General features: G+C 50.9%; 4 protein-coding genes and 1 pseudogene across 6 annotated transcripts in view; 1 reads left to right on the forward strand and 4 right to left on the reverse strand.

The window, feature by feature from the left end:
- Window positions 1–15,413: 15,413 nt before the first annotated feature.
- On the reverse strand, window positions 15,414–18,800 carry SOST (sclerostin). The gene is made up of 2 exons (XM_039220888.1): window positions 18,529–18,800; window positions 15,414–15,835 (listed from the first exon to the last, which is right to left on the reverse strand). Exons 1-2 carry the CDS (start codon window positions 18,746–18,748, stop codon window positions 15,414–15,416), a joined length of 642 nt encoding a protein of 213 aa, XP_039076819.1. The 5' UTR covers window positions 18,749–18,800.
- A 7,453-nt stretch (window positions 18,801–26,253) lies between these two features.
- On the reverse strand, window positions 26,254–42,947 carry DUSP3 (dual specificity phosphatase 3). 2 transcript variants are annotated; one of them, XM_039220924.1, is made up of 6 exons: window positions 42,813–42,823; window positions 42,544–42,595; window positions 41,657–41,704; window positions 40,721–40,880; window positions 37,896–38,122; window positions 26,254–29,971 (listed from the first exon to the last, which is right to left on the reverse strand). In XM_039220924.1, the coding sequence occupies exons 3-6, from the start codon at window positions 41,661–41,663 to the stop codon at window positions 29,766–29,768; spliced, it is 600 nt and encodes a 199-aa protein (XP_039076855.1). In that variant the 5' UTR covers window positions 41,664–41,704; window positions 42,544–42,595; window positions 42,813–42,823; the 3' UTR covers window positions 26,254–29,765. The 2 variants fall into 2 exon arrangements, with proteins under 2 accessions (XP_039076855.1, XP_039076854.1); XM_039220923.1 differs by lacking the exon at window positions 41,657–41,704 and having other exon boundaries at window positions 42,813–42,947.
- Window positions 42,948–43,001: 54 nt separating this feature from the next.
- CFAP97D1 (CFAP97 domain containing 1) lies at window positions 43,002–46,713 on the forward strand. Of its 2 annotated transcripts, XM_039220925.1 has the most exons (6): window positions 43,002–43,201; window positions 43,735–43,805; window positions 44,294–44,412; window positions 45,321–45,444; window positions 46,007–46,063; window positions 46,581–46,643. In XM_039220925.1, the coding sequence occupies exons 1-5, from the start codon at window positions 43,078–43,080 to the stop codon at window positions 46,061–46,063; spliced, it is 495 nt and encodes a 164-aa protein (XP_039076856.1). In that variant the 5' UTR covers window positions 43,002–43,077; the 3' UTR covers window positions 46,581–46,643. The 2 variants fall into 2 exon arrangements, with proteins under 2 accessions (XP_039076856.1, XP_039076857.1); XM_039220926.1 differs by lacking the exon at window positions 45,321–45,444 and having other exon boundaries at window positions 46,581–46,713.
- Window positions 46,714–50,143: 3,430 nt separating this feature from the next.
- LOC120222880 lies at window positions 50,144–54,096 on the reverse strand (annotated as a pseudogene).
- A 661-nt stretch (window positions 54,097–54,757) lies between these two features.
- MPP3 (membrane palmitoylated protein 3) overlaps window positions 54,758–69,007 on the reverse strand; it is a 27,038-nt gene continuing 12,788 nt past the window's right edge. Inside the window, exons 11-20 of the mRNA XM_039220881.1 lie at window positions 68,149–68,345; window positions 65,831–65,895; window positions 64,397–64,417; window positions 63,847–63,888; window positions 62,605–62,769; window positions 62,419–62,499; window positions 60,161–60,254; window positions 59,848–59,956; window positions 58,281–58,403; window positions 54,758–55,065 (exon numbers count right to left, since the gene is read on the reverse strand). Of these exons, the coding sequence (XP_039076812.1) occupies window positions 54,889–55,065; window positions 58,281–58,403; window positions 59,848–59,956; window positions 60,161–60,254; window positions 62,419–62,499; window positions 62,605–62,769; window positions 63,847–63,888; window positions 64,397–64,417; window positions 65,831–65,895; window positions 68,149–68,345 (1,074 nt within the window). The 3' untranslated portion in view covers window positions 54,758–54,888. The remainder of the gene's footprint in view (window positions 55,066–58,280; window positions 58,404–59,847; window positions 59,957–60,160; window positions 60,255–62,418; window positions 62,500–62,604; window positions 62,770–63,846; window positions 63,889–64,396; window positions 64,418–65,830; window positions 65,896–68,148; window positions 68,346–69,007) is intronic.

Consider the following 69,007-nt stretch of genomic DNA (forward strand, 5'->3'; position numbering starts at 1 on the left):
AAATATTATAAACCCTCAGATGTTTCAAATGCCCTCTTGCACAGCCAGAGTAGGGTCCCAGGGACCGGGGCTGGGTGGGGGAGTTACTGTAAGCAACAAGGCATCAGATCTAAGGAGGGCAGGCCTAGGCCAAGGTCGAGTCCTAGAGAAGCATTCTGGATTGCCTGTTTTTTTCAGTTGGGTATGGGTGTGGGGGTGTCTGCAGAGCCATTGTTCCAGGTCTAATAGTCTCAATGGGTCTCACATTTAGCCTTCTGCTATTTTTTAAAAAATTTTTAAAATGTTTACTTAATTTTGAGAGAGAGAGAGAGAGAGACAGAGCATAAGCAGAGGAGGGACAGAGAGAGAGGGAGACCCAGAATCTGAAACAGGCTCTAGGCTCTGAGCTGGCTGTCAGCATAGAGCCTGATGTGGGGCTTGAACTCAAACCATGAGATCATGACTTGAGCCGAAGTCAGACACTTAACCGACTGAGCCACCCAGGCGCCCCTCTGCTCTTATTTCCAAATGCAGTCGCATGCTTAGTCCTAGACAGCAAGTCTGACAAGACCAAAAGGGACATTTGTCACTTGGCCTTGATCTACCCCTAGACAGTCAGTACCACCCGTGCTGCCTTATGAATTTGTACTTTTCTTGTGAGTCTCATAATATTGTTTTACCACCTTATTGCCTAATAAGAGTATTCAGCTGTTCGATGTAAATATTAAAATTGCTGGCAAGCTTCATAACTGGTTCTCTTTTGGCATATCTTCACTTTGTAATATACTAGGAGTCTTGAAACTGCTAGGTAATTCAGGTTTTTCCGGTCTTTGAGAGGGCATTACGGATGTTGTCAGATCTGAGGAGTGAGTGTGGTGCACGAACTGGGAGATGAAGCACAAAGTCTGCAGCAGTGAGGATTCGGGAGGGGGTTGGGAGGAAGGGACTGGATTGAGGGGAACCGGGCTTGGGGCTTGAATAAGACTGGGCACACTAAGTGGGGGGCCTGGCCCCAGGATAGGACACAGTGTGCTAACAGTGGGCAGTGGGGGGGAGGGGTCAGAAGACAACAGTCAGCCTATCATCTCAATGGCCCTGGCAGCCATTAGGAATAATGGTTATGAAAACCCTGCAGCAACGTGAAAAATGCTTATATTTTTATGGAGAATACATAACTTTGTGGACCTATATCACACACATGGAAAGGAAGAAAGACTAGGACTTGTGCAGCCCGGGACGGGTGGGACAGTGGGTGGGTTTATTTGTTCTGTATTTTAAAATAAAATAATGGCCCTGATCAGGAGATAACTGAGTCACTATCTCATCCAGCAGCCCTCAGACCCCTTGGGAGAAGCCCAGGGCATGCCGAATTCCCACACTGGGGAGAGAAGATCTGGGAAGGCGGAGAGTCTCTCTCCCTCTCCCGAGGCCCCGAGCCACATTCCTTGCGGGGAACCAGGCAGGGACTGGGGGCAGATGCTGAGGCTAGCAAGGCCCGGCTGTGTGGAAGCCAGCATACTGTGGCCCCTGTCCTGGTTCCAGATCCCTCCGGGTCCATCTAAAGCAGCCCCGAGCCTGGGTCGCCCCCGCCCCACACATGCCCACCTCCCCCGCCAATCAGGCCCAACGTGCCTCGAGGACAGCCTCCTCCTCACTGATGTGCTGGAGAAAAGAATTTGCTTCTGTGCCAGCTCCTAGGGAGAGCCTCTTGGGGGGTCCTCAGGGCACAGGCTGCTGTGACACCCCGCCCATGGGGGGCCCTGAGCCCACCCACCAACCACTCGGCTCTTCCCAGCTGGTTCCTTCTTAGAGCTTCTCAGCATTCCCGGGAAGGCGAGGAGACTTTCTTGCAGCCAAGGCGTTGCCGGGCCTCCATGCCCAGGCCAGGCACTTGGCAGGGCTCCGCACCTAACCTCATTTGGTAAAAATTGCAGATTCCTGGGCTCAGCTCCAGAGCTCCAGAATGAGAATCTTAGGGAGGTGAGGACTGGGAACCTGAATTTTTTTAAATGCTTATTTATTTTAAGAGAGAGAGACAGAGCGCGAGCCAGGGAAGGGCAGAGAGGGAGACACAGAATCCGAAGCAGGCTCCAGGCTCCTAGCTGTCAGCACAGAGACGTACACAGGACTTGAACCCATGAACCCTGAGATTATGACCCCAGCTGAAGTCAGACGCTTCAGGGATCCTGAATCTTTAACAAGCTCCGTGGACATTCTGGAGGACAGCAAACGGATAACTGAGTGGCTTCCCTGCTAAGGGAGTCTGGCTCCCTCCCTGAAACCCCACACCCTGAGGTGGGCACTGGCCAGCACACATGCACCTCAGGGTCCCAGGAGACCCTGAGACCTAAGGATGTGGGGGATACAACAGACGATGGGAACTACATTCCGGGTTTGTACAGGAGAGAGCGGGACTCCGAGAGAAGAAAGATGTCTAGGAGCGAAGGTCTCAGGGGCCACATCCTGAAGTGGAGGTAGAGTGGACCCAGGAGCAAGGGTGTTCCAGGTCAAGGACACAGCGTGAACAGTTCAGGGCCAAGGCCCAGGGAGGGGGAAGAGGGGTGGAAGCAGGGCAAAGCAGAGGCAGCTGAGGAAGTATGGGAAAGGGTGGGGGTGGGGGTGGGGGCTGGAGTTTGGGGGGAGGGGACACAGTTCCCACACGCTGGTTTGGTTAAGCTGAAAAGATGGCTTCCCAGAATCCCCTTCCCCATCTGGGAATGGGGCAGAGTTGCTCAGAAGAGGAATTTCCGGGAGATTTGGAAAAGAAGACAAGCAGCATGGTGGCTCTCAGAGGGTTGTCTCCACCGCTGTCTCCACTGTGAGAGACAGAGGCAGGGGTGTCCGCCAGCCAGCCAGCTGAACCAGCTTGTCCTTGCGCTTGTCTGCCCCTGTCCCGCCCGTGGACCTTGCTGGGCAGCAGCCCCCGGACGCCTCCCCTTTGGGCCACCGGACCTGCGCTCGGCTTCTCACTTTTCTCTGCAAGCTCAGGCTTGTCACCCAAGGCAGGACTTTCTCTGACTGTCCGACTCTCCTTGCTGAATGTTATTCAGCTCGTCCCACATGTGGATAAGGTCTAATGCCTCTAATAATTCCCTTATTCCCATACATGCTGCTTCCCTGGGTAGACCCTTTCCAAACAGCTTTTGTCATGAATCTCTTTTTAGGAGCAGGAAAACCCTTCTGCGTAAGCATCTCCCCCCCACACCCCCACAGATACACACAGCTCACCTGGAGGAGATCTCTTACTATCCAGGGCTGAAGGAGAGGTCCCTCTCACCCTCACATGGTAGGAGAGCTGAACCCTCTTTTTGGGCACCTGCCGGAGGCAGGGGTGGAGAGGGGGGAGGCCTGGGTGGTGCAGTCCTTCAGTGGAGGGCCTTCCTCAGCTTCAGATCCTCTCCAGAAGTCTTGGAGGGCTGTCCTGTGGTGTGTACTTCTGAAACGATCTTGAAGACAAGATCGGAAGACAAGTTACTTAGGGCCCCTCTTTCCCCAGAAGCCTCTAGACTCAAATCAGTTTCCCTCCCAGGAGATCAGACTCTTCCTCACCAGGATTCCGAGGTAAAGATGGTTCCATTTCTACCCTTCAAGGCTGGCTGCTCCTATAAGTCCAAATCACAGGATTTTCTTTCTCTCTCTCTTTCTTTCTTTCTTTCTTTCTTTCTTTCTTTCTTTCTCTTTCTTTCTTTCTTTCTTTCTTTGTTTCTTTCTTTCCTTCCTTCCTTCCTTCTTTCTTTCTTTCTTTCTTTCTTTCTTAGTATAGCCTTTTATTTTTAAATTATTTTTTATGTTTATTTTATTTTTGAGAGAGAGAGAGAGAGAGACAGAGTGCAATCAGAGGAAGGGCAGAGAGAGAAGGAGACACAGAATCCAAAGCAGGCTCCAGGCTCTGAGCTGTCAGCACAGAGCCCGATATGGGGCTTGAACTCAGGAACCGAGAGATCATGACCTGAGCTGAAGCCAGCACTCAATCAACTGAGCCCCCCAGGCGCCCCTTAGTCACAGGATTTTCAAATCAGGGGCTTCTCTGCAGTCCTGAACATGACAGCCAGCCCCTTCTCTCGCAAACTGGTAATTAAAGAGCACTGTACCCAGAGCAATATGGGGGGAACTACAACGTGCTCTGAGAATATGGGGTAGGGGGGTCCTAACCTAGGCAGGGAGGCTGAGACGGTGGGGGGCTTCCAGGAGAAAGTGATGTAAGCCTAGGCGGGAGTGGCAGGTGAGGCAGGAAAACTTTTCATGTGGGGGGGGGGTGAGCTGCATGAAGGCAGGAGGTATGGGGGAGCTGGGGCTGTGAGGGAACTGAATGGTCCCCGGTGAGGCACCTGAGAGGCAGTGGGAAAAGAAGGAGCTAGAAAGCTGGGAGATCTGATCAGGTCTGGCCCCATGGGCCGGTTGAGATGAGGGCTCTTTATTCTGGGGCCACAGTGCTCAGCAGAAGAGGGTTAGGGTCAGATTCTGCTCCTTTGGGAAGACCAGCTTGGAGGGGGAGTGTCCAGAGCCCAGAAAGCCTCAGAAGCCAGGACAAGGGAAAGGTGGCCGAACCAGGGGGCAGCACTGGAGAGAAAAGAATGGATTTGAGGGTCATACAGTAGCTGGAAGAAGGGAAAAACCACGCACAGGGTGGCCAGTGGGGTGGATATAGGGGATGAGGGGGGCAGGAGGAGTCTTGGGGAATCCCATGGCTGGAGCCCCTTGGAGGGCTGGGGGCGCCCAGTTGGTCGGCCGAGCAGAAGCTACAGTGTGAACAGTATTGTTGGTAAAGCGAAGTCTCTCATGAAGGCATGACTATCAGGAAAAAAAGAAAATTAAGATGATTGAGGGAAGGGAAGCATTTAGTGCACGAGGAGACTAAGAATGGGAAATAGAAAAGCTCAAAACGTGTCTCTGGGTCTGGGGTCTCACTCCTGCGCCAGGGAGAGGGCCACGTCGGCCGACAGAGGCTGGAAAGCGTTGGGAGGTGGTATTTTTATATACATATACATATATATATATATATATATTTATTTCTAGGAGAGAGAGAGAGACAGCGTGAGCAGGGGAGGGTCAGAGAGAGAGAGGGAGATACAGACTCTGAAATAGGCTCCAGGCTCTGAGCTGGCAGTCAGCACAGAGCCCGACACGGGGCTCGAACCCACGAACCGCGAGATCATGACCTAAGTGCAAGTCGGAAGCTTAACCGACTAAGCCACCCAGGCGCCCCTTGGAGGTGGTATTTAAGTGACTGCTGCAGTGGTGTGTTAGCAGCAGTAGCAGGGCCGGCGGCCACTTCCCCTTGCTGGTTCACTAACTCGGCAAACACTGACTAAGCACCTGCTACGTGCCAAACCCTGTGGTCTCAGCGCAGGGCACACGGCGGGGGGTGGGCACCCTCAGTCCTTGCCTAACAGAGGTTTTGACTGGGCACCAGAAGCAGACATGACGTGACACTGATACAAAATGACAAATCGTGAGAACGGTTGGTAAAGGGAATAGTGGAGTCCCGTTTCAGATGGGGACAGGCCTCCCTCCAAGGGGGCGACATTTGAGCTGAGATTGGAGGACAGAGAATTCAGGAAGGGCATTCCAGGCGGTGGGAATAGCATCTCCGTACCAGTGCTTTCGAGGAAGGAAAATAGAGGCAGTGTGGGTGGAGAGGGGCCAGGGCCGGTGGCGGGGGGGCTGGGGACACCGATGGGAGATCGGCGGGAGAGGAGGGGGGCGCTGACTGTGCACTGTTTGGAAGATTTTAGCAAAGTCTGGGCCAAATGATTCCTCAGCGCCCTCGCGACCCCAAGCTTCGAGGACATTTTCAGAGCTATCCTGATTCCCTCTGTCGTAACAGGCTCTGGAGTCTGCTTCCATCTCCGGCTCTCCTCTGCGAAGAGGGGGCACTGAGGCCTCGACACAGGGGACCCAGAAGATGCCCCTTGGTGCCCTGCAAACTGCCTGGACACATTTTTAGAAAAGTTCCCTTTTAAATTCAACTTCTCTTAGCTAAATTGACCGGGGAAAGATAAGTCCCTACAAATAGCAATCGCCAGTGAATAAGGAGAGTCATTATCTTAAATTGAGGCTGGCTTCTAAGAAAAAAAGAAAAAAACCAAATGCCACTGGCCAAAACCTCACCCCCACCCGCCCCCAGCACATACGTGAGGATGGTGGCTCTGTCACGGTCCTTGCAAGGACGGGGCTCGACACGGGCCTCTGTGTAAAGGGAAGGAAACAGGCAGAGGAAGGAAGGCCAGAGATTAGAGAAGCTGACAGATGTAAATAGCCTCAGAGGAGCCACACTGTCCCGGCGTCCCTCCCCAGGGAGCCTTTTGTACCGAGGAATCTGGTTGCCTGAATGAAAAATGATATCATTTATTTCTTTTAGTCAGAGCTGAGCTGTTTTCTTCAGACATAGAAATAACTCAACACCGCAACACCAAATTGTTGGCCAAGTGCTAGAGGTATCTGTAATTTGGGAGCTCGGTAACATCCTAGGTAAACGGCCATGGACTTGGTTTCTTGGGAGGGGCCCCGCTCCCCGCAACAATGCTGCAAACTCAGAGGGACAGGAATGAAGGAAAGGCTTTTGCAAAAGCCCCAGAACTCTTGCTTGCTGCTGAGCTGGAAGGAAGCTGGACTTCTCATCCCTGCTCCTCAAACCATGCTCTGCTGACCCAACAGCCATCCAGTTAACAAATATTTACTGAGCACTGACGGGTCCAGCCTGTGCAAAGGCACTGGGGCCACAAATGGGCAAAAGCCGAGGCCCTGCCCTCAAAAGACCCACTCCAGAGGGGAGGCAGCCAAATTCAGCCCGTGTGGCAGTCCCTGGGATGCTGTATGTGCCCGGCACAGTGGTCTGCCCCCCACCCCCCGGAGGAGGCAGCATTTGAGTTGACTGGAAGATGAAGAGGTCTTTCCAGACCAGCGAAGTGGAAAGAGAGTGTCCTAGATGGAATGAACAGCATGTGGGAAAGCACAGAGGCTTTGAAACTACCTGGACTCTTTGGAAATTAAAAGAAATACAATATCACAGGGAACAAAATGCTAAAGAGGCTGGTGGTTGGCTGTGTGACTGGACAGGTAGGCAGGAACCGGATCCTATCTTTGTGAGCTAATGAGTTTAGAGTTTATCCTTTAGGGAATAGGGAGCCGAGGAGGAATCTTCAGCAGGGAAGTGATATGATTAGATTTTTGTATTAGAACTCTCACTCCTTTCTGTCTTGAAGAAATTCTACCATCCATCACGTTAGGAAACTAATGCAGGCAACTTCTTTACAGCATTGCTTGTGAGCGTGAAAACACCAGAAACAAAATAGATGTCCAGGAGTAGAAAAATGGATAAACAAATAGTAGTATGATTAGAAAATGTCATAGGGCCGGGCTCTGTGCTGACAGCTAGCTCAGAGCCTGGAGCCTGTTTCAGATTCTGTATCTCCCTCTCTCTCTGACCCTCCCCTGCTCACGCTGCCTCTCTCTCTCTCTCTCTCTCTCAGAAATAAATAAAAAACATTTAAAAATTTTTTAAAAAGTGGGGCACCTGGGTGGCTTAGTCGGTTAAGCGTCCGACTTTCGCTTAGGTCATGATCTCGCGGTTCGTGGGTTCGAGCCCCACGTCGGGCTCTGTGCTGACTGCCAGCTCAGAGCCTGGAGCCTGTTTCAATCTGTGACTCCCTCTCTCTCTGACCCTCCCCTGATCACGCTGTCTCTCTCTCTCTCTCTCTCCTAGAAATAAATTAAAAAAACATTAAAAAAAATTTTAAAAAAGAAAATGTCATAGAGCTAAAGTGACCCAGCATGGCTAGATCTTCAAAGCATAATTTTGAGTAAAAAATAAAGTGAGCTTCAGAATATGTGTGGTATGGTAAAATGTGTGTAAAATTTAAAGCCACACATGTTTGTACACCATTATGAATAATATATATGTGGAAAAGCATAGATACATGGATTGTTGCCTCTGGAGAGTGAGGGTAAGGCATGAGGAAGGGGAGAAATACCAAGAGGCATTTATCTAGAACGTTCTATTTGTTTTTATGTAAAAGAAGAAATAATGGCACAGAAATGCTAAAACAGTAAATTTCCTGCATTTAAAAAAATTTGAACTTTGTTTTTTTAAAAAACCAAAGAGCCATCTGGTGGTCCTGTAGAGGATGAAACAGGAGAGGCTGAGAGAAGGGAGCCCTGGCCGTCCTCACCGCCTCCATGCAGCTCCTCCTGGTTGACGGAGAGCTGGGGGCAGATCTGAGGATCCCCGGAGGGTATTGCACAAGGCAACACCTCACTTCTTGGGCTGCTTTTAGCCTCTGGACAGAGCTGATGTGCAGTTCTGGCCTCTCGGCTGGTGGCCCTGGAAGTCATGGCGGGGGCGGGGTGGTGGGGGGGGAAGGCTCTGCTCATCCAGACCCGGCCACTGTTCTAGAATTGATGCGAAGCATGGTTCACAGTCCCCGGATGGCAGTCCTGTTCTTAGGACACCTGCTAACCAAGGAGTAGAAACAGGAGGCTCTTAGAGTATATAGAAACATTTGACATTGTACGCTCAGAGCAGAGATGGGGTGTGTGTGTGTGTGTGTGCGCGCGCACGCGCGCACCTGTGCACAAACACATACACGTGTGACCACATGTGCAAAACTGAAGAGCAGGGTGAAAGCAAGTCTTCCAGCAAGGGCGTTGCAGTGGGTGCTGTGACTTGCGTGGGCCCACAGACAGGAATGTTCTTAAACAGTTCGAAAAAGTAAGAGTGACTCTTTCCAGAAGGAATTCATTTTTAGAGAAGTACTTACCATTCAGATCTCCATCTTTGGACCTAGTGGGAGTAGGATAAGCATGTATATGTCTACATATATTTATGTGTCTGGACCAGAGCCGTGGCAGAAAAGAGCAATTAATGCATTTCTGTTTGTGCCTTCCTGGGCCAAGCTAATCCTTACTTCCATCCGAGCCTGGATTTTGTGGGCATCCAGTTAAGGAAAACCGACTTTTCTGCAATGACATATAAATTTCCTACCTTAGGCATATCCTAGAAGGAATACATCTGCCCAACACCCACAGCCTTCCTTAAACAAACCTATCATGCTTTTTTTCTTGTTTATTTATTTATTTTTTGAGAGAAAGAAAGAGAGACAGCACCAGCTGGGGAGGGACAGAGAGAGAAGGGGAGAGAGAATCCCAAGCCACATTTGTACCTTCAGCGTGGTGGCCAACACAGGGCTCAATCTCACAAACCGTGAGATCATGACCTGAGCCAAGATCGAGAGCCAGATGCTTAACTGACTGAGCCACCCAGGCGCCGCTATCATGCTTTTTAAGAACAAAGGTGTCCACAGCTACATAATTAATAATATGCAAACTATCCTTCTTGGCAGGGGAGGGAGGGCACCACTTGGTCTTTAATACACAGAGCCAGGAGAACATACAAAGAGAGACTCACTCTCTTTTACACACACACACACACACACACACACACACACACACCTCCCCACTATAATTATAATTACTGTGCTGGTTTCCAGATCAGGGGTTAATAGCCTTGGCAAGGAGATGCCTGAATGTCACCCAAGGCAATTAGTGGTGTCCCTTCACCACCCCCCACAGTCTGTCAGAGCCTTTGCACTTGCTGTACCCCCTCCTGGCACGTGCATCTCCCAGGTCCCTGTGTGGCTCACCCCCTCAAACTGCACTTAGGTCTCAGCCCAAATGCCACCTCCTCAGAGAGGCCTGACCTGGCCACCTGGCTCTCTATCTGCTCATCAAGCTCTATTGTGTTTTGTTTTGTTTTGTTTTGTTTTGTTTTACAGAACGTTTCATCGCTGGGCATTATGCTGTGTGTTTCTTTGTTTTCCAGCATGTACCTCCCTGCCTGTCCTAGACCATGAGTTTCATGAGGCTCCATCATGACAACCACACTCCCAGAGCCCAGGGCGGTGCCTGGTACACAGCTGGCATTCTGCTCATATGAGCGGGACGAATGAATGATCACCCCTCTTTTTCTCTCCTTGCCTCTCCCCTCCTTTCCCTGACGTTCTCTCCTGCCTCTATCCTAAACCTGCTGGCAAGATCAGCCCTTGGGAAGCGATCAGGCAGGTGAGGGTCATGGCTTCTCTCCTCCTGTCTCTTGCCCAGCCTCCCTCGTGAGGACCCGTCTCCCACCTGCGGCCGCTCACCGCCAGCTCTGGCCTTCAGTGAACAGGACCCAAGCTCGGGCCCGCACCTGTTAGCACCCAGGACCCAGCTTCTTGTCTTTCGCAAAGGAGTCAGCACTGCCATTGTCTGGGACTCAGCCCCTTCCTCTCCCTGGAGGCCTCCTCTCTCCTGCCCTGATAGGCAGCGGCTGCCTCTGCCCCACCCCCACACCGCTGTCCCTCCTGGTTTCTGCCTCTCTGTGTAATAAACTTGGATAGAGAGATCCAGCTACGTGCCTGGTCCCATGCGGGCTTCACCCTCCACACCCGGTATCCCCCCACCCCCCGGCCCTCTCCTTCCACTGCCTCTCCTCTCTGCCCCCCTCATCCTGGCAGCCTGCAAAGCTCAGCGCGTCTAGACGCCACCACTACCTTGCTCCCTGGAAGCGCCACACCCCCTCGGGTCTCTACCACTCGTGGCAAATGATCACATACTCCACCGTGGTATTTTCCACTCGGCTCCCCAGTGAGATTACTAGAGAGTAAGGGCTGTGTCTTAACCTCAGAGACGGAATCTGCAAGGATGGAGTCAAACAGCTTCTTTTCCCAGAAGTCAGGTATTCCCCTCCCTCTCCCCAGTATCATCCATACATCCCGGTCCGTTCTATTCAACCTAATCTCCCAGGAGACGAGATCCTGAATAAACCAGACAACTGTGTAACCACGATGCACATTAGGCGCCTGTATGCTGGGTCCTGGTGGTGCCCTGGTGAGCAGCGACAGACCAAGAGGCCCTGCTTTCCTGAGTCTTCCAGTCGGGGCGAGGGGAGAAATGAATCAAACACTTGAGTGATTAAGTCTATCATTGTGTAACTACGAAGGTGAGTCCTTTGAAGGAAGGCAGCACTGCTCATGAAAGATGAGGGATGGTTTGGTTGGTCAGGGGAAGGAACACTTGTCTGAGGCCAGTGGGACGGACAGGCCTTGAGGAGGTATGCAGGGGACTTTCCAGAGGGGCCAGCATTTGAAAAAAGGCATGCGAGCCCCAGCCACTCCACAGAAAGCTGTATCTCTCATACTTACATCTGTAATCACCACGTAATTTATGGCTCAAACAGGATATTTTCGAGGTTAAATGTGGGAGCTGTTAATAATTTCGCTGGGCCAATAGGTGTCCATGCCTGGACACATCGGGCACATGGTTCCATTAATTAAGAGGGACAAGCCCACCACCTCCTGCCCCTCTGGCGATGAAAGGAACTTCCGACTATCACTCGAAGCTGCTAGAAGCCTGAGCCTTTGTCGCCTGGTGGGCAAGGGAGAAGACAGAGGATACACTCTAGGAACATGGTGGGGGCTGGGAGGCAGGGGGCAGGAAGTCTACACAGGCCCCAGAGCTAGAACCAATGATCGGAAACTAGGCCAGAGCCGCGTCAGGGAACAGGTGGGAGGTGGGCGGGTGGCACTGTTCCCAACTGCAAGGACTTGGAGCTTGGTGGGTGAGCTCTCCGCCCCCTCCAGCTGCCCAGGGGCTGCCTGCTTCAAGGAAAATGGGCAAGTTTGGGTTCCTGTGGCTTCTTTGAGTTTCTTTTGTTTTACGTGCTTGTGCAAAGGTGGCCTGATTTGTACTTGGAGTGCAGGTCGAGCCTGATGCATTGTGTGTGTGTGTGTGTGTGTGTGTGTGTGTGTGTGTGTGTATGTGTGAGAGAGAGAGAGAGAGAGAGAGAGAGCTGTTTCCCTCTGCCCCTCTGTCTGACTCTCAAGACTATTAATACAAACCCCACGTCTGGCTGTATGGCCAGAACACGTGCTCCCCATGGCAGAAGCCCCCCCCCCCCCAGCTGAGCTGGTTGTCTGTTCCGTTTCTGATCGGCGCCAGGCTCATAGACCCCATGTAGGTAGAATATAACTTTCCATAAATAACCCCTTGCCCGACCTACAATTTAGGCTTTGGGTTTTTTTTTTTTCCCCTCGTGGTAATGAGATTATAGCCTGGGCTGATCCCTTCTGGTCCTGGGGTCCCAGAAAATGGACCCTAGGTGTATCTGGGGTTGGGCATGGCTTGGAATTCCCATCTCCCTCATGCTGCATGGCACATGCTGAGAACTCAGGGCTTGTTGAGGAATGTGGTGGATCGAGTCTCATGCCCCAACCAACAGCCACGCACCTTCGGTGGCAGTGCCTTTGTTTGGGCCGATGGCCTCTGCTTAGAAAGCCTGTGCTGCCTTCTCCACCGGGCAGACTTCTAAGCAGCACCCACCTCCGCGAAAGCTTCCCCGAGCTTTTCTCTGCATGCCTACCACAAAGCAAGTACGCCTGAGCTTGGTCCCATAATGCTTTGTACAGACACTGTGACCTGATTACTTGCCCACGTGCCTGCCAGGCTCCCAGCGGCTTGAGTGAGTGTCAGGGCAGAAACCGAGCCCACATGTGACTGTGGGCAAACATTTAACCCCTCAGTGCCCCACTTTCCTTCGATTCAAACACGAGCCAGCTTCCAGAGCCTGTGTCCCCCATCCACTGAGGCCCACGACCCTCTGGGCTGGACCCCGTATCCGTTTCCTACCTGTTCTCATTCTGCAGCTCTGAGGCCTTCTTCACGGGGCATGGATTTCCTACAGGCTCTCGCTGGGGCCTCCTGGGGGCCTGGAGACAGAGACCCGCTGACAACTATCAAAAACTTGCTGCCGATGACAAGGCATTTAGGAGGGTTCATTGGGAGTTAACGTGAAAAATCATTAGGGCTGAGGAGGGCTTTGGGGTGGGGTCACCCCGAGAGGGGCTGGACTAGATTCAAAGCTTGGCGTCCTCCCTCCTTGTGGCAACTGAGGGGTATTTCTTGAGTGTCAGCCAGCGTCCGGCACTGTGAGGCGCCTCGGGGAGGCCGCACTGAGAGACGGGCAAGACATCGGCCCTGCTTGTGAAGATGGTTCATTTCTTCCACGGAGGCATGATGCTCACGTTTGGGAAAACGCGTGAATGAGCCCCCTGTCAGCTGGAACTGAGTTGTACTTGGCTTTGCGTCTGTCCCAGGACTCAGCAGGGCTTGACCAGGTGAGACGCACGATCCACAAATAAATATCAATCGGAAGACAGAATCAGGAAGCAAAGTAGCGGCATGGACAAAAGGCCTGGGGCACCCGAGGAGAGATCAGCAGGGACTGCAACATCTCTGGAAGGTGAGGCTCGGAGGTGGCAAGGAACACGATACGGAAGTAAGAGCAAGAGTCGTTGGGGGTGGTCCACAGGGGTGGGGATCAACTAAAGAGGCAGGGGCCTGTAGAGCCGGGCCACTTGGGGGAGGAAGGAAGTTTGGTAGAGCGGGGAATGGGAATCCAGCAGGGAAAGGCTTCACATGTCAGGCTGAGAAGCCCTTGATCCTGGGCAAGAAGGAGCTACAGAAGGATTTTGAGCAGGGGTGAGGCACGATGAGAACATTGTTTCCGGATAACAGTGTGGAGGGCAGGCTGCTTAAGGGAGACCAGGCTGAAGTTATGACAATGGCCAGCCGCGGGGAAGGAATGAGGTTTAGGTTCGGAAAGGAAGGGACAAACGTGACTTTTCAAAGGGAGAACACAATTGCCGCAAGGGCCACCCTGCCACAGTTAAAGATGCCTCCAAGGCTGACGTCCTAGTGCCCAAGAGAAGGCTGTCAACCTTGACAGGAATGGTTGTGTGGGGTTGACAACACAAGACCACATCCTCTCGGAAATGATTCATTGTCTTTATTAACAGTGCCTCTGGAAAGAACAGACTGGAATTTCATAAAGCAATATTAACGTTGTCATTTCTCTACAAGAAAAACTTCTGCATAAATAACTTAAGTGAGAAAATAAATATGTAACTTAACTCTTTTTAAAAACCGCGACGTTCCTTCTTGTGGACAAATCCCACATGGAAGGATTGTGAAAAGGACCAGCCCGGCAGGATTTCACATGACATGTGCTTCTGGTTTTTGGTTTCTGCGTTTTTTGTGGGGTTTTTTTTCTTTTTACACAATTAGAAACGACACAAAGTCAGAGGTGTCTGGCAATGACTTTCAAAAAGATTTTTGGATGACAGCTATTAGGCTTTGCGGTTTCTCAGCATATGTACAGCGCTTGTAATTTTTTTCCCCCAAGTAATGTTATTTCAGTGTAAGATACGCCATCACAGGTAACAGCACTAAGAAGCTAGGTTCTAGACAGGATTGTGTCTGTGAGTGGTAGGCAGGAGGAGGTGCTTCCAGAAGGATCTGCTGGTCTTTGAACGGGTGGTGGCTCTTCCCTCGGGCCTGCAAGCCCAGTGTCCTGGGACCTTAAGCTTCTCTGCAGAAGGTGACTCTAAAACATGGCCTTGGGGGAGGGGCGGCTGTTCTTTCCCAATAGGAGGGTGATTTGTGTCCCGGTCCCCTCCCTGCCTTGGGACCTTCTCCTTCTCTACCCCAATCAATGATATGGCTTCTGCATCCTTTGGGATGGAGGGGTGACGATAGGCAGACATCTGGGGAGGCCAGGCTGGGAAAGAACACAACTTCTTCCAGAAGTTTGTCAGCCCTAAAAAAGACTCCCCTCCCCCACCCCACCTCCACCGCCACACTTGTTTTTCATATTTGGCTGTCAGTTCAGAGCATTACAACTCTGAATTCTGGACGTTCTGGACGTGACCATGGCAGTGGTGACTCAATCCAACCTCTCTCTTTTGCCCATTCAAAAGACACCCAAGGCCTTGGAATCATGTGACAGTAGATTCCTCGAGATACAAACCCCAGCCCCACCTCCATTTTTCCCAATAGGAAATTGAGGACAGAAAGAGAAGAGTGTGGTCCAAGGTCATCCAGCACATTAGCCGCAGAGTCCGGACTAGAAACCGTATCCACGGACCCCAGTCCTATGTTCTTAGCACAACAAGGCACGAAAGGCTTTTTGCAGGGCAGAGAGGTGGAGGAGGAATCTTAACGCACTTTCTTAACCAGTTCCCCAGACTTTTCTCACTCCCCACGGCTCCCTTAGAACCCCTGGGCGGTGAAATGCTTGCTTTTCCGCCTCCTCGGAAGTGGGACCAGCAAAGGTGAGCGGCCCCTGCAGGCGGGGCTGCGTGGCTCAGTGTCGGTAACTCTCAGCGCCCTCCCCTGCCCTGCGGGACCGCCCTCGGAGAGGGGGGAGTGGGGGCTCTGCCGGCACCCGGGATCCGCGGGGCCTGGCTACCTCCTGCGGAAGCCCAGAAGGTCTCAGCCCCCTGCCCTGGGTTGCAGGCATTTACAATGAGATACAAACAATCGCACCGCGCGCGGAGGGCAGAAACCCGGGCGCCTGGGCCGGGGCGCGGGGTGGGGAGGCGTGGCGCGGCGGGCGGCCTCTAATAGGCGTTCTCCAGCTCGGCCTGGTTGGCTTTGGCGCCCCGGGCGCGGGGGCGCGGCTTTCGGCCCTTCTGCGGCCGCGCGGCCTCGGGCCCGAAGTCCTTGAGCTCGGACTGATTGTGGAAGCGGGTGAGGCGCTTGCACTTGCACGAGACCACCAGGCGCACTTTGCGCGCGCGCGGCGCCGCACCCCCGGGGCACAGCAGCTGCACCCGCTGCGCGCGGTAGCGGTCGGGGATGCAGCGGAAGTCGGGTCCGCTCGGGCGCCACCACTTGCCGCGGCCGATGGCGTTGGGCAGCAGGCGAGCCGGGCCGCACTGGCCGGAGCACACCAGCTCGGTGACCGGCTTGGCGCTGCGGCATGGCCCGTCCGTCACGTAGCGGGTGAAGTGCAGCTCGCGGCAGCTGTACTCGGACACGTCTGCGGAGAGACGGCTTGTGAGGCCAGCCCAGCTCCCTGGGCGCCACCAACCCCCGACCCCAGGCCTTCCCGACCCAAGCCTTTTCCAAACCTGCCGCTCTCCAGGTGCTTTTGCCCCTGGGGGAGGGGATGGCAACTGGTGGAAAGAACCCTGGCCCAACCTTTCTCCCTAAAACTTTGGAGCCGAGTGTCTGTTGCAGTTCAAATACCTGATCCATCACTGTGTGATCTCGGGCAAGTCACTTAACCTCTGTGCTTCTTATCTGAAAAACGGGCTGTCCTAAGGAGTTCGTTGCATATATAATGCAGGGGACACTACGAGCACATAGAAAGAGCTGGAAGTGTTGGCTGTTGCTAGGTGTTATTCTTCTTCTTCTCCAAGGGGGCCCTTTTCTCCGATGTAAGTCACATCTGGGCCACAGGGCGCCTGGTCTAGGCAGAGGAGGTACTAGCCACCCGCATTACATGATCTTGGCTTCTCCTAAATTCTTTTTCCAGCCACTTGGGAGGGATAGTGAGGGGATAGGGAAAGGAGTAGGGGTTAATTGGAGGTAATAAATCCAGCCAGCTCCTGCCAAGGAGAGGGATAGAAGGGGAGGTGGGGAGAAGTCTTTGAAAAGAGCCAAAGGCAGCTGGTCCAACCCTCTCATCATCACTGAGGACATGGAGGCCTCAGAGAAGGAAAAACACTCACCCAAAAGGCAGAGCTGGGTCTCTCACTCCATTTCCCTGGGGCCCCAGCACCTCTGGGTTCCCACAAGGGCAGAAGCTGTGTGCCTGAGCGCCCAGGTGGGAGGCTGGGCTGGGGGTGGGGGCAAAGGGCTGACTTTTACCAAAGTGACTTCCTGCCCGAGCTGGAGTGGACAGAGCTCTGACTGAAAACCTGCAGGTTCGGCTGCAACAAGCATTTATTAAGCACCTGCTGTGTACCAAGCACCCTGCTGGAGACATCTCTTGTTTTGGGGCCATTTGGATGGATCCCCAATGGCGACACAGGCTTGTTCCTGGGGTTGGGGGAGGGGCATTGGGCTCTGTGGCCTGCCTTGGTGCCCTGAAGCCATCTTGACTAACTCTCCTACTGTGGGCTTAGACAGGGGGCAGCTTTTTAAACAGCTGGTCCTCACGTGAGCACCTGGCCACCACCCGAGGAGCTAGTGGGGACAGTTCCCATGTGACACAAGAGATGAAAAATAGTCCAGGGACCCACACCAGAGAGAAGCAGAGAAGGCCTCCACTCCCTGGGCCCTGGCGAGCAAGCATAGCAGGGGAGAGGGGGGCTTGCCTTCCTGCTGTGGCTGACCTTCTGGTTTCTGGGCTGCTTTGGCGTCCTCACCACTGCTCCTGGGCTGCAGGGGTAGCGTGTGGGGGTGGCCTGTTTGCCCAGGGAAGGAGGTGTTTTGGACTTTCCAAGAATAGTGCCCCTAGGTCAGGCACTTCCTCTGCAGAGGGTGACTTTGTTTGGAGCTCACGGCTTCCTCGGGGGCTGGGGCCTCTCATGGGAGCCCAGGGAAGTGGGTCTTTTATACTTGGGACCCACACAGCGTGCTCTCAGAGCAGTCACTTGAGCTTAATCGACCTTGCCTGGGGGGAGCTCCCACCCTCCTCTTGTGGGGCTCCCCTGCCTTCACGATTGTGGGGGGAATGTGATGCGGGGCCCTGGGCAGTAGACTCCTCGCCCACCCGCATGCATGGTGACCGCAGGGTAGTGAGACCCTCCCTCTGAAGTGTCATTTTGGCCCCTGCCCCCAGCCATTCCTGCCAGCTGTCACCCCCCTCCCCCACCTCGGGGCATCTCTTCGCAGACCTGACCGGGAACCCAGATGTGCCCTCCAATGCGGCCATTGCCTTGTCACTGGGGTCAGGATGCCTCCCTAGGAATGAGACAAGGCCTGGTCTGGGGGCAGAAGATGGTGGCACCTGGGTCCGTTCCCTGGCACAGAGGATGCCACCTCCCCTCCAGGGCCCGGACCCAGCTGCCACCCAGGTCAGAGGCTAAGGCTGTGCCTACCACTTGCATTCCTTCAAGTGCCAGCTCGCTGGACAGGCTGAGGGCAGGGGGAGTGTCCCTTTCCCACCACTCTGTGGGGTGTGCTCTGGCTCTCAGTCCCTAACACCCCCCACACCATCTCCCTGCCGGGGCTATCTCGAATGGGATCAAACTGGGGTCAAATGTCAGCCCTTGTCACTACCAGGTTGCTTAGTGTCTGGAGATTTCGTTTCTTCACTTTCCAGCTGAGAGGGGACCTCATGGGGCTCCCACGCAGGTGGATCCCCGGGGTAGGGTTCAAGTACAGCCTGTGCAGAGGGTCTGCATCTGGCAGGTGCTCACAGATGTGAGGCTCCCTTGCCTTGTCTCCTCTCCAGAGGTGCCAGCTGTGGGACGTGTCTCCCGTGATCTCAGGAGGGGATTCTTGGAAACTGTCCGAGCCTGTCCCAGAGTTGGGCTCTCACCACCTCAGCCTCGTTCCTGCCCCCGGGCTCCTGCGGCCAGCGCCCCCCACCCTCCCCGCCAGCCTCAGGCCCCTGTACCGCAAAGCCAAGGCTATGCGAGGCGTACCATCCTCCCCTGCCTCCGGACAAGACTGTCCCTCCTTTAGCACTGAGCGGCTGACAGTCTACCTCCGTCTTCAAAACCCCCCAGAGAGAACCCTCCCGGGCCCCTTACGCTAAAAACGCCCTCCTCTACCCCATACCTTTGGTCTCAAAGGGATGGTGAGGGGGCCTCCCTCCGTTCTCCGCCCGGTTCATGGTCTTGTTGTTCTCCAGCTCTGGCGGAGGCTCGGGGTACTCTCCCAGCTCAGGGATGATCTCTGTGGCATCGTTCTTGAAGGCCTGCCAGCCCTGGCCCTCCACCGCACGGAAGGCCGCGTGCACCAGCAGGCAGACGAGACACAGGGCGAGAGAGAGCTGCATGGTGCCAGCCAGAGGAGGGCACCCAGCCTTCCAGCAGCACAGGCTCCGGTCCCCAGCCTGGGACACGTTTGCCTTTTTAAAGCCCCCTCTGCCTTGTGCCAACCAATGAGGACAGGCTGGGGCAGGGCTGGTCCCAGGTTTCTCGCAGCCCAGGGGGAGGGAACGGGGTGTGCTCAGAGCAAGCCCTCCCCGAAGACTTCTCAGGCACGGCAAAGTCCCTGGGAGCTGGTGCTCCTGGGGGGGGGGGCGGGGGGAGACATGTGAGGCGAGCCTGCCCTTCGGCACCTCCCACGTGCAGGCGGCTGTGGTTTTCAGATATCAAAATGAGCGCCAGCTCGTAATCTCTACCTCCTTGGGCCCCTTGGACTTTCTCAAAACGAACTTTGGGCCAGCTTCACAAAGAAAACTACAGCTCGGAGCCCTCCACAGGGCTAAGCTCAGCCAAGTGCCTTTCTCAGGCCAAGTTCATTTGTGACCCCACCAACAAATGGCCCTCACAGAGCCAGGCAGAGGCAGAAGGGCACTTTTTAAGAAACCCCACTTGGTCCCGATTGCATGCAGCTGAGCATCGATTACACTGATCAAGAAAACCCCTGTTAGCACCCTCTGGAAGGCACGAGAAAACTGGAGGGCCGCAGGGAAAGCCTCTGCTTGGGCGAGGGGGCGGGGATTCTGGTTACAAGGCCACGATGAGCAGGTCACCAGGCACCAGTGATGGAGTGCAAGGAGGAAACCATGGGGACTCTGCGCATGGTGACAGTTACCTCTTGGCAGAGACACTCACTGTTGCTTACAGACCAAAGTGCCAAACGCAGTCATTTCCCTGGCCAGGCTGTGGGTAGGCTTGGAGAGTGCAAAATCCCTTTTCTTAAAAAGCCAAGGCCAGCATTTTTCGTGCTGACATCCTTTTTCCTTCTTCATCATCTTTTTTTTTTTTTTTTTTTTTGGTCTCCCAGACGATTATATTTTTCAAAAACAGCTTTGAGTCCTATATGGAAAACCTTATTGGTGCAATGGGGTGCATTCCATGAAGCCATCCCAGGTCCAGCTAGCCACAAAGAAATCAAAAGGAACGGCTACCTTAAGCCCTGGAGCAGAAGCAGAGGCATGGGGGGGGGGAGAGGCTTGGGGGGGGGCGTAGAGGCATGGGGAGGAAGGTTCACACCTGAGGTGCAGGAAAAGAAAGGAGAGCCAGTGGAAGTTTTCACTGCAGATGGATCATTTGAGGAGGCGGCTCGCTCCTGGCCCTGAAGGAGGCTGGGCAGAGGGCTGTGGCCCGGGTCCCCTTGGTATTTTCACTGGGCAATGAATCAGTACGCCCCACCTGCAGAGCCTTTGCCACCTGCCTTGACTTGTAAGCCTCTGTGTCCATCTGCAGCCGTCTGTCCCTCCGTTCCACCATCCATCACTCGACACATGAATGCAGCTGCTCTGACAGTTTTACAAGCCAGACAGAAGCCCCTGCAGGAAGGGCCCTCTCTGATACCTGCTTCCTAAGTCAGTTTCCTTCGGGGCAGACGAAAACAGCTGTGGCCATTGTTGGAGGTGATCTATCTCTCCCAACAGAGCCCGTGGGTGTTGTGAGAAGCTGGCCCTCTGCGCCCCCTCCCCCTGTCTGTGACCCTCCAGCCTCCTTTTTCCTTGCTCTGGAATGTAGACCATTAACCCTGTTGTGGCCGGACAGCTGCCTTCTTGCCCTGGATTTGGGAGAGGGCAGTTCCGATGATGCCCGGATTCCTTAAACTTGGCGCAATCAGCGCCAGAGCCCCACCTGCTGTCGGGAGCTACAGACCCATCCGCCTGAACCAGAACCTGTGGGGGCCCATCCTTGGAACACTCCTGCCACCTGCTGGAGACAGAAGGGGGAGCCAGCAGCCAGAGGATGGCGAAGGACTGGATTTCGTTTCATGGTTTTATTTGAAACTGAAGTGATGTTAAAAGAAAAAGGAGAAGAATCCAGTGGATTTGAACTGATGAAGTGTGTCCATCCTTTCAAATTCTTCTCTGCCAAGGTGTAGCCGTGACCTTCACGGAACGTCTCACAGAGGTCATCCATGCTACGATGCCACCTGCTTTTTCACTTCATACTCATACAGCTTTATAGGTACTCCGTTCAAGAGCCTGTCCTTGTTCAGAGTTAAACCCCTAGGGTTTTAGCTCACTTCTGTTGTGGGTACTTTAGGCTATCCCCAAGGCTCCCCTGTCCTCAGTAGGGATGCTAGGAATTTCCTCGTGCAAAGTAATTTTTTGAGTTAAACTTTTTGAGACCATTGTGAGTTTACATGTACTTGTAAGGATAATACAGAGAAAATTCCATGCACCCTTCACCCAGTTTCTCTCTATGGCAACATCCCACAAAACTATAGTACGATATCATAACCAGGATACCGACACTGATACTCTCCGCCAATCGAATTCAGATTTCCCGTTTTACTTGTCTTCATGTGTGCACGCACACATGTGTGCACTTCGGTCTCTGTAAATTTATCACATGCATAAGTTCGAGTATCCACCACAGCCAAGAGAGAGAATAACTTTGATCACAAAGACCCCTGTCACTGCTTTGATATAACCACACCTACCTTCTTCCTCATGCCCTCCCTTTTCAGCCCTAACCCATGGAACCACTAATCTGTTCTCCATTTCCATAACATTGTCATTTCGGAAGTGTTATATACATGGAATCAAACAGTACATAGCCATTTAGGATTGGCTTTTTTCGCTCCACCTAATTCCCTGGAGATTCACCCTGGTTGTTGGATGCATGTATCAGTGATTTGTTCCTTATTATTGCTGGATAATATTCCACAAAGTAATTAAAAAAAAACTTTAGGGTTATTTCCAGAAGCGAATGCTGGGTCTGAGAGGGTGAATGACTGGCTGGGTATTGCAGGATTGTTCTCCAGAAAACTCAGCCAGGTCCCCGGTCCCACGAGTGGCATACCAGCAGGCATATGTGTAAGTCAGCTAAGGCTGCTGGAACAAAGTACCTGGAACTGGGTGGCTCAGACAACAGAAACACATTGTCTCGGGGCGCCTGGGTGGCTCAGTTGGTTAAGCTCTTGAGTTAGGCTCAGGTCATGATCTCACGGTTTGCAAAATTGAGCCCCACGTCAGGCTCTGAAATGACACTGCAGAGCCTCCTTGGGAGTCTCCCCCCCCCCCCCACTCTCTGCTCTTCCCCTGCTCATGCATGTGCATGTGCACAGTCTTTCTTTCTCAAAATTATAAAAAAAGAAAAAGAAAAAGAAAGAAATGCATTGTCTCACAGTTCTGTGAGACCAGTGTTAGATGGGTTGGTTTCTCGTGATGGCTACATGAGAGCGTCTGTTCCATGCCTTTGCCCTCGCCTCCAGTGCCTTTACTGGCAATCTTCGGTGTTCCTTGACTTCTAGAAGCTGCACCCTGATCTCTGCTGTCATCTTCACATGTGTTCCCCCTGTGTGCTTGTCTGTGTCCTAATTTCCTCTTTCTTATAAGGGCATCAATCATATTAAATTAGGGCCCACCCTAATGACCTCATCTTCTCTAATTACATCTGCAACAAACCTGCTTCCAAATAAGGTCATGTTCTGATGCACCAGGGGCTGGGACTCACGATATGAAGTTTGGAGGGGGCACAACTCAGCGCCTAATGGCCTGGGTGTCCGCAAGTTTGCCCACACTGGGTTTGGGCTAAACAATTTTTAATTGCATCTAGTAATTGAATCGTTGTGCCTAAATTTCTAGCAAGGCTGTTTTTCTCTGTGATGATTTGCTGGTTTTCATTTCCACCAAGCTGCCTGATCACATGTCCACTTGCCAAACATTTAATGAAGCCAGGCCTCCTGCCAGGAGCTGTGGACTGATTCATGCCCCCCTCCAATAGCTCCTCTACCAGGCAAGAAAACAGCTCTTCAGCAAAGAAAGCGGTTAGTGCTGCTGAGGAAAGGTTCTGGTCCTTCAGTTATTTTTTTTTTAAAAGGACAAAGGTTTAGGAGCCTTCAGAGGGGAGAAGAGTCTCTTCCAACCGCGGGATCTGTCACAGGAAGACGAGGCATTTAGAACGCACTGTGAAGGACAGTTTGGAAAGTAAGCTATGCTCCTTTGAGTCCTCGGGATTATAGGATCTTTGATCCAAAAGAACCCTCCAAAGGCATCGAACTCTCTACTTGGTACTCAAGCCACCTATCTGTAATTCACGGGACCTGAAGTTTCTCCTTGCTGGCTGCCATTTTTACACAGACTTTACTCCCACAGGTTGGGGTTAACACGGGGTATCTGGTTTCGGAGGGCAATCTGTTCATAGGCAGCTGCCTGAGGTGAGGGGCGCCCACACCAGTCTGTCTTTATTCACAGTTGAGAGTTGATTCCCTGGAGAGTGCAGGGTCCTGACACAGGAGGAAAGTGGAACTCTTCCCCCTTGTTGGGTCAGCAGCTTCTAAGGGGCAGAGAGGAATCCAAAGATCATTGTCACTCACCCCCCCCACACCCTGTGCTTAGAATGGGCCAATGGTTCCCCCAATCCTAACAGGATGGACCTTCCGTGTCCTTCTTTCTGGCAACCAGGCCCTTCGAGATGGGGCCCAATTCATTCCAGAACCTCCCCAACAGCCATCCAAACTACCACCCTCTGCCTGCAGGGCCCTCGTCTGAAAACCCTAAAGAAACAAGTCTTCATGACACTTGTTAAAAATGGCCAAGTCAAGGGCGCCGGGATGGCTCAGTCAGTTAAGTGTTGTACTCTTGATATTGGCTCAGGTCATGATCTCACGGTTTGGAAGCTCAAGCCCCGCATCAGGCTCTGTGCTGACAGTGCAGAATCTGCTTGGGATTCTCTCTCTCCCTCTCTCTCTGCCCTCCCCCACCCCGCTCGTGGTCTCTCTCTCTCTCTCTCTCTCAAAATAAATAAACATTAAATAAAAGAAGAGGTCAGGAGAGAATGGGTAAAGTCTGGCCAAAGAGAGGCTCTGTCATCCCATGTGTTTGGAGACTGATGTCCCTCTTCCAAGCCCCGCTGCACCTGCCGTCTGCTCTCCATTCTCCTTTTCAACTCCTCTCTTCCTCTTCTTTCGGCCCTCCGGCCTCTCAGGGCGGCTGCCCCAGGCCTCCAGTGCATGAAGAATGTTCCACTGGAAGGCCATCGAGCTCATGGGCTTGCAGACCAGATCTTTCAGAACCCCACACTTCCACAGGGATGTCCTAAGGTTTTAGTATATGTGCTGCCGAAGCAAGTACTTAAGATTTTAAAAAGTATGTACATTTCAACTGTTTAAAAATATAAATAAACACACACACATTGACCACACATGGTGTGTATCTGCTTTCAACGAGTTGGAGACCACCCATTCTTTGTGTTGGCTCTAGGTTAACTCATTTTATTGTAGACTTCTGAAACCGAATCTTTGCATTTGGACTTCTTATAAAATGGGTCATCAATTCGGAAGGCCATGGCTCAGAGGCTGTCTTTCTAAAAATTAGGCTTGGGATGCTACCCTCCCCCCTCAAAATAATCTTTTTTTTTTTTAAAGTAATCTCTGCATTCAATGTGGGGTTGAACTCGTGACACTGAGATCAAGAGTCACATGTTCCACCGACTGAACCAGCCGGGCATCCCCCCCACCCACTGAAACCCCCATAAAATTGTACGGGCAAGTACAGAACAATCCTCCTTAGCTCTGAGTACGGGGATGTGCTGGACGCTGTACCACTGCAACAGATGACAGAAATGAACAGGATATAAAGCAGAGAAGTTGCAACTGTCATTCATCTCGACATTCTGTGTTCCTTAAAGCAGCCTGGACCTTTAAAATAAGGGTATACGGAAATCACAGTACACCATACACAGTGGAATGCTATGTAGCAGTAAAACGAATGGTCTTATAAGAAACCATTGCCTGTTAAGCAAAAAAAGCAAAGTGCAGAACATTCACTACAGATATCTCTATACACACGCACATAGGCACATGCATGGGATTTTTCTCACAGGATATAACTTCTTAATAGCAGCCTCCTCGGAGAGCAGGGATTAAAAGGTTGGGGGTAGAAGACTTGCTTTTTGTGAGAAGCCTTCTGTATTGTTTGAATTTATACGATGCATATATAGTACTACTTTTTCCATGAGGTTTTTAAACTGACATTTAAAAAAAAACACTTTGACCAGTTTCGTAGATTCGTATTGTGCCTTAAAATTTTATGTTAAAATATCAAGATTATATTGCCAAAGAGATTGGGCAAATAATGAGTTAGTCTGGGTGCCTCTGCTATGGGGAACTAGGGATGGAAGAGGTTTTTTTCTGTCATGGAGAAAAGGTACCAAACTCTTTCGGTGTTTTTATTTTTTCGAGTTTTTCATTCAGAGAAAAGAAAAAGCCAGTGCTTATCATAAGGGAGATAAATGCTAATGGTGAAGTACAAGGCATCTGGGGACAAGGCCATGTTTGGGGACTGCCCCTTTGCAGGACCACCCAAACCCTAAAATGCCACCTAATCATCTTCACAGCAGGCCACCTTATGACTGTCCCCTCCCCCCACCTCCAGCCCCCATCTCCTACTTTCTTGGAAACAGATCTACCTCCCTCATTTAGGTTGGGCCACTCTATTCAAGAATGTTCCAGTCAATTATCCCTCGCAACAGCTGCGATTCTTAGAAATTAAATAAAAAAGATTATTCCTATCACAGGAAATTTCTGGTATAGGGAAGATGCTTAATAAATATCTACTGCAGAGGGCGCCTGGGCGGCTCAGTCAGTTGAGTGTCCAACTTTTTTTTTTTAATGTTTATTTATTTTTGAGAAAGAGAAACAGTAAGAGCACAAGCAGGGGAGGAGCAGAGAGAGAGGGAGACACATAATCTAAAGCAGGCTCCAGGCTCTGAGCTCTCAGCACAGGAGCCCGATGCAGGGCTCGAACCCACGAACCGGGAGCTCATGACCTGAGCCGAAGTCAAATGCTTAACTGACTGAGCCACCCAGGCACCCTGGAGCATCCAACTCTTGATTTCATCTCAGGTCACGATCTCGCAACGGTTTGGGCTCTTTGCAGACAATGCCGAACCTGCTTGGGATTCTTTCTTTCCCTCTCTCTCTGCCCCTCCACCCTGCTCATTCTCTCTCTCTCTCTCAAAATAAATAAGTATTTAAAAATAAATAAACACTTATAAATAAATAAATATCTACTGCTAAATATAATCATTATGGAAATTAGAACTAGTTCAGGGGCACCTGGGTGGCTCAGTCGGTTAAGCACCGGACTTCAGCTCAGGTCATGATCTTGCAGTTCGTGGGTTCAAGCCCCATGTCTGGCTCTGAACTGCTAGCACCTGCTTCAGATCTGTGTCTTCCTCTCTCTCTCTGTCCCTTCTCATCTCACACTCTGTCTCGCTCTCTCTCAAAAATAAATAAACATTAAAAAAAAGAACTAGTTCAGGAGGGCTGATTTTTAGATGATGCTTCTTTTGAAAAGAGAAAAAGCAAGCAGAAGAGCAGGGAAGAAAATCAGCTGTGGTAAGAAGGACAAACAGACCATTTCTATGTAATGTAAGATGTTTATTTTGGTTACAGTTAGTGTTTTAACACTGATTTGTGATACAACAGACGTTAAGCTTATTTTCCTTTAAAACCAATTTAATACCTTCCCCTTTTCTCCCCAGAAAATTCATGCTGTCACAATCGAATTGCCCTAAAAGCTGACAGGAAGTAAGTTAAGCTTCCGACGGATCTGCTCTCTCAACCGGAGAGGGTTTCTTTTCCAATCAGGATAAAATCTTGACTTGGAAAGACCAACACTATTGGCTCCTCAGTGATTCTTGACGCCGGTTTTATGACAGAAAATTTCCTGTGAGGAAAGCTCGTATCTTCATATTATAAGATCAGTGCTTATTTTAATTAAAACATTAGCATCTTAACATTAACTTGTGACACGAAAGGCACCAACTTTCCTTTTCAAACCAACCATCACCATGGGCGGAACACAGTGCCACCTGCTGGTCGTCAGATTATTACATAGCCTCTCATTTCCAGGTGGTGATAACTTCCAGGTGGGAATTCTCCGAGAACCCGACAATGTCAGAGCCAAAGGGACTTCAGAGGTCTTCCAGATGAGGCCCCTTGTTTGACAGGTGGGTGATTTCTGCTCTCCAGATAACTCGGAGTGGCAGGGATACAGACCAGCCTGTGGAACGTGTACTGCTTTAGATTTGAGAAAACCATTTGGTGCTCTAATTTGACCTAAGTGAGGGTCTGCTAGTCGGAGAAAGGGATCAGGTCAGGGGAGAGGGTAAGGGCACCCTGAGTTCCTATTCCATCATTTCCCAGGGGTAGAAAGCTGTCCAGAAGCAGCTTCCACTCACAGCTGGGCATATGCTGGCTCTTACACAATAGAATTTTAGTTTACTCAAAAATTAGGAGCTAAATCTCATGAAGCAAATGCAGAGTTTCTGGGACTAAAGACCACCGAGAAATCCCAAGTTCTCAGGATAGAAGTAGCCCCAGAGTAAAGGCAGTAATTCTCTCGATGGCCTTTTCTCCCTTGTGCCCCAACCGAAAGGCCTTCAAGAGGTCTGGTTAACCAGTCCAAGGAGCTGTGGCTGCCCTGCAGGTGCGGGGTGACCCTTGTCTAAGAGGGGGAGGGGGAGCCCTGGCCCCCCAGCCCCAGAGCCTCTTCCAGAAGCAGAGCAGGAAGCTCCAACTTAGGGATGCTTCACGTTTCCCAGAAAAAGAGCCACACGTTCTAACCAGATCGGGGTCCCACACTTTTTTACTTCCTTTTCCTGGAGCAGGGATGGATTTGTACCCCAACCCCTCCCACCCGCACTCAGACAGCTTGAATCAGTGTACTCCGACCGGAGCACTAACTGACTCTTGTGCACACAGCCTGGGTCAAGGGCAGGTTCAGGGCACCTGGACATTCCCAGGGGGCTCTTGTCTGGAGGGGGAGTGTAGCATGAGGCAAAGAATTCAGCTTCAGGGAGCAGCAAACCTGCAGTCTCACCTTGGCTCTGCCTTAGAGCCTGGGACGGCCTAGGGGCCATGCCCTCCATCAGTCTGAACCCAGCTCCTTTTTCTTAAAAGGTAACCATCCATGAAGAAGCTCTACCAACTTGATGGGGTTATCGAGAGGATCAAGTTAGATTACATGGACAGTTCTCAGGAAACTGTGAAGTGAGGTACACAGGTTAGAGAGGACGGCCGTTCACTTGGGTGGGTCTGTGTGAACAGTCCGGTATCTGGAAAAGACGACAGACCCTAGTTTGTCCAGGGTGACTGTGGTCACAGAGAAAAGGGACCATGCAGCACTAGAGGTCATGACACCCATGAGGCCCTGCTTCTCCTGGTCTGACCTCGTCTCTCTTTGTCTGTCTCTGAAAAAGGCACATTCCCTATGTCGACAGCTTAACGCTGCCGGAATTCAACTGTAAAACTGAATTTTAACTACTCAACAAAAGCCCTGGATTTTTCCCTTCGGGCTTCTGGGAGCTTGCTACGCCCACCAGAACACCCTGCATACATCTGGTGCTCAAAAAAAAAAAAAGTTTAATTCCACGAACTTGTATAGACCTCTGCGTGCTAGGGGCTGGGGGTGGAGATGGGGGCCACCTCTCAGCTGGTAGGGAACCAGAAGAGACAGGAATGCCTCACTTTCCTTGGTGACAGTCACTGAAAGTCCTAACAAGACGGCGTCCAAAACAAAACTATAATCTGACAGGTGTGCGCACGCGTGGAAGAGCCAGAACGTTCCGCCATCATCCCTACAAAGTCCTACAAAGAGGCCGTTCCTGTTTGTTGTTTGTTCTCTCGCAGCCAAAGCTCCATTTGAACGTGCCACGGTGTTTCATTTCTGCTGGGCTGAGTCATTTTTGCTCCTGGGGGTCCCGGGGGCTGTTCCTGGCACCTCAGGACCATTAAGGACCCTCTAGAAGTGGGGAAGGATGAGAAGCGGCTGGGCCGGCCTCCGCCTGTGCTCTGAGACACCCCCACACACATGCCCACACACGCACAGGGTAATCGGCCCACCACTTCCTCCTTCTGTCCTTGGAACAGCCACACAGACAAAAAGGCAGTTAGCACGAGTGGCTGGAGCCGCCAACGCTGCCATTCAGGGCAAACCCTTTGCTATTCTTCCCACGGTGGGGTTTTGAAATAGGCTGGAACATCAACACTCTGTTTTCTAAAAATAATAAAATAAAAATAATAAAATAAAATAAGATAAAAACCATGCCCAAGGCATCGCTCTTCTAATAGACCCAGCGACCGACCGAGAGCAGTCCAGGGCGGGGGACTATTCCAAAGCAGTGGGTCCTGAATGCAAGCCTTTCCAAAGCCTCGCATCTTAAAAACTACTGACTTTAGGGGAGGCTGTCTGCCCATCTGAGGGGCCTCTTTGTTCAGGCATCTTTAATCCTAAGGAAATAATTAAAATGCAGTCTCTTCGTGGGAATGTCCGCCCGCTGACAACCGATGGTGTCTCCAGGCCGGCTTCAGACCTCACGATGCGCCTCTGCCCATGAGCAAGGTGTGGATGGTCGGCTGGGGGGGGGCAGGGAGAGACGGGCACGGGGGAGGGTGGAGAAGGGGCCTGCGTTTGCATAGTTCCCTTATAGGGCTCGAGGTGCTAAGGTCCCTCACTCAGGAGAGGACCCAGGGGTGGGAGGCAGGGAGCAGGGGAGGGGGGCAACGGAGGGTAGGAGGGACCCCGGTGGGCGTCTCAAGCCTTATACTTTGCGCGGACCTCCTGCCTTCGGTCATCCAGGAGAAGTACACATGCCACAGGCCTTCCTCCCTCTGCGCCCCCGCCTCGGGGAGGGGACATTATAAACTGCAGGCACAGAACACACCAGGGAACAAGGATGCCCTCCTTCGTAAGCTTCTTTATACGCTCCCCAGGGGGAAAGTGGCCCAGGGCTGTGTTGGGAGACTGGTGGGCAAGTGCCTGGTGATGCTGGGAGCAGGGTACACTGTGTTTCCTAAACATGGTGGCTTGGGACGCCTCACCCAGGGGCTCCCCTGTCTGCCTCTAGAGAAGGGGCAGCGGGAGGGCCCTAGAGTTTCAACTTCCCCTCCTTGACTAGTCTGTCATTGAGCTGGCACAGCTGGGCCAGGAAACCGTCGTTGGGGCCGATCTCACGGTTCTGCCTCACGATGCTCAGGGCAGACTTGACATCCATCTTCTGGCGCATCATGAGGTACGCGATAACTAGGGTCGGGGAGCGGCTGTAGCCTTCCCGGCAGTGGACAAGTACGCGACCTGTAAGAAACAGGGACACGTGAGCAGGGGAGGGGCAGCTGGGGCCGGCCAATCACAGCAGACTGTCGCCAAAATCTTGTGGGGGCGCCTAGGTGGCTCAGTCGGTTACAGCGTCTGACTCTGGATTTCGGAAGCTCAAGTTATGATCTCGAGACCTTAAGATTCTTTTTTTTTTTAATGTTTATTTAATTTTGAGAGAGAGAGAGAGACAGAGTGTGAGTGGGGTCGGGGCAGAGCAAGAGGGAGACAGAATCCAAATCAGGCTCTGAATCAGGACATGGGGCCCGCACCCATGAACCATGAGATCGTAACCGGAGCCAAGGTCAGACGCTTAACCGATTGAGCCACCCAGGCGCCCCTGATCTCACGATTCTTAAGATGGAGCCCCCTGTCGGGCCCTGCGCTGACAGCACAGAGCCTGCTTGGGATTCTCTCTCTCCCTCTCTCTGCCCCTCCCTTGCTTGTGCTCTGTCTCAAGATAAATAAACAAGTATTTAAAAAAATGAAACACCAAAACCAAAAGGACTCTTCCAGGGAAATGCAAATGGAAAGTACAGTAAGAAGCCATTGTGTACGCACCAGAATGACTCAGTGCAAAAGACGGACAACACCAAGTGTCGGTGAGGCTGTGTAGCAGCCAGGCCTCGACCTGTGGCTGGGAGGGGGCCGCACAGGAGCACGGCACGCTGCGGGGCACATTCACTCAGGCTGGACACACGCAGCCCCTGCGGCCCGGCAAGAACATGCACATGTGACACGCACCCGCATATGCACAGGGCGCCGCTCTGCATCATAACCCCAGCAGGCAACTCCCAGAAGCCCACCAACGGCAGAAGAGAGAAGCAGTAAGAACGAACAGTGTACACAAATCACCCCAAACGATGCAGATGAAACACACAGAGGGTATCTAGGATGCCATGGAACAGGAGAGGAGGCAAAGCTGCTCTATGCCGTTAGAGGTCTGGATGGTGGTGACGGGGAGACTGGGGGGCAACATGAGGTGGACTTTCTAGGGTGCAGGTGGTGTTCTGGTTTTTGATCTGGGGGCTGGTATGGGGGTGTGTGTAGCGCACTGATCCACACACCTGGGATACGGGTACTTCTCCACATGGAATTTATATTTCAATCAACAGCAGAACACGGAGACAACCCCAATGCCCATCAACAGGTGAAGGGACAAACCAATGCACCCACAGGTGGGAAGACTACTCAGCATTAACAAGAAATGAATTATGATACTTGCAGCAACATGGATGGGATTCCCAACAATTATGAGGAGTTGAAAGAGGCCAGGCCAAAAAAGCGTACATAGAATTCCATTTATACAGGAGCCTACAAAATGTATACTCACGTCTGGTGACAGAAAGCAGACCAGTGGTTGGAAGGTGGAGAGGGGCTGAGCGGAGAGGTCACAAAGGCAGGTGAGGAAACTCCGGGGCGGGGGGGGGGGGGGGGGGGGGGGGGGGGGGGGGGGGGGGGGGGGGGGGGAAGGGGAGGGAGAGTGATGGATGTGCTCACTACCTTGTTTGCGGGGATGGCTTCACAAGTATATACATTATGCCAAAACTTCAAATTACAGGCTTTAAATACGTGTGATTTATTGAATGTCAATTATACCTCAACCGAGTGGTTTCAAAAATAAAAGGAACATGCATGTCAAATATAAACACAAAGACAGAAACTCAAAACACACCCAGGGCACTTGAGTGGCTCAGTCGGTTGAGCATCTAACTCTTCATTCTGGCTCTGGTCATGATTTCACGGTTTGGCTTGTGGGTTCAAGCCCCACGTGAGTCCAGCTCTGCACTGACAGTACAGAGCCTGCTTGGGATTCTCTCCTCCCCCGCCCCGCTGTCTGCCCCTCCCCAGCTTGTGCACACATGTGCATGAGCTCTCTCTCTCAACATAAATAAACTTAAAAATAATAAAGAACCACACCAACAAAGACACCCTCTCACAGCCCCTCAAGAGGCCTACGAGGCCCTACTCAAGCTGGCCCCCCACATCTGATGTCATCTCTTGCTCTCCCTCTGTCCCTCCACTCCAGCCGCCTTCTCAGCCTACAACACCTCCCCCCACCCACCGTGTTCACTCTCCCACCCGCCCTCTGTAAAGTCACAAACCCCCTCCCAGCCCTCCTCCCTAATCTCTGCCTCCCCACTCTAGGTCCCCCCACTCTGGAAAACAGGCCAGAAATCTTTTCTACTTGTTTGCTTTCAGCTTCCCCTGAAGTGGGGAAGGTTCACGAGGCCAGGGTAGTCCATCTGCTTGCTCCCAGTGGCACCCCCAGCATTTGGTGAAAGAAAGCATCATTGCCAAACTGCAGCACATTTCCACGGGGGGGGGGTCCCCAGGAGCCACAAGCCTTGGCCTTTCTCTGCCACCCCCCCAACCCCCCCCCACACACACAGAGCATTAGTTCAGGTCCTCGTCGCCTTCACCTCCGCACCTCCAAACCAAACTCTCACTGTACCCTCACGACCACTAACCCACACTCCACCCAGCAGCTGGAAGGGCTTTCTAAAATACCACCAGGACCTGTCCCCATTTGGGGGGCTTCTAGTCTCTACGGTTCACCTTATAAGGCCAAGTGCATACAGCCTTGCTACCTTTCCCTGCCCTTCCCCACCTCTGGGCCTCTGCACATCACTCCTTCTGCCTGGAACATGTTCTCCCTCTTGGCTACCTGGCAAACTCCCCACTCATCCCTTAAAACCCCAGTTTAAGTATTTCCTTTGTCAGCATAGAAATTTAGAGCCCCAACCTTTGAAGTCATGTGAATCTGGGTTTCAATTTTAACTTGCTGGTTGGGATGGTTACATGTGTCATCTTGGCTTGTCTATGATGCCCAATTGCTTGGTCAAACACTGGTCTAGAAGGTATGTGGTGGATGTAATTAACACCTACTATCAGTTGACTTTCAGTAAGGGAGATTACCCTTGGTAATGAGGATGGGCCTCATCTAATCAGTTAAAGATCTTAAGAGGCAAACGTGAGGCTTCCCCGAGAAGAAGTTCTGCCCCAAGACTAACAAAGAGGGGTGCCTGGGTGGCTTAGTCAGTTAAGTGTCCGACTTTCGCTTAGGTCATGATCTCGCGGTTCGTGGGTTCGGGCCCCGTGTCGGGCTCTGTGCTGACTGCCAGCTCAGAGCCTGGAGCCTGTTTCAGTCTGTGACTCCCTCTCTCTCTGACCCTCCCCTGCTCACGCTGTCTCTCTCTCTCTCTCCTAAAAATAAATAAAACATTTACAAAAAAAATAATAATAAAATAAAGACTGTAACAAAGAGGGCCTGCCCAAGTTTCCAGCCTGGCAGCCACCCTACAGTAAGCTTAAGATTTGGGATCCAATCCCTTGAAATAAATAATACCAATTTATTCTATTGGTTCTGTTTTTCTGGCCAGTACACTCGTTATTAACGCTAGGACACACGTAACTCCACAATGCCTCAATTTCCTCATCTGTGTTGGTGGCACCCATTGCACGACGTTGTTAGGGGACTGAAGGAAACGACGTATAAAGCCCTTAGGCTACAGGGGCGCCTCGGTGGCTCAGTCGGTTAAGTGTCCGACTTCAGCTAAAGTCATGATCTCGCGGTTTGTGACTTTGGGCCCCGTGTCGGGCTCTGTGCTGACAGCTCAGAGCCTGGACCTGCTTCAGATCCTGTCTCTCCCTCTCTCTCTGCCCCTCCCCTGCTCATACTCTGTTTCTCAAAAACGAATAAACATTTAAAAAAACAGATAACAGATGGTGTTGGGAGAACTGGACAGCAACATGCAGAAGAATGAAACTAGATCATTTTCTCACACCATGCACAAAAATCAACTCAAAATGGATAAAGGACCTGAACGTGAGACAGGAAACTATCAACACCCTAGAGGAGAAAGCAGGAAACAACCTACTTGACCTCCACCGCAGCAACTTCTTACTTGACACATCCCCAAAAGCAAGGGAATCAAGAGCAAAAATAAACTGTTGGGACCTCATCAAGATTAAAAGCTTCTGCACAGCCAAGGAAACAACCCAGAAAATTAATAGGCAACCAACGGAATGGGAAAAGATAGTTGCAAATGACATATCAGATAAAGGGTTAATATCCAGAATCTATAAGGAACTCACCAAACTACACGCCCGAAAAACAAACAACCCAGTGAAGAAATGGGCAGAAGATATGAACAGACACTTCTCCAAAGAGGACATCCAGATGGCCAACAGACACATGAAACGATGCTCAGCATCCCTCCTCATCAGGGAAATACAAATCAAAACCACACTGAGATACCACCTCACGCCAGTCAGAGTGGCTAGAATGAGCAAATCAGAGAACTCTAGATGCTGGTGAGGATGTGGAGAAACGGGCACCCTCCTACACTGTTGGTGGGAATGTAAACTGGTGCAGCCCCTCTGGAAAACAGTGTGGAGGTTCCTCAGGAAACTAACAATAGAACTCCCTTATGACCCAGCAATAGCACTGCTAGGAATTTACCCAAGGGATACAGAAATGCTGAGGCATGGGAGCACATGTACCCCAATGTTCATAGCAGCACTCTCCACAATAGCTAAAACATGGAAAGAGCCTAAGTGTCCATCAACAAATGAATGGATCAAGAAGATGTGGTTTATCTATACCATGGAATACTACATGGCAATGAGAAAGAATGAAATCTGGCCATGTGTACCAACATGGATGGACCTTGAGGGTGTTATGCTGAGCGAAATAAGTCAGGCAGAGAAGGACAAATATCATATGTTTGTACGTATAGGAGGATTAGGAGGAACTTGATGGAGGAACAAGCGGGAGAAGAAGGGCGGAAATGGTGGGGGAAAGGGAGAGAGGCAAACCATGAGAGACTCTTGAATGCTGACAAAAACTGAGGACTGATGGATGTGGGGGGGAGGGGGGGATGGGCATGGAGGAGGGCACTTTGGGGATGAGCACTGAGTGTTATGTAGAAACTAATTTGACAATAAACTATTTGTAAAAAAAAAAAAAAAAAATTATAAGCCCTTAGGCTAGAGCCTGGCACATGTAAACACCCAATAAATAACTACAGGCAGGCACCAGGAGTATCTTTTGCTACAGCAACCCGGCTATGCCACTGTTGGCCATGCACAGATCTCCCCTCCTCTGCCAGGCTGTGAATTCCTTGAGGGCAAGGACTGTGGGGTATTGATTTTGGGAGGCCCTACCATCTCTAGTATACACTTGGTGGTCAATAAATGTTTGCTGACTAGCCAAGTAAATGATTATCCACCAAAACATCCAGATTGCCATTACTTTGAAGGAAACCGGCTGGCCCAGAGTCGAACAGAGTCTCTTCTGTTCCCATCACCCTACCCGTAAAACATGACTCTATCTTCCCAGTGCCTCCCAAGCAGGAAGGGGGAGCCCTCCACTTTCCTGCCCATTCACGTCCGGCCGGTATGCTCCAAGTCCACAGAGTGGGTCCCCCTATGCACTGGCCCTGGCAACGGCACCAGCTGCAGAGTGGCTCCCTCACCATCTAGAACAGACTCAGAAGCCCAAGGTGCACAGAACTGATAGGGAAGGGGAAGGTTCGACTCCAATCCTTCCAGGCCCCACCCCCCTCCATAAAGCCCCCTTGATCTTCCTGGCTGGAAACGACTGCTTCCTCCTCTGAGCACTCCTGGCTGTTCCCACGTCTCCAAAGTACCAGGCATCTGGCTCCCTCGAGCCCTGCACACTGCTGGAGGCCAGGGCGCTCCTGTTGACTCACTTGGCCAGTCAACCCCAGAATCATCAGAATCCTTGGAATTCGTTTTGGTCACTCACTCGGCAATTATGTGCAGCGTGTCTGCTACGTGCCCAATGCTTCATCAGGTGCTGGAGAGACAGACAGGGGGACCCAGCCGACACAGCCCAAGGGCAGGCTTCATGGAAGAGAGAACACTGTGCCCAGTGCTGAGACACAAAGTGGGGTTTGCCAGCGGATAGGACAGGAGAGGCGGAGAGAACTTTCCAGACTTGGCTCACGTGGGCTCCTGCTAAGGCAGGAGGTCACAAAAAAGGCAAGACATGTTCCTAGTTGTATGGAAAGAGGAAACACAGTCGGAAAGCTCTAAGTTCCCTGTGCGGATGACCAATCCAGATATAGAAGAGCAAGACGCAGGCCCTTAACTGTGCCCCTCGTCACCACCCCACCAGAACTCATGTAGTGGGGTTGCGGTGGACACACAGACCATGACGTGGCACGAAGGGCCTGACAGTGAAGTCTGCAGGTGTCCTGGGGGAGAAAATCTCCCTCCTGAGCCCCAGACATGCGATAATCAGCATCTGGTACAAACTGTCCACTGAGAATCATTCTAGTAGGAGGCTGCAGGGTGCGAGAGGCACCGTGTAGCAGAGATGCCTAGAAGCGGGGGGACAAGGCTGACCATGCCTTAATGGCAGGGGGGCTTCCCCTGAGAGGGTTGTGGGGAGGGGGAGGAGGGGGCTGGGGGAAGCAGCTGGAAGGTAAAAGGCAGATGCTGAGAGAAGCGAGTTGAGCTAAACACAGGAAGGGCAAGTGGCCCAGCCTGCTCAGCGGATGTCTGCCTTCTGCCTTCCAGGAGTACCCCGGGGACACTCAGCCTGACTGTCAATTCCTCACCCATTCTGCTCCAGCCTACAGTTTGGGAGCATTTGGAAAGTGGCTGGAAGATGTGGCCTGTGGGCCATAGCCTCCTGAGTGCCAGGCTAAGCCAGTCATGGCTGCCCCCATTCCTCTGGCCCGGCATTCTTGTGAGCCAAGTCCAGCCAGTGAGATGCGAGGGGAACCCTACCAAGGGGTTTCTGAGGACTGTTCGACTTACTCTTTAAAAAAAAGAAGAAGAAAGATACAGCCCCTCTGGAAAACAGTGTGGAGGTTCCTCAGGAAACTAACAATAGAACTCCCCTATGACCCAGCAATAGCACTGCTAGGAATTTACCCAAGGGATACAGAAATGCTGATGCATAGGAGCACGTGTACCCCAATGTTCATAGCAGCACTCTCCACAATAGCTAAAACATGGAAAGAGCCTAAGTGTCCATCAACGGATGAATGATCAAGAAGATGTGGTTTATCTATACAATGGAGTACTACATGGCAATGAGAAACAATGAAATCTGGCCATGTGTAGCAACATGGATGGACCTTGAGGGTGTTATGCTGAGCGAAATAAGTCAGGCAGAGAAGGACAAATATCATATGTTTGCATGTATAGGAGGATTAGGAGGAACTTAACTGAGGAACAAGGGGGAGAGGAAGGGGGGAAATGGTGGGGGAAAGGGAGAGAGGCAAACCAATGCTGACAAAAACTGAGGACTGATGGATGTGGGGGGGAGGGGGGAGGGGCATGGAGGAGGACACTTGTGGGGATGAGCACTGGGTGTTATGTGGAAACTAATTTGACAATAAACTTTGTAAAAAAAAATAATAAAAATTTAATTACATTAAAAAAAAAAGAAGAAAGAAAGAAAGAAAACACACGAGAAAGAGCTGGCGGCCTCATCTTTTGCTGCACTTTGTCCTGCTGGGATGTCGTGACTGGGTCTGCCGCCGCCATCTTGGGACCGCTTAGGGGAGTGCCCAGCATTGGCGGCAGGAGAAAGACAGGGGAAATACCGCATCCTGATGCCACCACTGAGCTGCTGAACCAACCACCCCCAGAACTCCCTCACCTTAGGACTTCTTCCCGTGGAAGAGAAAGTGTTATTACTGAAGCTATTTGAAGAACTGGGGGGCACGGTGGGAAGTGGCTGGAAATGAGCTCTCGGCCCAAGTCAACTCAAACACGAGGACTCCGGGGCTGCCACTGGGGGAAAGAATTTTACATCTTGTGTCATGCAGGGCCACTTGATAGGTTCCAAGAGGAAGCCTCTTTTCCAGAACAAAAATCCAGTCAAAGCTGCCTTGCCCTGTTCCCTGGGCGGCAGGTGCCTTACCGTTCTTGTGAGCCAAGGCCTGGTCAATGAAGTCTGCAGCCCTTTCAAAGTAGGCGCTGAGGTTGAACTCCTGCGTGTCATTGGCCTTGATGCCCAGATAGGTGATGCCGGAGTCCTTGTAGAAGTTGGCATTGGTGTTGACGTGCATGAAGGACCTGCCCTCGGCAGCATTCAGAACGTGGGTGATGCCTAGCTTCTGCAGCTTGGGGATGTCCTGAGCCACAGACCTGGACAGAAGAGGGCAGCAGGGAATGATGAAGTGACCAAGGGGCAGCCCCAGGGGGAGGAAGACAGAGAAGATTCTAAGGGTCTTGGCAACGCCAGGAACCCTCTGTGCTCGGCCCCTGCCAGCCTCTCCTGTCTCATGACCCACCCCCCTCACGCCAGCCATATCTAATTACCAGCGGCTTCCCCAAATAGACTGGGTGGTTCCATACCCATGGTGTCCGCCCTCTGGAATGCCGTGCTCCGGCTTCTCCATGGACACACACCCTCTTGTTTTTCACCACCCTCTGCAGTATGTCCTGGTAACCCCTCCATTCCATCTGTCATCGTGCTTTCTGCACTGTGCTAGTGGTAGTGCCTAGTGGCTTAAAAACGGGCTCTAGAAGCCAGGCTGCTTGGGTCTGAGTCCAACCCTGAGACTTACCAGCCAGGTAACCTTGAGCAAGCCACTTAAGGTTCTGGCAACTCCAGTTTCCCTGCCTGTATAATGGGGATGATAACAGTAGCTACTACCTCTGGGGTGTTGTCGTGAGTGTTCAATGCGCTGTTGTGTAGACAGAGCCTGACGCTGTGGACAGTGCTCTTCTAATGCCTGACTGTGTTTATTTGTCTTGATGGGCAGGCTGTGAGCTCCTGGAGGGAAAAACCATGTCTGCTGCAGGTCTGCCTGCCTAGCACCTGCTGTGGCACCTGGCACATAGTAGGTGCTGAATGAGTCTGCAGTGAATCAGTGAAAAGAAAGGAAATCGGCACAACCTAGGTGGCCCCCTTCCTTGGATTATAAAGCGCAGCAGCCCCTCCCATCCCCCAGGGGGACCCTTTCCGCCACATCCCACTAACGAACGGCGTTTCTGAAGCTCTCTTGGGTGAGTAAGCACTTGGGGACCAAGTGGCACCAACAGAACTCTGGGGGTTATAAAACATTTGATCTGAATAGTCAAAGGGCTCCTTTATTTCATCTCACAACAACATCCCAATTCAGACAGCAGTTGACACTTTACAAAATGCCATCTCCTACAGGATCCCGTTTGCCAGTCATAGCGGCCTATGAGGAAGCAAGGACTCGGCTTAAACTCGGGCCCAACAGAACAGTAGAAGGATGCGCTTGTGCTCACATGGGCTGCCTGGCGCCGGAGCTGGGAGGAGACCTGACGCCAGCCCTGTTCTGTCCTCCCTCACTCTGCCTGTCACGTCCACACCAACTGCAAATCCCGAGTTCTAGAAAACAAGGCTTCTCCAGGATCCTTTCTGCCCTGTGAACCCTGATCTGGGTAATGGGGATCCCAATGTGCGGGCAGCACCCCTCACACCTGCAGCCAAGTCAAAGCCAGGTTCATTCACTGAGCAGGGGGTATGTTTTCTGCAGTGGCCGTCAGCACCAGACATTCACAACCTCAGTTTTCACTTGCGAAGTGTTGGCGGCCGAATGTGCCAAACTGCCCAAGGCCAGCAGGTCCCAAGGGTGCCAAAGCCACTTGCTGCTTGCGTGGCTGGACAGGGGGCTATCTTCAGAACTCTGCAATTACTGAGCCCTCTCGCGGAGGCTCTGGGACTGTTTGTCTCTGCTCACAAGGCTACACACGGTTGTACTGTAAGGCAGCAGTTGATTAAAATAAACAACTCTGAAGGTGAACTCCCACTCACCTCCCTTCTCTATTCCTTGACACTCAACAAATTTACCATTATCATTACTATCGCTAGGAATGTGCACTGTACAGTGCCTGACACACAGGAGGTGCTCAAGGTGGTGAATGAATGGATGGAATGATGGAGACTGTCCCCCGTGAAGGTGGGACCTGCCTTATGGACCCCTTTTAGCCCCACGATGACCCCCATTTTTGTGGCACTCCTTAGGGTAAACAGCAGGTCCTGATACAGACATGAACAAGGCGTTGACCCTGTCCTCACAATCCCTCAACCACTCCCGGCCACCATTCCCCCCCCCCCTCCGCCCCCCATCCCGGTTAAAGGAGAGAAGAGAGTTAGTTCTGGGTTTCCAACACGCAGACCCCGGCCCACAGAGCTCAGGGCGTTGGTTAATCCAACCCTATCTGCAAGGCAGGAAAAGGAGCGAGGAAACCCCAGCCCAGCTCTCTGGCTCCCACATTTGGAGTATTCCGATTCCTTGATCGGGCCTGCCCAGCCGGGAAAGATCCACGCCCGGTTTGTGACGTCAGCCCGTTGCCATGGCAGCGAAGGCAGACATTCCGCGGTGACCTCACTGCAGAACCAGGCAGCTGTCACATGACGCGCGGGACGGACACCGGCCGGGTGACACAGGGCCACCTGTTTAGTGATCCTGGTAGCCCGACCCCGCCCAAAGCCGAGCCCCTAGTGGGTAGCGGCTGCGGGCCGGGCCGGACGCCGGGCGGGCCGAGCGCCCCGGGCTCCGTGGCCCCCGCGAGGGGGAGGACCGCGCGGGGCCGGGGCGGGGTCTAGCCCCTCCGCCCCCACGCGCGGGGGCGGGAGGCGACTCCAGCCCCTGCCCGGCCCCCTCTGGACTCCAGGACGGCGACCACGCCCCGCACCCCCCTCTCCCCGCGCCCGCGACGCCCCCACCCCGGCTTTCGGGTGGGCGGGGCGCCCCAGTGGCGACTCACGCGTTGCCCACGTAGATCCTGGGGGTGACCTCGTTGCACGGCTGGCTCGGCAGGCTGTAGCAGCCGCTGCCGTCCGAGAGCAGGTCGTTGAGATCTTGCACCGAAAGCTCGAACGGGCCCGACATGGCGCAGGCCGGGCCCAGCACGCCGGGGCAGCAGCCTGCGAGGGGAGAGCCGCCGGGTCAGCTGGGCGGGGGCTCGCCAGCCGGGACCCGCCCCGTCCCGCCCCGGAGGCGGGCCCGCCGGGGGCGCGGGAAAAGGCGGAGCGCGGGCGGCCCACGCGCCGCGCTCCCCGCGAGAAGGCGCGCCGCTGGGGTCGCGCGGACGCTCGGGGGCCCCCAGGCATGGGCCCCCCGGAAATGGCGCGCCCCGTGTGGGCAGGGAGGAGTCTTCGGCCCACCCGCGGCCCTTTCTGTACCATTATAAACTGAGAAGTGCAGTAACTTCATTGAATTAAACTCAGGGCGCAATAAATGGCCCTACTGACCAGGGTCCTAGTGACACCACCGGCGTCGCTTAGTTTTTCCAGGATTACCGGGACACCCGGGTTCGGCTTGTGACCTCTGGCTGCCCGCTGCGCTGCGGGACCAGCAGCAGTGACATCGCCCAGGAAGCGTGTCAGAAAGGCCAAGTCTCCGCCCCCGCCCACACCTGCTGAATAAGAATGTGCCTTTCACAGCCCCCTCTCCGCGATCCCTACGAAGGTTAAAGTTTGAGAAGCACAGGTCTGAGGCACATTTCTCCCAACAGTTGATGAGAGCCAGCACCATGCCTAAAAGCTCGGGTTCTGCGCAGCCAGACCTGGCATTGGGACCCTGGTCTCAAAAAAACTGTTTGCTTAAAAAAAAAAAAAAAAAAAAAAAAAAGATAAAAAAGGGATACTGCTGATGGGGGAAACAAAGGCAAAAGAAACAATTAAATTTCCTTGCTACTCACAGCCCATTGATGAGTCCTGAGCTCAGCTGTCTCAGTGTTGATACTTTGCTAAGGGCAAAAGGGAATTTTGGCTTAACATTAGCTGCGCCCCCACCCCCGCCCCAGAATCCTGTGAGTCTACTTTAAACAAATAGAAATTCCTTTGGAAACTTCCTTTATCTCTACCTCCTAAGATATATGTTAGCAATCATCCTCCAGGCATATGGCCCCCCAGATATACATCTGAAAGGGCTCCTGACTGAGTTTTTACTGAACAGTAATAAATGACTTTTTCCTACCAATAGCTAATCCCCTCGGGGTCCTGGAAATCTTGTTTCCAAAATTCCTTACAACTTGCTCTATCCCTGAGCCCCTCCAGACTTGAAAGCATATATTCAGCCACTGCTCACAACCCCAGCGCCCTTCTTTCTCACCACCGGTCCTGTCCTCGTATTTTAAGAAAACCACCTTTTTGCCACAAAGACATCTCAAGAATTCTTTCTTGATTGTTTGCTCGGAACCCCAACATTTCCACACCATTTGAACCTCATTCCTAGGGTTGTTTGAAAGATTAAATATGACGTTCAAGGAAAGCACTCAGCACTGTACAGTGAGCACTCAGTAGGTGTTCTCCCTCTATTTCAGCCAATGTGATGAGCACCTACTAGGTGCTACTACACCTGTGCTAGCATGGAGATGCACCGGGCTCCTTTGCAGCCGGTCCAAGAGCAGCTGCCCGGCCCAATGTTGACTGCTCCTCACTTACTGAGATCCCACTAAGAGCAGAAGACAGTCTCTGTCCTCCCCCACTGCGATGGCAGATACCCCATACCCACCCCTGCCCCTCCAAAAAACAAACATCCTGGGAATTCAGGAAACCTCATCTGGAGCCCAGCCCTGCCACTAACTTGGTTCGTGACCAGCAGAGCAGGGTGTGACTCTGGACTTCAGTTTCCTCTTCTGCGAAAGAAATGGGATGAGATTATCATTAAGGTCATCTTTCACCTTCCCCCAGAAGCTTATGGTCTCACGCCTCCAGGGGATCCATCACAGTGGAGGTAAATTAGCTTAGACCCCAAGATACTACATATGTAAGGAAGGCTAGATCCCTCCATCCCCCCCCCCCAACACACACACGCACACCCCGCGCCTTCCCACCCCTCCCAGCACAGCACACCTTTTCCTGTGTTGCTGGCGGCATCTGCGTGCCAGGCAGGTGGGAGGGCTTCTGAGTCTGCCCCCTCATCTTGACTTGGACCTAGATGAGCCTTCAAGCAGAAGCCCAGGGATGGCCAGGAATGCTCGGCTCCTCCTCCTCTTCCTTCCCAAGACCTTCCCCTGATGTCATAACTGGTAACTATGACAACGTGTCATGGGGACAGCTGAGGACCTCACAGAGGAGCCTGAGTGCCTCATTTCTGAAGTGAGACTAGGAAGAGAAGATGAACAATTCCCTGGATTATCTAGCCTACCCCGTAATCGTCTCTAATCACAGGCAGAGCACAACCTTCAGGAAGAAACTGGACTTTGGCCACTACATATGTCACAAGAATAGAATACAAATAGGTATGTGGGCCCTTGGGGCAGGACACTGGCATTAGGGGTTTTGAAAGATTAGAGATATGGACAGTAAACCAGACCAGTACAGGGCTTCACAATGATGTGACCTTCTCTGCTGGGTTGGGTCAAGAAGACATTAGAGTCAGTGACAAAATTTCTCTTCCCCCAGGAGCCCAGTGGACGGAAATGTTCATTTAAACTCTTTAAAGCCAAAGAAAGGTAGAGAGAGGGTGGGACTCTGGCTCCCAACAGGCTAGTTGTATCAGGAGGGGATGGGAGAGGCTCTTTCATTGGGTGCAAAGAACATTATCTCTTCTGTTTTACTTGTTCGAGTCCTCACATTCTTTCACGTCTGCTAAAAACTCGTCAAAGATGTCCACTTGGGACATCAAACTAACCTAAAATTCCTGAACCTGAGTAACATCGGAATTCAAAATCGTGATGTTTATTAGTCGGACAGTTGTTTAGAACGTGAGCAGGTTTTCCGAGGTGGCTAAGGGGACTCCTGTGTCGTAACGCGGCTCTCTTTTATCCTCTAGTGAAGCCTGCTGTTGATACCAAACCCCCCGTGGCGCACACACATCACATTTTAAAACTGAGCAAACTCCAGGTATTTGTTCTCGCCATTTGCCGGTGTGCTTTACTGATTTTTTTTTTTTAATATTTTTCATTTATTTCTAGGGGAGAGAGAGAGACACAGCGTGAGCAGGGGAGGGTCAGAGAGAGAGGGAGACACAGACTCTGAAACAGGCTCCAGGCTCTGAGCTGGCAGTCAGCACAGAGCCCGACGCGGGGCTCGAACCCACAAACCACGAGATCATGACCTAAGCGAAAGTCGGACGCTTAACCGACTAAGCCACCCAGGCGCCCCTGATTTTTATCTATGTCCTGAAGAGGTTCAGTTTCCCAGAGCCTTCTAAGTACCCACCTAACCCAGAGATTTGGTACTACTCCCCTTCCCTTGCACACCACCGGTTTCCTACGCTCAGATCCCAGTCTCCACTGTGGCCTTGGACTTGCCCTTCCCCACCATCCCAGAGGAGGGGGATGCCAGGGTGATGGATGAGGTCACCATGGCGGGGTGTGGCTTCTTCCCAGGGCGAACAAAACCGAATCGACAAAATCGAATACGAAAACAAGCAACTGTGTCAGAAAATCGCAAACGCCCATCGTGGCCCTGCCAAGGTGGATTGCTGGAACGAATATTTTTCCAAGAGGTAGTGTTCTTTCCCCCTTTTTCGGAATTGACTCGCCCCTCGTTGAATTTTAGTGCGGGGTTCTCCTGAGCAGGAGTAGTACTCGAAGGAAGGTATCTTGATGGGTAAGCCAGAGAGATCAGACTAAGGAGAATAAAAACTACTCAAAATGGGGAACTTCTTCTGGCATTAAAGACTCCTAACTTTGATTGCACCTAAGAGACTTTTTAGAGTCCTATTCAGAGTTTGTCACAAGAAAATACTGCATACGTTTGTCAAATGGTGACCATTGCTGGGACTCTGACATAGCGTTCTTAAGGATCGGTTCCTCAAATATTTCCTGAGCAACTACTGTGTGCTAAGTGCTATGAAGGGGGATGAAATGAGATACATATATGTATATTTCCTGACCTCAAAGAACTCAAGACCTGTTAGGGGAGACATTTATGTAAATAATCAGTGTAGCCAGGGCAACAAAAGAAGTGTATGCAATGGAAAGAATTTGGGGTGTGTGTATGTATCCTTGTATATCCGAAATTGTTGAAATCTGAGAAGAAGTGAAGCAAACTTGTCACTGTCCTTTTGTGATGTATCCATAAGCAAGACCTTCCCACATGATATAAACCAGACATTCTCAGTCCTGGTTTCACCTAACAGTTCCTGGGGTGCTTTTCCCAAATGGCAGGGTCCAAGCTGCGCCCCAGACCAGTAAAGTAGAATCTTCTAGTAGACGTCAGGGTTGAAAAACTGCTGGTACAAGCTGTGTACATGCCCCAGAGTGTAGTCTATTTCAACAGGTGTATGGGGACCTCAGAGTTCAACAGGACAGTCTGTTCCCTGAGCTTAGCTGGCCTGGGTTTATGACATCACGACTTCCTCCAAGAGGGGAAGTTTATTCTTCAACTGTCTCAGGATTTTGTGTGCTTCAGCTTAAACAGAGAAACAAGAAACCGGGAGCTAGTGAGAATCACCATGGAAAACCAGGGCATTCTGAAGAGGCTTGGTGATCGAAAACCACATTACGACCACAGGTCATCGGAGATAGACTGGCAGGCACGTGGATACCCGGCCCTACTCCCCAGCACACACTGAGTTCATCTGTTCAGAGTGGAGTCAGCCTCGGAAGAGACCTCTGGGTGGTGGGGGGAGGGATCATGAGAAAGGCAACAATCTGTAAAAGAGAAGCTACCCAGAGCAAACAAAGCCAAGGGCAGGAGCAAGCCATCCTTGGTAGCAAAGCCAGGAGGCATCAGTTTCAGAAAATACCTAGTAGCATCTCCCCTCAAGCTTTAACTCATTGAAAAAGGCTGAACGTACAAGCCGAGAGGAGGAACGGTGTATGATTCAGGGTGTGGCTGATTTCCTTCATTTAGGAATGACCCTTCAAGAAGGGAAAAGAGAAAAGCCATCTGCAGTGTTTTTAAGATACCCCCCCACCCCACCCCACCCCCACTCTGCGGCTTGGGTCTGTAAGCCTTTCCACTTGATCTTAGCCAGAAGGCTGAGAAGGGATCTGTAAGCCTTTTCCAAGCCAGCCTTAGGAGCTAGACCTTCAACTTTAGCATCAGCCTCCTGGCACTGACGTCATTCTCTCTGATTTTTTTTTTCCTTCAAGAATTCAAGGCGCTATATCAGAAATACAACAAAATATCTTCTCTCCCGAGATGAATAGGTATGTCTCCCCATGGCTGCTTCTTACTGTGAAATAGAGTGATCACAGTTGAAGCCAAAGCCCTAAGAATTGTGTAGATGGAGAACAAGGGGCCCAGTTAAAGGGATGGATTTTGCCCTTCTGCGAATATAAGGGAACTTAGAAGTCTCTGTGTCCCCTCTCCCTGAGTCGGAAATGACTGGCTTTTGTCATCAGCTTTGAGTCTTTATGGGAGTCTAAGGGGAAGCGATTTGTTCCAATAAAACGTAAACAGGAGGTCTCACGGCTTCAATGTCATGCCAAAAGTTGAATGACACGTCTCTGTCACTATTTAAAAGTACTGTTGTGTTGGCGTTTTGTATTATTTAACTTTATTAGTAATGGCCAAGTTTGGGTTGGTTTTTTGTTTTTGTTTTTGTTTTTTTGTTTTTAATCCCTGGGGAGGAGGCTAAATGGCCACTCAGGCTTTCTAAGGAATAGGTCTGTGCAATTAATGTTTCTCTATTTCTCTCCCTCTCTTTTCCCCTGAATACACAAGGTCACTCACCATGGGAAAGATACAAGAGAAAGCCCTAGGATTTCTTAGCTGCTTAGAATCTCAAGACACTCCTTCCTAAGTGGCTAAATGCTCAATCTTAGGATGCTACAATAAAGCTTGGAACATAAAATGAGTAAGTTAAATAAGTTACACTGAAGATGCCCGAAGGCTTTAAGTCCCATCCCCAAAATGGAGACAGAGTGGGGCAGGCAGAAGGAAGGATACAAGCATTTTTATTTGGGGCTATGAACACAAGTGTCTATGAGAGAGAAAGTGAGAGAAACAACTTTTTAAAGCATACACCATCAACACCATCGTGGAGGGTAGGAGGGTGGGGTAAGATGACCCAGCCACAAGCACAGCTCTGTCAAAATGGAAAACAAAAGCAGGTGAAATAAGATTAAGGCTCTGACAACACAGAGAACAAATACCATTCGTTTCTCTGTGCATACACAGAATTGGAAACCGCTTCATTGAAGTTTCCATGTACTCTGTCCATTTACAAGGGAGCAGCGACAGTGAAAATGTCAAACATATCTCAAAACATATGCCAAGACGGCGCTACCTGACTGCTATGACTGGTCATGCTGGGGTTGAGCCTGACTTTTTAAACTTTTTATTTTGAAAGAGAGTAGACCTTAAATGTTCTCATCACCAATAAATACACTCTTTATTTTAAAATAATTAGATTCACAGGAAGTGGCACATAAAGTACGGGGTGGGGGCGGGGCGCTCCCCCACCCTTCACCCAACTTCCCCTCGGAAGTTGGCCTCTTGGGTAACTGTCCTACTCCATCAAACCCGGGAGCTGACATTGGTCCAGTCCATAGAGTGTATACAAATTTCACCAGTTATACATGCACTCATTAGTTTGGTGTGTAGATAGCTCTAAAGTAATGTTGGGGCACCTGGGTGGCTCACTCGGTTAAGCATCTGACTTTGGCTCAGGTCATGATCTCTCAGTTTGTGGGTTCAAGCCCTGCATCGGGCTCTGTGCTGACAGCTCAGAGCCTGGAGCCTGCTTCAGATTCTGTGTCTCCCTCTCTCTCTGACGCCCCCCCCCCAACTCATGCTCTGTTTCTCTCTGTCTCAATACTAAATAAACATAAAAAATAAAAAAATAATAAAGTAGTGTTATCACATGTGTAACTTTGGAAAACTACAACCACATTCAAGATATATGGTTAAATGGTATCGTCATCAAAACACTCTACTGTACCACTCCTTTTAGTCACAGCCACCCTCTTCCATTCCTAACCCCTGGCAATCACTAATTTGTTTTTCCATAATTACAATAGTAATTATGCTATTTCATAAGTGTTACATAAATAGTATCACACAGTACTTATCCATTCTTTCGAGACTGGCTTTTTTTATTCCATATAATTTCCTTGAAGTTCATGCAAGTCGTGTACATCAAAAGTGCATTCCTTTTTACTGCTGAGCTGTATTCTGTGATATAAATGTCCCAGTGTGTTTAACCGTTTACCTGTTGAAGGACGTTTGGGTAGTTTCTAGGTTTTTTTGACTATCATGAATAAAGCAGCTATGAATATTTGTTCCAAGTTTCTGCATAAAAATAAGTTTAATTTCCCCAGGATAAAGACACAAGAATACAATAGCTGGGTTGTATGGTAAGCTTAGTTTGAAAGGAACTACAAAGCTATTTCCCAAGTGGCTGTACCATTTACATTTCCACGAGCAACGGATGAGTGGTGCAGTTTCTCCACATCCTCATCAGCATTCGGTCTTATTCTTCATTTTAGCCGTTCCGATATTTGTGCAGTGACATCTCCTGTGGTTTTCATTCTGCATTTTGTCATGATTAAGGAAGCTGAACATCTTGCATGTTTATTTGTCATCTGTATATCCTCTTGCATAAAATGCCTGTGAATATCTTTTGTCTATTTTCTAACTGGGCTGTTCCTTTTTTTTAATCTTGAATCTTGAGAGTTCTTTATATAGTGTAGACCAAATCCTTTGTTGGATCTGTGAGCTGCAAAATATTTTCTCCCAGTCTGTCATTTGTCTTTTTGTCCTCTTCACGGGATCTTTCATAGAGCAAAGTATTTTTTAAGAATTTTTGTACTGCTTATTATTTATTTTTGAGAGAGAGACAGAGAGAGGGAGGGAGACAGAGCATGAGGGCAGAGGGGCAGACAGAGGGGGAGACACAGAATCTGAAGCAGGCTCCAGGCTCTGAGCTGTCAGCGCGGAGCCTGATGTGGGGCTCCAACCCACAAACTGCGAGATCATGACCTGAGCCAAAGTCAGATGCTCAATCGACTGAGCCACCCAAGCACCCCCTGACTACATATTTTAAATCCAGCATTCCTATTGCTCAGTCTCTGCATGTGCTGTTAGTTTCCCTTCATCTGAGAATGTCTTCATTTCCCTTTCACTCCTTAAGGATAATTTCATCACATATAGAATTCAAGATTGACAGTTCTCTGCTTTCAGCACTTTATAAATGTTGCGTGACTTCTTTCTGCCTCCGTAGTTTCCTTTATAGGCCATACTAAAATAGAACTTGAATTGGTACTGCTTCCTGGTTGTTTCTCCCTTTTTTTCAGATGTTATCTAAGTGTTCAGTTTTCAGAAGATTAATTATGATATGTCCAGTGGATTTCTTTGGTCTCCACCTACTTGAAGTGTATCAACTTCTCGAATCCATAGGTTTCTATCTTTCACCAACTTTGGGGAGTTTTCAGCCATTATTTCTTTGAATATTTTTCAGCCTCACATTTCTCCTCTCCTAGGATTCTGATGATACACATGTTAGCTCTTTCATTATTGTCCCATATGGGTCCCTTATCTTTTTCTTTGTTGTTCGGATTGTTTCATCGATCTGTCCTGAAGTACCCTGATCTGATCTGTCATTTCCATGCTACTCCTGAGTTCATCCAAGTTTTAACTTTGACAGTAATTCTTCGTTTCTATCATTTCCATGTGGTTCTTTCTCATAATTTCTATTTCTTTGCTAAGATTTTCCAATTCAAGAGAATTTGCAGTTGACTATTGTGGCATTTTTATTATAACTGCCTCAAAATCCTTGTCAGATAAATTCTAACATCTGAATCATATCAGTATTGGTAGCAGTTGATTGCCTTTTATTTACATTGTTGTTTTCCTGGTTTGGGGTATGATGAGTGATCTTCTATTGTATCCTGGACATTTAGGTCATTATGTTAGGGATCTTTTAATTCTATTTACATCTATTTTAGCAGGTGGGAGTCCTGTTTAAGTATAGCGTATTGGTTCTTTTATGGGTGTTAGTTCCAAAGACAGTTCAGTTTCCTTTCCCTTCCTTTCTCTCTCTCTCTCTCCTTCCTTTCTTCCTCCCTTCCTCCCTCCCTCCCTCCCTTCTTTCCTTCCTTCCTCCCTTCCTTCATTCCTTTCTTTCTTTCTTTTCTTTCCTTCCTTCTTTCCTTCTTTCCTTCCTTCCTTCCTTCCATCCTTCCTTCCTTCCTTCCTTTCTCTTCCTTCCTTCCCGCCTTTCTTTCTGTCTTTTCTTTTCAGTTTTATGGTTTTATTAACACAAATATGACATGTACATAAGCTGTCTATTCATTTTCTTCTCTGAGCAGCCTCACATTGGGGTCGGTGACTCCGATGGCCAGCTGGGCTGCTCTTTCCACAAGGACTTTGTGGCACTTGGAGGAGATGCTGTGAGCGATCTCTGCACCGTCAGATTTGTCGTTCTTCAGCAATACTTCCAGCTCCTTGACGTTGTAGAATAGGAACTTCCGGAAGCCACTGGGCAGCATGTGCTTTTTCTTGTCACTCCCGTAACCAATGTTGGGCATCAAGATCTGGCCCTCGAATCTTCCATGCAACCCTATTGCCAACTCCTCTGGGTTTCTGCCATTTGCACTTAACTTTGACACATCAGTCTGACTGGTGCCAGATGAACTTCTGGGTCCTCTTTTTCACGATCTTGGGCTTCACCAGAGGGCTGAGGGCGGCCAGGATGCCGAGGAAGATGACTGCCACCTCCACAGGCAGTGCCGAGGAAGAGACAGCAGTTCAGTTTGTTTCCTGAGCCCTTGAGATACTATTCTGGTCTGCGCTGTTCTTTTGGTGCGGCTAGGGTTCCTACTCAATCCGGGCTGGTGTCTTCTGTGGTGTTCCCTGGATCGCATGGTGGTGCTGGGTCTTCTGTAGTGGGGCAAGCAGGGAGACACAGGGCTTTGCTGCTGCTGGGAACGATTTGAGCCACCTGCCGGCACGCTGGTGTGAAACTAGGGCTGGGGTTCCCGTAAGTCTCTACTGGGCTCCCTTTTTTTTGTCCTTTGGCTGAGAAAGCAAGCTTTCCTTTTTTTTCTTCCTCTTCTTTCTGCTGGTGGTTCTGGGTTGCAGGCCCCTTCAGATCTTAGTCCAGGGTATATGGAGAGGAAAAGAAAACCCAGGAGATTCACGGCTTTGCTGTTCCTCAAGTCCCGGGGTCCCCAGCAAGCCCCCCATCTTCTTTCTAGCTTTCAGAGTCCTTTTATCATTTTTTAAAAGTTTTCAAGGCTTTTCGTTGTACTTAGAGGAGAAAAGAAGGAAAAGCTGATTCTACACCATCTTGTTCTAAAACCATAAGCCTGCCTTTTTTTTTTTTTTTTAAATATTTTATTTATTTCTAGGAGAGAGAGAGAGACAGCGTGAACAGGGGAAGGTCAGAGAGAGAGGGAGTCACAGACTGAAACAGGCTCCAGGCTCTGAGCTGGCAGTCAGCACAGAGCCCGACGCGGGGCTCGAACCCACGAACCGCGAGATCATACCTAAGCGAAAGTCGGACGCTTAACCGACTAAGCCACCCAGGCGCCCCTAAAACCATAAGCCTGCCTTTTAAAGGAAGCGGTAGTTTGAGACTATATTCAAAGGGCAGGGGGAAAAAAATAAAGAAATTGACCTACATCAGCTCTCCCAGTTTTTTCATTGGTTCTGTATGACTCAAAATGGGGCCTTGTGCTTGGTATGGTCTGTTGTCGTTAAATAAATCACCAAGTGCTGTCATTCTGGTGTGCATGATTTCGGGGACTGGTGGCACAAACGTGACGCTGGATAAATGTATGTAAAATTGTCATGGGCTACATGTCTTTGTGTATGTATTCAAACACGCGATGGCTTTAAAAGCACAATTGGCTAAAGTTTATCATAGCTGAGCACAGCCTGGAGGATGTATGGTTGTATCTTTCTTAAACCACTCTCCCGCAGAGGGGGGAGTGGGCGGCACACATGGTTACACAGCACTGGATCAAGGATGGCAAACAGGATTAACTCACTTGCTAATTCTGCTGAACTGATGCTGGATACTTTGACCTGAAAGATCCGAAGGCAGTGCTTAGAGGCAGGAGTGTCACGTCCAAGGAGTTCTGTGTGCCGTGGATAAAAGAATGGGTGGTGGCAACACATACATATGCCTCACCCATTTAACATCCTCGATCTAGAAAAGTCCTCCGGAGCTCACATTCTTTCAGTAGACATGGGCAGAGCTTACCTAAATTTGAAGACCCAAGGGCGGGGGGGGGGGGGGGGCTCTATCTTGAGGAGTATGTAATAAAGAGATTTCTTGGGGGGCGCCTGGGTGGCTTAGTCGGTTAAGTGTCCGACTTTCGCTTAGGTCATGATCTCGCGGTTCGTGGGTTCGAGCCCCGCGTCGGGCTCTGTGCTGACTGCCAGCTCAGAGCCTGGAGCCTATTTCAGAGTCTGTATCTCCCTCTCTCTCTGACACTCCCCTGCTCACACTGTCTCTCTCTCTCTCTCTCCTAGAAATAAATAAAAAAATATTAAAAAAAAAAAAGAGAGAGAGAGAGAGAGATTTCTTGGGCTGGGGACCCACCCAGAGTGATGGGCTTTTGCAGATTGGCCCAGCGGCTCAGCACATATTTAGTTCTAGCCAGAAGGAGACTTGGCATGATATTTACCTACGTCCTACCAAATCTATTTGTAAACAATTGCGTATTCTGTTTTATTTTTCTAGCAAGGCTTCTCTGCTTTTTACAAACAGTATTAACGCTTTACAAATGACCTCCGTCTCTGGGGACCTACCTGTTCTACTCTCACTGACTTAGTAGCACACAAATGGCTGTCGACACAGCTCATCTCAGGGGCAGGGAAGTGACTTGGACAGGAAATAAAGCAGGCATCTCATTTCCACGCCTTGCTTTATCATATACAGGAAGAGAATTAGTACCACTTTATCTGACAGTTGTGTAAAAATAGTAAGAAGCCAAAAATGCCTGTTGAGTAGAATGAAATACTAAATAAATAAATAAATAAATAAAAGGGCGGCATTGGGTGCTCAACCATTGTTCAGATACTGGAGGAGAAACCACCCAGATGGGGCTTGGCCAAGAGTTGGTTGGTGCCTCTCAAGGGCCCTTTTGACCTCTGTGTTTCCTGCCTCAGAGCTGACCTTAGCTCCTGGCTCTCCTGTGTAACACACACACCTCTGCATATGTCACTCCCACGTCCAGGGCCAGCTGCCACATGGAAGAACTCAAGACTCATCTCACTTGCTAAGAAGCGGGTGCTCACGTAGTCAGGGCAAAGAAGTCCTCGCCCTTTTGCTTTTTTAGGATGTGAATCTCGCAGGTGGATCTGCCAGGTCTGGGAGCTAGAAAGGTGCAAAAGTGTCTCTGTAGGAGAATGCAAAGTGGAAATTTCGACACAGGCAGCAAATCTCCTGAGAGGAAGAGCTTGCAATGGGTAAGTGGCCTCCTTGCCATCTTAAAAGATACATCCCACCCCCACCACGGCATGTTGTTGTAAATTCTAGCTAGGAACGCAGTCCTCACGCGCAAGTCCGTTCTTTAACGGGTAGCCCCAATTATGAGACCACAGAAGGATAGAGCAGCGCAGGATACAGACAGCAATGACCATCTCTGGTAGGGAGGCTTGGGTTCCAGTCCTACGGCTCTGCCATTTCTTTAGAGCTGTGTGAGCTCAGACAGGTTGCTGAATCTTCCTAGGCCTGTTTTTTCTCATTTGGATAACGGAGTGATAGGCCCGTGTCATAGGCTTGGTATATCTGTCAGTCACATATACAGCAGCCTTAGCATAGCTCCTGGCGCAGAGCCAAGACTTCCATACACAGGCTACTAATTAATAAAATTCTCTGCGCAGCTAAGATACATCACAAGTCGTGTGACATTAAACACGTTTGCCCAAGGACCAGCCATTAGGCCCACACTGCATCTTTATACTTTGATTTTGAGAGTCAGGACCGAAGTGTCTTTGACGGGAGGTATCATTTGGTTTCCCATGACCTAGCATGACAGAAGCCTCTCTAATGTGAAGGTTGGGCCAGGGGAGAAGCAGGACAATTGGCAGGGACAAGAAGGACAGGTGATAGAACAGGACAAAGCAAAGCCAGGGCTCACTTCTAGGAACCTGAGGGTATTGAGAAAAGGGACAAACAGCCTTGTATTCCTCCAGAGTCCCTGCAAACACCACTGCGTCGTCCAATAGCCCAGTGACTCGCGGTGACGGCGAAGCGTGCCTTACGTTTCAGATAAAGCTTGTGCATGCTCGCTGTTTAAGCAGGCAGAGAACCAAGTTTTTCCACTGCCAAGCAAACACTCTCCAAGAGGTCAAAGTCAACACGTTAGTGCTTGACGACCGGGGAGCCCCAGCTGCATGAACATGTCAGGGGGCAAAACAACTCAATTTCCAACAAAGCTGAATAATGAAACGTCACTCTGTTTAGAAAGCTTAAACATCTCTGGGGCACCTGGGTGGCTCAGTTGGTTAAGCGGCTGATGTCGGCTCAGGTCATGATCTCACGGTTTGTGGGTTCGAGCCCCACATCGGGCTCTGTGCAGACAGAGCCTGGAGCCTGCTTTGGATTCTGTGTCTCCCTCTCTCTCTGCCCCTCCCCCATTCATGCTCTGTCTCTGGCTCTCAAAAATAAGTAAATGTTAAAAATAAATTTTTTAAGCTTAAACATCTCTGCAAACCGGTACTGCATAAATCCACCACCACCACCACCACCCTCCTGCCCCCAAAAGACGGTGGCCACTTCACTTTGGTCCAAAGAATCAGGGTCAGCTTGCCTGTGACACTTTAATGAATGAAATGTGTTATTTTGTGATATGCCTCCCTTTCAATTCCTGTTTTCTGCTCCAAAGGGGTGCAGTGAGGAAAAACAACAGACAAAAGCCAGTAACAAACCAGACTCCACGCACATGCTCTTCTCGACAATGGAGTTTATGAAAACTTCTGCTCCTCTCCACACTGGAGACTGCTCGATGGTGGCACGGGGGAGGCCGGGCTAGGTGGTCTTCCAGGTCCCTTCCAACCCGGACGTCCTAGGATACAGTTACCTGACCCAACTAATAGGTACCCAGTGAGTGTCCTTGCTCAGCTTCTCTAGAAGCACCCTGAGCTGGCCATGTGCGCTCTGGAGGTCCTCCTTCACCACCACGGAGTCCACCAGGTGCCCGTAGTGCTGGTCTATGAAGGCGGCGGAGGCGGCCATCTCCTGTTGCTGCTCATCCTGCAAGGAAAGGGGCGCTGAGGCAGTAGCTGGGTGGTTCTCCCTCAAAATAAGAAGCCTCCAGTCTTCTTCTTGGGCAATGGGCCTGCCTCTAATTTTCAAGTGATGAGTGGGTGACTACGGCCCACGAATACCCAACGGTGCACCCAAGAACAGAGTGTAGTGACAATGGCCCATCACAGCCTCCCAAAATGTCACCAGGCAGTAGACCTCATCATCGTTCGTTCTCTTAAGATACCTACTACGTTCCCTTAAAATATCTGCTATGCATTGGTTAACCTCCAGCCATGGTAGGTGCTTCGGGAGAATGTCGAGTCTATACCCGTGTGTACACGTCAATATCACACTTCCTGTTGGAAGAGATTTCCAAAGAAGTGGTACTATTGTGTTGCATGTCAACTTGGTTAAATAATTCCGGCAAAGAACTATACAGACTCTCAACCAGAAGCAAAGCAGGCATTGCTGGAATCAACGAAGAAGAAAAAGAAAGAAAATAACTCTGGCGCCCTCTGAAAACTCCTAAACCCATAGAACTTAATTCTCCTTGTCATTTCATCATAACCAGAGCCAGACACCAGCACAGAAGCTAGGGTTTTTTACCCAAGTGCTGGGATAATCCTGACCAGATGCCCCATTTCCTTTCATCAGACTGCTTTCCTGACACCTACCAGTAAGGGACAGGTAGCCAGTGACCCCTCCTTTGCCCAGCCTGCTCAGGGTTTGCTTCTTCTTTCAAGAACGCTTCGAATAACCAGAAGCTCAAGTGGGTAGCTGACTGACAATTAGCTTGATTTGGGGGGAAAAGGCAGGTGGCAGATCTACATTAAGTAACCAGCAAAATGAAAATGGGCCTCTGGCATTTACCCACCTCCTTTTCTCTTTCCAGTCTTTTTTTTTTTTTTTTTAAGTTTTATTTATTTATTTGGAGAGAGAGAGAAGGAGAGAGAGCGAGCATGAGCAAGGGAGGAGCAGAGAGAGGGAGAGAGAATCCTAAGCCTGACATAGGGCTCAAACTCACAAACTATGAGATCATGACCTGAGCTTAAATCAGGAAGTTGGACACCTAAACCTGACTGAGCCCCCCAGACGCCCCCACCTCTCTCCAGTCTTATGCTTACAGAGACTCAGCGCTTTTACAGAACAGGGCGAGTTGTCCTCCCCCAAAGAGACCCACATTCCAGAATACTCCCTCCTCCTCTTCTCTCTGTTGCCAATCAACCCCCACTCCTACTTTCCTTTAGAAGATGTGTTCTAAAGGCCTAGGAAACAGGTTGGCCTCAAAAACGGTAGAGGCAGAAGAGAAGGCTGAGGTTCCTTCTCCTCCTCACTTCTTTCTCCCAGGAGGGGAAAAAGTAGATCACATTGGGAGAAGCTTTCCTTTTTCTTTTTAAATTTTTTTAATGTTGATTTATTTTTGAGGTGGGGGAAGGGCGAAGAGGGGGGAGACACAGAATCTGAAGCAGGCTCCAGGCTCTGAGCTGTCAGCAGCACAGAGCCTGATGCGGGGCCTGAACTCATGAACTGTGAGATCATGACCTGAGCCGAAGTCGGATGCTTAACTGACTGAGCCACCCAGGCGCCCCCTTTTCTTAAAAAAAAAAATTAAAGTATTTTTAAGAGACAGGGTGAGCAAGGGAGGGGCGGAGAGAATCCCAAGAAGGGCTTGAACTTACAAACCATTGAGAGCATACCCTGAGGCTAAATCAGGAGTCAGACGCTTAACCAACTGAGCCACCCAGGTGCCCCCGGGAAAAACTTTCTAAATAAATACTCTCTCTCACAGGGCTCCTCCCCTACTCAAAAGCATTCTTTTTGTTTTTTTTTTTATAATTTTTTTTTTTTTTAAATTTCTAGGAGAGAGAGAGAGAGAGAGAGAGAGCGTGAGCAGGGGAGGGTCAGAGAGAAAGGTAGACACAGACTCCGAAACAGGCTCCAGGCTCTGAGCTGGCAGCACAGAGCCCGACGCGGGGCTCGAACCCACGAACCGTGAGATCATGACCTAAGCGAAAGTCGGACGCTTAACTGACTAAGCCACCCAGGTGCCCCTACTCAAAAGCATTCTTCAGAGTGCCAGTGCTGCCCCTGGAACTTCAATCCCATGTCCCCATCCAACCCCATATACCTCCGGTGCACCTGTCCCCCACTTCTGGAGTTTCCCCACCTCCAGGTACCCTCATTGTTCATCTTGGAAACATTCAGCTCTTTAAGAAATTATAGAAGGAGGGTGCCTGGGTGGCTCAGTTGGTTACGCTTCCAACTTTGGCTCAGGTCATGATCTCACAGTTCGTGCTGACAGCTCAGAGCCTGGAGCCTGCTTCGGATTCTGTGACTCCCTCTCTCTCTATGCCCCTTACCCACTCGTGCTCTGTCTCTCAAAAAATAAACACTAAAAAAGAAATATTAGACGGAACAGTTTTGCCACTAAGTACCTCAGTCCTCCTAACATTTGCATCTTGAAAGAACTCAAGTAAATCTCTCATGGAGTAAAATGGATGACATTTGTTTTCCAGCCATAAATCCCCTGAACCCTTTTCTTGGCCTGGAAAGGTGGAACTCAACCACCTGTGGCTTCAACAAGAAAGTCACAGGGGCGCCTGGGTGGCTCAGTCGGTTAAACGTCTGGTCATGATCATCAGGTCATGATCTCACAGTTCGTGGGTTTGAGTCCCACGGTGGGCTCTGTGCTGACAGCTCAGAGCCGGGAGCTGCTTCGGATTCTGCGTCTCCCTCTCCCTCTGCCCTTCCCCTGCCCGCACTCTGTCTCTCTGTCTCTCAAAAATGAATAAACATTAAGAAAAAATTTTTAAAGACAGTCACCCTCCTGAACAGCAGACAGGAAGAATTCCTGCCGTGCTGTCCCCTGCCCCATGTTGGATTCACTTGCTGGATCCGGAGTTGGTATTTTAATTAAAAACTACTTGGGTTTGGCTTGGGAATTTAACAGATTAGTGTGATCAAATTCTTGACAGATGTCCCTGATCTTCTGGGAGGGTGCTTCTGTGAAGGAGTGAAGTGTGGGGAGCCCAGGCAAATTCATCCCTGTCTGAACTGGGAGGAACTTTCGGCGGCCCTACCTCGTGCCTTCTGGCGACATGACCATCTTAAGTCTGGCCAACAGGCAAATGGAATGACGGTCCTGTCCAGAAGGTACAAGCACCCTTGTGCAGCTGTAACAGGCCTTCTTGGGCCTTCGGAAACATCAACTTTGAACTTACAAGTGGGGCTGCTGTGTCCTCACAAGCCGGGGACATAGGTGGTGTCTTCCTTTTTTCCTGTATTGCAGGCTTTACAAATATAACATAGGGCTTGAACTCTGAGGTCCTCAGCTGTTGCAGTGCCTGCGAAAGGAAGTTCAAGAATAATATACATTTGGGAAACACGTGACTGTGAAAACACTTTTTGTACGCTGGGTGACGGTGTACTTCATCACATAACTTTGGTGGCAAAGGTCCTGATCACATGGTCCTATGACAATGGACTTCAGCTGGGCAGACCAGCTGCTCATTTTCCCATCCTCCACTTTGACACTGGACTTGGCTGGGCCCCCAAAGACCCACGTGCTGAGAACAAACGTTCCAGAGCCCTGGCCCCAAGAGCTGCCATTTCTTTAAGCCCTGACCCCACGAGCTCTAATTAACCTTCTTACGCCCTTGTCCACCTGTCCAGTCTTGACGGAAGAAGCAGCAAGATTCAACGTGCTTCTATGGAGTCAAATGTCACCAATTTGGACTAATCCAAAATATGTGTTATCAAACAGGCCTCCTTATATTCAAAGAAGAAAAGGTTTGCTAAGCAAATGAAGAGGCATAGAAACCGTTTGAGACACACTGTAAAGACTTTAGAAGGTTTTCAATATGCAAATCACCCTGTTCGTTAGTGCATATGGTCTGTAACGTTATGCCTCCGCTTGGAAACACTGGTCTCTAGAACCCATACTGCCCCACTCCCCCGCCCAGCAAAAAAAAAAATCAATAAAATCACTTTTCAGGTAAAATATTGAAATCTAGACTTTTAATTTCAATTACCAGCCCCCAGTAAGTCCAAATGAGAGAGGATTTTCCTCCACAGACATAACGTGCTTTCTGGAACTCTGTTTCAAGCCAACTTCTGTGAAATCAAGCCCTGCCGCTTATAGCGTGGGCTGTTTCCATAGAGGAATAAAAATCCCCAGGTTGGGTTCAGAGCTTAGAAGTGTTTCCCGAAGACAAGATTAAAAAGACGGTTAAGTCCCGGTCAAATACACAGCACGCACCATGTGCAGAACTGGAAATGGTTTTGAAGCACTTTACAGGGTCAGGCCTCCTTTCCTTTTCCCTTCAGATTGCTCTCCTGGCCGCGCCGCCTCCTTCGGTGATTCCCTAAGCCACCATTTTACTTGTCTGAGAAGGGGGTGAGGTGGGGGGGGGGGGTGTCCTGATACCGAGGGCTGAGCCCTACCATCCACCTGTGCATTGACATCTAATTCCCTGTCACATCACCGGTGATCACTGGGTGTCACCACTGACTCCATGATTTACGCAGAGGCTACTGTCCGAGGTCTGCAGGCCCCGCAGAGGGACCGCGAGCGCCCCACGATTAATGTTGTCTTGGGTACTGATGTGCATGTTTAGGGGTACAACAAAGGTTTCATTAGATTCTCAAAGGGAGACTTAAGGAAACTTTAACAGCCAGTACTATGGACTTAAAAAATCCTAAAACTGAGGTCAAATGTTCTGTAAAAGACACAGTTCCCTCGTTTACATATTCTGTCACAGAAAATGCCCAACTGGCCCAGAAACTCACGTCCGGCTCCACGTCCACCAAACACACTTTGTTTCTGGCCATCACGGCCTGAATGGCATCCAGGCTGGTCCCATAGAGATTTTCCTTATATTCACCGTGTTCCAGGAACCTAAAACACCACCAACGGTGAGCAGGCCGTTAGTTTCTGAGCTTGTCTAAGCAAGCGCGGAAAGATGGGGGGACTTTCCACCGCAAATTCTCTCCCACTTCCCCCATCTCTCCCGAGAGCCCTCCCATGAGGTCAAGTGGACCAGTGGACACACGCACAGAGCCCCAGCGCGCCGAGGCCAGCCGGGCCATCACATCCACGTACTTGTTGTGATGTAAGTCGGCCTCGAATGCTTGCTTAGAAACGAAGTGATACTCCACCCCTTCCTTCTCGTGGCTCTTTCGGGGCCTGGTGGTATCTTTTAAAGAAAGGAAAAGGGAAACCGGGCAAAGAATTGTCACCTCACAGTAAGCGAGAACAGCAGCAGGCCCGCAATGCGGCTTTCCTCTCCGGAACCCATCACTGCTTTGTGGATAACCCGTTCGTCCATGTCCCTGTGGCGCAGGCACTTCCGTGATGTAGGAAAAGAGGAAACTGCGGCGCAGTTAGCAGGCGGCAGGTCTCGGAGCCAGAGTGTGAGCTCTGTCTCATATGCCAAGTGTTTGCCCTTAACTGCCCCACCAGACTGCCTCAGGGAGGCTGTGGCTTTTATTTATGTTGATTTATTTTCAAGAGAGAGAGACAAAGAGACAGAGCATAAGCAGGGAAGGGACAGAGAGAGAGGGAGACACAGAATCCGAAGCAGGCTCCAGGCTCCGAGCTGTCAGCACAGAGCCCGACACTGGGCTCAAACCCACGGACCTCGAGATCATGACCTGAGCAGAAGTCAGACACTCAGGTGCCCCAAGGCTGTGGCTTTTAAAGAATTGCAGAAGGGATCCCTAACCCTAACCTTTGATTTCCAAATTGTTTTTCTTTTTGAAAGCAATGGGGTCCCAGACAGAGATGACACAGCTATATGCTTTTAATTCCTTATTCAGCTACTTCTCATTTTGCAAGAAAAGACATGAAGGCGGTCCTGCTATGGACTAACTGTGTCTCAGCCAAGCTGGCTCTCACGCTAATAATTTAAAAACGCACAGCGTTTCACCACCGATTTCTGTAGCAGAACTGAGATGCACGCTTCTGGAGGGAAAACCAGTCCTTCACAGAACAAGAGTGCACGTGAAATAACACACCGCGTTTTTCCAGAGCATTCCAAAACAAAAGACGGGATCCTGAGGGACGTGTTCATGCCCTTGAGAACCACCCGGGGATGCTCTGTCTCTAAGCGTGGCATCTTTGTCCGACCTCTGGCAGAGCTGCGGGGTCGCTTTTCTGACCATGTTGTTGACTTAGTTAAAAACTTTCTATTCACGGCCGATTACATTCTGAAGACCTGACAAGAGTCTCTCCTCCCCGATCACCCACACTAACTTCCCCAGTCCTTAACGCTGCTACTGGGTCACACCTCCATCCCTCTGGATGCACAAAGGGAACTATTCCTTTCTTCTCTGCCTGGAAAACTCCTATTTATGCTTCAAAACCCAGGATAAAAGCCACTACCTCTGTAAAGTGGGGAGAATCGGGAAGCTTTCCTTGACCTCCTAGTCTCTAGAAGCAAGGGGGAAAGTCACCTTTCTGTGGTGTGCCTGGAAGCAGGGGGGCCTGCCCGCCCATGTACCCCTGCCCCAGGGGATGGCTCTGGGGGTTTCTGAAGGGCCCAGAAGCGGTAGGCTGTAGCCTGAGGCCCTTTGTGTGGCCCCATTGGGGCTATGACTGGGCAGGTTGCCTGGTTTGAATCTTGGCTCCACTGCTTACCAACTGTGTGACACTGGCCACGTTACCTAACCTTGCCGAGCCCCAGTATCTTCCTCTGCAGCGCAGGGTGGTGATAATCCTTCTCCTCGAGGGCACTGGGAGCGCTGCCCAAGCTACCACCCATGAACGCTCTTGCTATAGGTCCTAGACTCCTCCTCTTCGTCATCACATTCAGAGCCGGGACCTACTCCTTACCGGCTCTCGGCATCCACAGCTGCTTCTAAACTCAGGAACTGGCAGGGGTGTCAGCACCTAGAAGATGCCCAGCCTCTCTGATGGGCCGGAGCCCAGCTACAAGGGAGCGACTGGGCAATATCGCTGACCGGGCTCTCTGGCTTCTCTGACCTGCTCTCCTACCCAAGCGGAGAGGGCAGGGGCCTTCGGGGTCAGAGTCATTGTGAAGAGGAAGCTGGAATGCCCCCTTGGTGTCTGTCGTGCTGAGGTTGCCACTTTGCCTGCAATGGGCTCTAGACTCCACTCCCACCATGGGAAGGAACTGGGCAAGTGGTCGTCCGACTTCTGACTCAAAGGGTCCTAGTGGACCACTGAGAGTGCGTTTCTTATCATGCTTAGGTCCCATGATCTGCATATAGCAGGCAATGTCCATCAGCCGCTCAGACCCAAAGTAAGGCTTAGGACAGACATGGGGAGTCAAGCCCCCATGAAATATTCATGCACATGTGCGCCCCTCCCCTTCCCCCCCACCACGTGGGCCCTCTTACGTGGAACAGCAACACCAAAGTGCTGTGGGTTCTCTGCCACCACCTTCTGCTTCAGCTCGTGCAGTCCGGCTCCCAGAGACCCTGGGAAACAACGGGAAGGCTGACCAGGGTCCCTACTGAGCTCCCTCCCCACCCTTCCAAGAGGGAGCCTTGCATTTGTCCCCAGAAATGCAGGACATCACCTACCAATCAGGACCACCAGGCGCGGCCGCTCACCAGGCTGGTGCTGGTACCTGGTTACCTCCTCATAGGTCAGCAGCTCCGGAGACTCGGCTACTGCGGGCACCTTTCCTTCCTGGGGACTCCCCAGTCTCTCCCTTCGGCCCAGGCGGAAGCTTCTCCGAAGACCGGCTTTGGGGGAAGGGCAGGGGGGACCATGGCACTGGTCCCAGCATCTCCCCGTGAAGACTGTCTCCCCCTGGCCAGACCTGGAAGGGGGGCTGGGTCCCACCGGCCTCTCCCGACCACCTGCTGTTCCAGCAAGGGGCTGATCACAATGCATAGTAATGTGATGAAAGAGTGACCACCTGGCCTCCAAAACTGAGGGTTCAAGGTCACTGTTCTATTTAGCATGTGGCTGACTTTGGGTGAATCGTCACCCCTCTGAGCCTTGACTTCCTTACCCGTGAAATGGGAATACAAATCTACAAAGGCAATGTGTGGTCCTGGGGTGGATCCTGGACTGGGGAAAATGCTCTAAAAGACATCACTGGGGCAACTGGCAAAATTTTAACAGGACCAGTATATTAGGTACTAGAATTGTATATATGCTAAATTCCCAGAACTTTAATAAACTACCCTGATTATATAGAGAATGTCCCTGTCCTTGGGGACCCATGCTGAGACATTTAGGGGTGAAGGGACAGGATGGCTACAACGGAGTCACATGACTCAGGAAAAGCCCGTGTATATGTAAGAAAGGGGAGGACAAAGCAAAGAAGGCAAAGGGGTGTCTGGTGAATCTGAGTTTTCTGTACAATTCTCGCATCTTTTCGGGAAGTTTGAAATTACTTCAAAATGAAAGGTGAAAAAAACTCTGCCGGTCTCTAAGGCCTTTGAAAAGACTAAGGACAATAAAAGCAGCCAAGGACCTTTGGAGACACTAGTAAGAAGGCTCCGTTGCCGTGTGGTGGCAGCACACACACACGCTGACTAGACCTTGGCTGAGACCGTGATGGTAACATCACTATTAATGTGGCGGCCTGAATCCCTTCCCTGCCGGGGCTCTGCTCCCAGCACTGGGTGAAAGCTGGGAGGACCCGAAAGCCTGGGCAGACCAGCCGTCTTCTGGCTGACGAGAGACTGAAGGGGAATGTGGGTTCCCCAGGCTCAGCTGTTCCCCAAAGGTTCCTGGTGCTTAGATCACCCTGCCTCGTTCGGGAGCCCACGGCCGGCTGTGCGGGAGGGGGCAGCGCCCCTACCACTTACCCACATAGTGCCCTTTGAGGTACCCTTCGCAGTCACACGTCTCTGGGAACCAAACAGAGAGAGGGCAGCCAGTGAGCTACACCGGACACAGACTCTGACCCGAAGGCTCCTGGCCCCTGGGTGGCCAGGCAGAACCCACTGGGATGGTGTCTGGAGCGAGGGCAGGAAGTGATGCCATGTCCTGGCCCCCCAGGAAAACAAGTTCTTCGTTTCACTCAATTCTCCATGCTTCAGTCCCCCACAGCCTTTCCAGGCCCTGGGGTCAGCAAGCCCCTCTGGGTTAGGATCAGTATGCACGAGGAGGGGGGATTCACTGGCCCCGTCCACCCCTTCCTGTCTCCTGCCTCCCACCGGCCTGTCAGCCTGGCCGGAGTCCAGAGAAGGCGGGGGGGGGGGGGGGGGCCTGTGTGCTAGGCGGGCGGTGGGGAGGAGCTCTGTTCCCTGCGGCTCTTCACACCTCAGGGCACAGGGAGGCGACAACAAGCCCTTCCAGACATTCTACAAAAAAAGGGGTCTCATCCGGGCGCACCAGGGATAGATACCAGCCTACCTTTGTCACAAGGCTGATCATCTGCGGTTTGCACAAAAGACAGATGGAAGAGCGTTAGTGGAGGGGAACCGGGAGGCCCCGCGGCTGAGAGGCAACTGTGGCCTTGTGTGCGTAAGGAGCCTCCATCTGTCCCCTCTTTCTTGCCTCCGACAAACCTGTGATCCGAGCTGTGGTGCGTTATTAAACCGAGACTAGCTCTAATTAGTCTTCCTGTGTGTGTCTCATTAGTGGCCCCCAGCAAGCCAGCTCATCACCGGCGCAAGCAGCCGCAAGGCCAATTTACTCAGCGGTCCTTCTGACTTGAGAGCAAGTCTGGACGAGTGGCCGTGGGCGGTGGCCCAGAGCCAGCGGAGCAGCAGTGGGCCCGGACCTGCTCCCTCTCTTCTGGGGGTTTGAGACTTGCCTGGGCCAGTGCAAGGTACCAGAGGACGGGGTGGCACCGAGCAGGGCTGCGGGCCAGCTGCACCCCGCAGTTCACCCGTTTGGGCCCTTCACTTGGATCAGAGCACCCCCCCCGAGTCCAAAAGGCCAGACCATGGAGAAGCTTCCTTTCTATACACTGCTTTAACCTGGACCCTCTGGCCAGGGGCCCTCTGAAAACCTGACCCCAGCCCCACTCCATTCTCTCACGTTGGAAAAGAGGATGTACTGACTCCACTACTCCACACTGTGATGATTAAAAGGCAAGGTGAGTGTGTTTTCCAGAAGGGAGGTGCTATACAGAATAAGCCTGCCAGATAAAATACAGGGGACTCAGTTAAACCTGAACTTCAGATAAACAACATATAATTTCTTAGTATAAGTATATCCCAAATATTGCATGGGTTATACTTATATTAAAAACTCATTCATTGTGGGGCCCTGGGTGGCTCAGTCAGTTGAGCGTCTGACTTTGGCTCAGGTCATGATCTCGTAGTTTGTGAGTTCGAGCCCCGTGTCAGGCTCTGTGCTGACAGCTCAGAGGTGTTTAATCTGAAATTCAAATTTAACTGGCCTTCCTTTATTTGCCAAATTTGGGTCACTCGCAGCCTTCTCCACTCCTCCACCATCAGTTTGTCAGGGTAAGAGAGCCCCTTGGGAATCTAATGAAGGCTGTGGACGCTCTCCCAGACACACACAAGTACACACAGTCACACACAAACTCACATAAACGCGTTTGCACACAATTTTTGAGAGAGGTGTTTAACATGTCCCCCATATCATCTATGGGCCCCAAATATAGTAGCTCCTTTCCAGGGAATAGCTCGTCCCTGACCTACCCCATTTCCCCTCCTCATCCCTCTCCCCAACCCCTCCTTCCTCTGGAGGCCCTCGAGCTCAGACAGAACCCATCGTGCCCCCTCCAGTCCAGTGCTTGCTGCTTCTTCCGGACACCGAGCCCCTGAGCCCCAACCCCAGCCCCTCCCCGAGGTGCTTCCCTGCCCATCTACTCACAGGGGGGCTTCCTGAGGCTCTGGGGGCTCGGCAGGGTGCCCGTGGCTCTCCGGTAGCTTAGTCGCCTGTGGGGACACAAGGAGATGGGCAGGCCCATGAGCTGGGCCACAAAACCAGTCAGAGAGAACCTTCTAGAAAACTCAGGGAAACCAAGGCTTGGCTTGCACAGGTAGGTACAGCCTGGCACTCCGAGGGCCTCCCTGCTTCACAGTCAGTTTCCATAAAGAGAGACACTTTTGGGGCGCCTGGGTGGGTCAGTCAGTTAAGCGTACGACTTCAGCTCAGGTCATGATCTCACTGCTTGTGGATTCGAGCCCTGTGTCAGGCTCTGTGCTGACAGCTCAGAGCCTGGAGCCTGCTTCGGGTTCTGTGTCTCCCCCTCTCTCTGCCCCTCCCCTGCTCACAGTCTGTTTCTCTCTCTCTCAAAAATAAATAAACATTTAAAATTTTTTTAAATAAAAAAAAAAAAGAGAGACACTTTCACAGGAGCTCACTGACTGGTTCACGAGGAGAAAGAAACCAAGTCTTTTGTTCTGGGAGAAGTTCATCCAGCCCAAGATGGTCAGTGATCAGTTGTTCCTTTCCTATGACTGATTCCCAAGGAAGGAAGGCCTCTTCTTCACTCTCCCCTGGCCTCCCCGTCTCTGGGGAAGCTGGGAAGTAGCAGAACGACTCCCAGGAGAGGTCAAGGGCAAAAGTGACTCTAATTTAACAGCCTTCTCCTCCCAAATCAGAGAGCTCAACCTGGCACGTTACCCAGTGTGGCCAACAGTGGAGAGGCAGTCACCAAGACCTCATCTCTGCCCTGAGAAAACACTCAGGGCTCTTCGAGGTGTCTAGAGCCCATCAAATGCAGCTAAAGACCTCTCCCCCAAGACCCGCGAAACCAAAAACGCATACGGGTCTGAGGTCCCCCTGGGGAAACAGGGTGATGGCTCTCTGACTTTAGCGTCTCAGGATCACTTGGAATGTCTGCTGGGACACAGAGCTCAGAGGCTGCCCCTCGAGTTACTGACGCAGCAGGTCTGGGGCAGGGCCCGGGGGTCTGCATGTCTAACATGTTCCCAGGGGGTGCTGACGCACCCAGCCGGGGACCACGTGGAGGGGCTCTGAAACGGCTGAATCCTAAAGTCTGTCACTAGAGTACTCCACACCCCAAAAGATGGAAGAGGGCGACAGACCTCAGGAGAGGGGATGCGGTAGTAACCGCCACACCCTCTCAGGCAGGACTTGCATTTTGGGAAATGTACCTAAGGAAACAATCTGAAGTATGAGGGAGAGTCTAACGTGCACGGAGATTACTGCAGTCTCGTAGCACTGAACAGTGCAGACACCTTAAAAGTACAGCCGCGGGGAAGCAGTGGAGTCAACTGGGTACGATCCTGCCCCAGAGATGCCTCCCCGCACACTTGGATGAGGGGCAACCCTCCTATGATATACCTGAAGAGCACGTGTCCTCCTCCCCGGCACCCGTCACATTATATAAAGTGTTCGTCTGAATGCTGTGTGACTTGCCTGCTACACTGTCAGCTCCTCGGGGCAGAACCGACACTTGCTGCCGGTGAGTGAACGGTCTATTTTCTGATGCAGTATTAGGAAGCCATTAAAATCACACAGTAAAGAACAGGCAATAATGTGGGAAATGTGGACGTTAAAATAGTAAGTTATAGACACACACACAAAAGAGCATGACTTCCGGGGCACCTGGGTGGATCCGTCGGTTAAGCGTCCAACTCTTGATTTCAGCTCAAGTCATGATCTCAAGGTTCGTGAGCTCGAGCCCCATGTCGGGCTCTGCACTGGCTCCGTGAAACCTGCTTAGGATTCTCTTTCTCTCTCTCTTTCTCCCTCTCTCTCTCTCCCCCCCTCTCTCTCTGCCCCTCTCCCATGCACTCTCTCTCTCTTTCACTCTCAGAATGAACATTAAAAGAAAAGTAACACTTCCAACTCTACATCCATTGCTTGCATAAAAAGCACAGGAAAGAAATATATGATATATTGTCTCCATATGGGCGAGACTCTGGGCAATTTTCTTTCCCTGGTCCCCATCTTCTGTATTTATATGTTTTACTTTTCAACTTTCTTTAGGTATGTGTTATCAAATATACACTGACTGAAGAACATAGACTTCCATACGTTTATTTAAATCTCCAACAGCCATCACCGCTGGTTACAGCCCAGAAGACCGATCACAAGGGCAACTGGTCCTGACGTCGGGAGCGACACAGTGCGTCCCTCTAGCTGCGCTGGCAGAGGTTTGGGTGCCTGTGCCCCCTGCCACTCCAGAGCCGCCCCCGTACAACACGCCGCAGACCCACCTTTCCTGGAACTGCTTGGAGGGGATGAGGCCAGCCCGGAGGTTGGTGTCCCCTACTCGCTTGGCCTGCCACCACGTCGGATCGTCCTGGCTCACCACCTCCAGGACCTGCCTGCGCTGGAAAGGCAGGCCCGCCTCCTGGCAGGGGATGGCCCGGTCTTCCCGGGGGTTATAGTGGAAGAGAGCCCGCATGAACACCTGAAGAGGGCGTGAGCACAGACAGCTCTATGCCACATGGGAAGCCGAAGGACAACTGTCATACACAGTCAGGACAAACAAGTAGCGTCGAGAGCAGAAAGCTACTCAGAAACTGCAGATATTGTCCTATCGCTTTTCAGCCATTTTGAATATTTGAATCAGGAAATCCATCAAGGTCTGAATTTGTCTTTCCAAACTAAATATTTCCTTATTTACCTGATCTGCTGTCCTTAGTAGCAGCCTCTTAGCATACACATAGCAACGATTCTGTCCCAGGAACAAAAACTAAAGGCAGACACAATTATAACTAAAATGTTAGTTTTGATATGCTAACTGCCCCTAATGAAGTTAGCAGCCATCCATTAAATACGTAATCTAGATGTTTTGGTTAGAGCCCGAATACTGACTCCTCACCATCCCCTTCCAGTGGGTAATTGACATCCACACTTTTTACAGCTCAGCCCTGCCTCCTCTGTCACATGTCTGGCCAACCCCCAACTCTCCCCTTTACCCTAAAGTCACCCCCTAGAGAAGATGATGGGAAAATACAGCATCTTGTCACATTTCCTTGTTCTATAACTTAGTGGGTAGATTTACTTTATTTGTTCTATTTCCAGACCATTAAGGTTCAATTACATTAAAAGCAAACAGGAACAAACAAA

This window comes from Hyaena hyaena, unplaced genomic scaffold (assembly GCF_003009895.1).
Source record: "Hyaena hyaena isolate Hyena2069 unplaced genomic scaffold, ASM300989v1 scaffold_925, whole genome shotgun sequence".
Taxonomy (NCBI): Eukaryota; Metazoa; Chordata; class Mammalia; order Carnivora; family Hyaenidae; genus Hyaena; species Hyaena hyaena.

Coding starts and splice junctions, on each gene's coding strand:
- SOST (XM_039220888.1), bottom strand. CDS start 18,748: ATGCAGCTCTCTCTCGCCCTGTGTCTCGTCTGCCTGCTGGTGCACGCG. Junction 15,836..18,528: donor CCATCCCTTTGAGACCAAAG/GTATGGGGTAGA, acceptor GTCTCTCCGCAG/ACGTGTCCGAGTACAGCTGC.
- DUSP3 (XM_039220923.1), bottom strand. CDS start 42,881: ATGAGGGGGCAGACTCAGAAGCCCTCCCACCTGCCTGGCACGCAGATG. Junction 40,881..42,543: donor CTCTGCTGGTCACGAACCAA/GTTAGTGGCAGG, acceptor CTCCCCTCGCAG/GCTGCTGCCCCGGCGTGCTG. Junction 29,972..37,895: donor GGCCTTGGCTCACAAGAACG/GTAAGGCACCTG, acceptor TGTTTCTTACAG/GTCGCGTACTTGTCCACTGC.
- CFAP97D1 (XM_039220925.1), top strand. CDS start 43,078: ATGAACAATTCCCTGGATTATCTAGCCTACCCCGTAATCGTCTCTAAT. Junction 43,202..43,734: donor CAAGAATAGAATACAAATAG/GTATGTGGGCCC, acceptor TTTATCCTCTAG/TGAAGCCTGCTGTTGATACC. Junction 43,806..44,293: donor TAAAACTGAGCAAACTCCAG/GTATTTGTTCTC, acceptor GCTTCTTCCCAG/GGCGAACAAAACCGAATCGA.